This window comes from Balaenoptera ricei, chromosome 14 (assembly GCF_028023285.1).
Source record: "Balaenoptera ricei isolate mBalRic1 chromosome 14, mBalRic1.hap2, whole genome shotgun sequence".
Lineage (NCBI taxonomy): Eukaryota > Metazoa > Chordata > Mammalia > Artiodactyla > Balaenopteridae > Balaenoptera > Balaenoptera ricei.
In genome coordinates, this window is record NC_082652.1 from 30,790,416 (window position 1) to 30,856,571 (window position 66,156).

A 66,156-nucleotide genomic window follows, 5' to 3' on the forward strand; every position below is an offset into this window, starting at 1 on the left:
TGGCATTGAGACAACCGTATTAGCAGTAAATGATGTATTTTTTTATCCCCATGTGAGAAATGCAAGAATTTGGGGTGGGACCTCCTTCAGAAGGCTACAGACACCCCTCCCCCCAACCCCAGGAGCAGCTCTCCCTTTCTCCAGTTGTAACTGGGATGTGCAGCAGCTTCGTGCCTTTCGATGGACCTGGGACCCTCGGTTCAGACGAGCATCATGCCTGTTTCTCCCCCCGCCCCCCAAATTCATCTGTTTTGACCCCATCGGAAGTTTGGGCCCAGGTGTCCTGCAGGCGCCGCTGCATTCCCTCTCAGTCTCGGGGCTGTGCGGTGATGGTGCAGGCAGCCACAGCCAGGGGCTTTAAGCCTCAGCCTAGACTCGGGCCCCAAATGGAGCCCCACGTTACCACACCTAGACTACTTAATTAATTACCGTTTCAGCTCTCCCAGAAATGGAATCTTAAATCAGTCAGTCGGGAATCGCCTGCTCCGCACTAGTTGGGTCATCTGACTGATAGACCCCTGACATCTCCTAAAGGCAAATAGAGGCACACCTCATTTTATTGTGCTTTGCAGAGACTGCTTTTTTTTTTTTTTTTTTAAACAAATTGAAGGTTTGTGGCAACCTTGAGTCAAGCAAGTCTATCGGTGGTGCCATTTTCCAAACAGCAATTATTTTTTAATTAAGGTATGTATATTGTTGTACACAAAATGCTATCACACACTTAATGGACTACAGTATAATGGAAACATTTATAAGCACTAGGAAACCAAAAAATTTGTGTTACTTGTTTTATTGCGATATTTGCTTTATTGCGGTGGTCTGGAACCGAACCCACAATGTCTGAGTTCTGTAACTTTGCAATAACTAACCCACTTTTTTGCCTAAGATAACTTCCTTGTTCCTGCTCCCTTTTGCTTTTCTTTGTACAGCTTCTTGGAACTCCTTTTATCTGCCAGATTGGATGCTGCCTGATTCAATTTTTGCTCAAATAAACTGTTAAACTTTTTAATATGCCTCAGTTTATCTTTTAACAGTTCTCGTGTCAGAAGTGGGATCTGAAGGGGAACCCTGATGGCCCCAGGAGCAAGGAGCAACCAGGCGTAGGCACCCGCTGGGCTCTTGGGGCTTGCTGCCTTCTCAGGGCGCCTCTGGAGGTCATGAGGCCCTTCTCAAATCCTAGTTCTACAGCCTTTGCGTCATGAGCTTTCAGACTTTATTTGAACATTTCTTTTTCTGGACTGGGTCTGGAAATGGGCTGGAGTCAGACTAGGTGGAATTTAGAAACTGGACTGGGTCTGGGTTCAACTGGATCTGACTTGTAAACCAGACTGTGTCTGCAGTTGAACTGGGTCTGACTTCAGCTGGGCTGGGTCCGTGAGGCCTTGGGTGAATAAAAGTTTAAGACTGAACAAGCAGGTTAACCTTACCAAAGATAATCTTGAATTACAGTGGCTACAGAGGAGAACTTTTAATCTAGATAAGTTTATCCATTTATGAGGTGTCCTAGAGAAAAAGGGGCCTCAGCCAGGCACTCACTGTAAAGGGTGAGGGAAATTTCTCTCTCCTCCTCTGCAGTGTCTGGTGACTGGGAAGACACCCCCTGGGACAACCCAGCTCACCCCAGCACCTGCAGACGGGATCCTGGGAAAACTGGAGAAGCCGGCGAAGGGTGAGAATTCTACCAAAGTCAGCTCTGCCAGGTCTCCACTGCTGTGCCTGGTTGAGAGGAAGGTAAAATGTCATGTTGTCACTCACTTTCCAAATTCAGACTAGCAGGCAAAAAATACTTGTTAGAATTATGTATTGATGGTGACACGTGACTGTGCGTTCAGGTACCCAGTGGTTGCTGATCCTTTCTCTCCCAGGGACAGCTATTGCCTTCTTGTTGTGTCCTGAGAACTTGGCTTAGTTACCGTCAGGTTGGAAGCCCCCAAAATATGGCCAGGCAGAAGTATGGGCTGCACCCCATTTGCGGTCAGGGTCCTACAGACTGTTGCCAGCTCTCAGGGGATTGTCTAAAGCTTTCTTTCTTTAGGGGTGGCTCTGCATCTTGGGTATCTTTTGCACCCTCATTGGGGATGTCACGTGCATTCATGGGGTTGTTCACTACTGCCAATAATATTCACAGTTTGTCCTGGCTGAAACCTGACAAGATATATGAAAGGATTTTTTTTTTTTTTTTGAAAAGTAGCTCTATGGTCAGAAGTTGGCCGAACTGGAAGCTGATATTCAGAGCCTGACAGGAACCTCTTTTAGGCCTTCTGTCCAAAGCTGGAATGAAACTATATACCCAGAGGGAAAGAAAAACATTCGGAAGCTTTTGGAATGTTTTAGTAAGTCCTTCTGCAAAGACACACAGCTCTAAATCTAGAACATAGGGATCTTTTGATTTCCATCTTAGTTGACCTTCTCCCTGATATGAAGAACAAATATAGTTGGCTAGGTGGGCAGTCCCTTGGTACCATTCAGGTTCCCACCCAGTTCCTTGTAGAATTAAAAACTGTACTTGTCTTACGAACCGAGTCTTTACAAGAACAGTAATGCGGCTCTAGAAACAATCCAAAGCTCATCTATGCTTTTTACCAATCCTCAAACCTCCCCTGTTCATCTCACAAGGCTTGTAGGTGTCATAAAAGATCTGGATTTAGGGAGCAAAAGTCCTTCTTGGTGGAACATTCTTCCTCTGTGCCTTTTGAGGTGTAAGTACTCTCCCCGGCCTTCTCTATGCAATTCTCATCAGGGAAAAAGGAGAGGCTATTGAAAACTGGGGCTATGAAAAATCTTTAAAACTGTCACCAGATATTAGTGAAAAGTTGAAGCCATCTGAGCCAGTAAACTTATTCCATCTGCCAGAAACGCAATTTGGATCCAACTGTTCTTTTATAAACTAGTGAGTTTTGCATTATTATACCTGTCTTGTGGCTAAAATTTTATTTGTTTAATTGAAGTATAGTTGATTTACAGTTTTGTGTTAAATACTGCTGTACAGCAAAGTGATTCAGTTACACGTATATATATATATATTCTTTTTTAAATATTCTTTTCCATTATGGTTTATCACAGGATATTGAATATAGTTCCCTGTGCTGTACAGTAGGACCTGGTTGTTTATCCATCCTACCTCCCACTCCATCCCTCTCCCAACCCCCTCCCCCTTGGCAACCACTAGTCTTTTCTCTATGTCTGTGACTCTGTTTCATAGATAGGTTCATTTGTGTCATATTTTAGATTCCACATGTAAGTGATATCACGAGATATTTGTCTTTCTCTTTGACTTACTTCGCTTAGTATGATAATCTCTAGTTGCATCCATGTTGATACAAATGGCATTGTGTCATTCTTTTTTATGGCTGAGTAATATTCCATTTGTGTGTGTGTGTATACACACACACACACACACACACACACACACACACACACATATATATATATACATATACGTACCACATCTTCTTTATCCATTCATCTGTCAATGGACACTTACATTGTGTCCATGTTTTGGCTATTCTGAACAGTGCTGCTGTGAACATAGGGGTGCATGTATCTTTCTGAATTATAGTTTTGTCCAGATATATGCCAGGAGTGGGATTGCTGGATCATATGGCAAATGGCAATTCTATTTTTAGTTTTCTGAGGAACCTGCATACTGTTTTCCATAGTGGCTGCATCAATTTACATTCCCACCAACAGCGTAGGAGGGTTCCCTTTTCTCCACACCCTCTCCAGCATTTGTTATTTGTAGACTTTTTTTTAATGATGGCTATTTTACTGGTGTAAGGTGGTATATACCTCATCGTAGTTTTGATTTGCATTTCTCTGATAATTAGCAAAGTTGAATATCTTTTCATGTGCCTGTTGGCCATCTTTATTTCTTTGGAGAAATGTCTATTTAGGTCTTCTGCCCATTTTTGGATAGGGTTGTTTTTTGTTGTTGCTGAATTATATGAGCTGTTTGTATATTTAGGAAATGAAGCCTTTGTTGGTTGCATCATTTGCAAATATTTTCTCCCATTCTGTAGGTTGTCTTTTCATTTTGTTTATGGTTTCCTTTACTGTGCAAAAGCTTGTAAGTTTGATTAGGTCCCATTTGTTAATTTTTGTTTTTATTTCTATTCCCTTGGGAGACTGACCTAAAAAAACATTGGCACAATTTAACTTGGAGAATGTTTGCCTATGTTCTCTTCCAGGAGTTTTATGGTGTCATGTCTTTTGTTTAAGTCTTTAATCAAGGCTAAAATTTAAAAATAAACACTGCATCTGCCTGTGTCTGTCTTTATGTTTATTTCTGTGTGTATATGTGTCAGTTTTTTCTACCTCCAAATGGTATTACCAAAGTTAATTTGTAAAGAGTTCTATTTAATTGGCTTAAAGACCAAAAAGTGTTATATAAATCACGTATAGTCTCAGAAATATGGAAACTAACCCAAATGTTTTTCAGATTCACCTGATCTAGGATAATCTTCAGTAAATAAAAGCTAGTTTAAGTTTGTTGGTTTAATTAAAACAGGCATGTCTTTAGAGGTATTGGCATAAACTATAATATTAATACTTTTACTCTACCTAGGTTTATGAAAAATCAAATAAGCTTATGTTATCTCTGTTACAGAATTTGTCAGCAAGAAAGATAACTTAAGATGATTAGCTGTTTAATGTCTCGTGAAATTTTCATGACTAAACATTAATGTTAAGAACAAGTGAATTAAATAGATGTAATATAAAAATTTATAAACTTTTCAATAATAATTATATTTTATGGTATATCCACTTAAAAATAGTTTCCAAAATCTTTTTTGTAACTTGAAACCTTAAAGTTAACTTATCTCAGTATAAATGATGGATATTCATTGACTATCTAGGTCATTTCCAAATAACATAAAATACTGAAACATTAATTACTGAGCAAATGTTGATCTACTGTTGGCTTCCTTTTTATAGAGGAACTAAAGATATTTGGGTCTATTAGCAAACAAGTTTTGTGCCACGTTGGGAAATTTAATAAGGATATGTGCTTCTAGAAATTAGAAAATGTATTTATAAACTTGCCAATCAACAGAATGATAATGTAACAGTCCACAACTACTTACAGAAAGGACCCTACCAAGGACTCTTGACCACTGACACCGCTGCCAAATTACAAGGTGTTGAACCTCAGGGGTATTTCACAGCTGAAAAAGGCTCCGCCGGACATCTGGCCCTGTGCAAACGCTGGAGACCTCCAATCAAACCGACCAGGAAGAGGAGCAGCTGACATCAAGGTAGGATGCTTCCTCCCAAGACGTCAGATCAAGAGGATTGAGAACCTTTCTTTCCACATTTCTTTCCATTCCTCCTTCCCTCCCTGACCATCCTTTTCCTAACTCCTACCCCATGAAGGCCTTTCTGATTCTTCTGTTCACCTTTTGCCTTGCTTTGGCCTGGAAAGAGAATGCCATTGTCTCAGGCCATCGCCAAGCTGGGTAATCAGACCTCCAAGTAACTGCTGGACTTGCCAAGAGGCTGATGATCGGGTAGTTCTGTCCATCACAAACTTCGCCCTGATTCCCAAAGTGACAGTTTCTCTGGAACAAACTCAGCCTTCTATCTATCATATCAGGACCCTGGGTCCACTTCCCCATCTCTGGTTAGCAACCCCAAACCCAGGGAATATTGCATCCAGGCTAAAGAAGGGACACGAGACAAGGGTAACCAGAACAAAACCACCTGTGCAGCCTGCAGATCCTGAAATTTTACTGGCCTCCCTGGCTGTCACCTTTCCACTCCTGAGCCAGACTCAAGCCAAAATTACCAGAAGGCATTCATGATTCAAAATTCACTTCCCTCAGCAAATCTCCACTTTCCTGGCTAGGAGAAAGTGCAAGTGAGGCTATGATCAGGGACCTCTCCTTAACTCTGAAGGATACTGCAGAGTCTGCTGCTAAAGCAAGAGCTGCCCAGCAAAAAAATCCCCAGACTCTCTGGCCAAAGTTGTTCTTGATATTAGGATAGCTCGTGGTTACCTTTTAGCTGAGCAATGAGGTATCTGTGCTGTGGCCAACACCACCTGCTGCACCTGGATTGACACTTCTGGGGAAGTGGACATTCAGCTCTGTACGATCACTGAACAAGCCACATGGCTTAAGAAAATGATTCCTTCAATAGGCTGTTTCTTTGACTTACTTGACTTTGATTGCTTTGGGTCTTGGTGACCCCAGACATGGGATGATCCTGCTTGGAATAATCGTAGTAGCCACGCTGGTGCACTGGATTCTCTCAAAAGCGTTCAATGCATGTTTGCAGCTGCTAACCAGCGAGCAAATCATCTCCCTAAGACTGGAACGTCAGAAAAGGAACAAAAAGAACAACCAGCTTAAAGAATGTGAACCCACACAGACTCAGCAAAAGCTGTGAGAGCTCCAGAGCAGTAGCTGGGCGTAGGGCCAATGCCTGAAATCTTGATCACAATTCTCAGGCTGAGAGTCTGATTAAAAGGGGAGAATTGTTAAAAGACAAAATAGTGGGCCCAAAATGGAGTCCCCTAAACCAACAGCTCCCAACCTTTGTGGCACCAGGGACCAGTTTCATGGAGGACAATTTTTCCATGGGGGGGGGGGCAGCGGTTTTAGGATGTTTCAAAAGCATTACATTTCTATTATTACATTGTAAAATATAATGAAATAATTAATTATACAACTCACCATAATGCAGAATCAGTGGGAGCCCTGCCTGAGCTTGTTTTCACTTGCCACTCACTGATAGGGTTTTGATATGAGTCTGCAAGCAATTGATTTATTATGGTCAAATCTTTCTGCTAATGATAATCTATATTTGCAGCCGCTCCCCAGACCTAGCAGCACTGCCTCAGCTCCACCTCAGATCATCAGGCATTAGACTCTCATAAGGAGCCGTACCCTAGATCCCTCGCATGTGCAGTTCACAGAAGGGTTCGTGCTCCTGTGAGAATCTAATGCTGCTACTGACCTGACAGGAGGTGGAGCTCAGGCGGTAGTGCGAGCGATGGGGAGTGGCTGTAAATACAGATGAAGCTTCGCTTGCCCGCCGCTCATCTCCTGCTGTGTGTCCCAGTTCCTAGGCCTGTGGCCCAGGGTTGGGGACCCCTGCCCTAAACGAAGCCCCCATGTCACCAAACTGAGACTTAATCATAGTTTTTGCTTCCCCAGAACTGGAATCTGAAACTGTCAACCGGGAGTCGCGTGATCAGCACGAGGACAGTGATCTGCCTGACCCCTGCCGTCCCCTACAGCAAAGTGACCTGGCCATGACCAACCTTTCTGCCAAATCAGGCCAGCTGACCTGTGTGTCGGCTGGAAGGGCAGAGCTCACCTCCCACTGGAACCAGGGCATTGCTCACAGAAGCAGCTGCAGATCCAGGCCAGCTCAGCACGAGCCAGTGTGGAGGAGGAGGAGGATGGCGGCAAAGCCTGCTGACCAGCAAGTGGGCGTTGACTCTGCCAAGGTGAGGGATGCAATGTGAGTTGACACACAAGGTTCTGTACGCTCCTGGACCCTGAATGAATATCAAACCAACTCCTTGCCAGCTACAGGGCACTCAGTTATTTCAAAGAAAGAACAGGTACGAAAAACGGAAGTTTTTTTTTCCTCAAATGGCTGTTGAATTTATTTGCTTGATCAATAATAGTCCTGGCAAAAATTAGTTAACCAACACTGAGACAACTGTGATGAAATACTAATTTTAAAAATTCATGACACCGTGATAGAAATTAGAGTTTAAACACAAAAGAATCCCTTCAATATTGCCAGCAAATATAAAATGAATGTAACATGACTGACAGGACGGCAAGAAGGCTTTTATACACTTATATTTGACACCTGACCGTATTTTCAGTCACCGTAATATCTTCTCTCCAGATTTAAAAAAATAGTATGCTGATTTCTATAACAAAGCTTTTTTTGTACAAAAATCAAATAATGGCCAACAAGTCACAACAGTGCAATAGGTAGAGAATAAAAAAACCGCATTAAACAGGTGCTGAAAATAAATACTAACCAGGAGGAGAGGACAGAGCCCTCGGCGGGGTTGGGGGGGGTGTTTCCATCACCTTAAGTGTGTGGGGTTTGTCTTCACAGCCGTGAGAGCTGACAGCCTCGTGGAGCCACTTATTCGGACACAGCGGGACTGGACCGAGTGCCTACGAGCCGGCCTCCCAGACACCTCGGGTCACCAGAGACGTGGTGGGGTGAGGACTACGGCTGACTCCAGAGGAAAGCCATTTCCTATCGCTCAGCCTGGTCAACTGGGCACCCAGCAGCGGTTCACCAAGCCCCTGTGGACACTGACATCTGAAATCTTGTGTAAGAGCATAGCTACCCATCCATATGGCTTATTCAGGCAAAGAGATGCTTACATTCTAGCCCAAGCAAGCAACCCACGACGTTCTGTTCTAATGGCAGGTTGGAGAAACAAATCCTCTGTGTGGATGCCCCGGGTCCAGGCAGCCGCTCCCATGACCCAGCGACAAGCATCTGCTGACCCCAGGCAGCAGAAGCCGGAGGAGCTGGGCGGTTGTGGTGACCCTGGCCGGCAGGCAGGCTCCGGGGCAGCTTTGTCTGCGGCTGCACAGGCCGCTGTGGTGACTTGGGCCCGGGGTGTGGGGCAGGGAAGGTCACCCCCGTGAGAGAGAGCCACTCAGGCCAATCGGGAAACGTGAGGCGGCTCCCAGGACAGAATCTGCACCGCGGAGGCATGAAGGCACAGGCGAGAATGGCGGGCAGCAGAGACCCTGGAAGGGGACACGGCGCGGGCAGGAGTGGGGCTGCCTTGTTTGGTTCCCCCTTGAACGAGAGAGAAATCCTGATTCTGCCGTAATAAAAAAGCAAAGAAAGACGATTTTTGGTTTAAAAAGAAGCCACTCAAGGGTTAAAATAGTTATTTTAAGTTAACAAAGGAAATTAATCTTCAAAGAAGCTGACACTAGCTGGAAACTCATCTGTGCCCGACAAGCCCGCACCGCGTGCCGCTCTGTCCTCGTGTCACCTGCGCTGAGCACCACCTGCGTGGAGGAGGCGTCTTTACAGTGGGGACAGCAGAGGCGGCGCTGACGGGGCTCCAGGCCGCTGCTCGCGGGCGGGTGGCACTCAGATGGGTGTTTCCTTCCTGTCCCTGCTGGGCGACGGCCGGGGCTGCTCCTTGCCACCCGGGGGCGGCTCTCTGGCGACAGGCTCGGGCTCGGCCTGGGGCTCGGGCCGGGCGCGCTGCAGCTGGAGCAGGCGGAGCTGCACCCGCAGCTCAATGATGGCCTCACGCTCCTCGTGAATCGCCTGGTTCAGGTGGTTGTTCTTGATCTTGAGGGACAGAGACAACAGTGCTCACGTCAGCAAGAAGGCTGCAGGACGACAACTCCCGCTGACCACAGAAACCTGGTGCCACACCGGAGCTACCTGCCCTCGGTCAGCGAAGTCCAGGTGACGCCCCGCCCCGCAGACCCCCCTCCTCCGGCAGGGGCGGCTGCTCAGCCCCGCTCGCTTGGCACCCTTCCCGGGGCCCGTCCCTTCCCTTCCTGCCCACTCCGAGCGGCCCTGTGCCGACCTGCGGGGCGGCCAGATGGGGCAGGGGCCCTTGTTCAGACCAGGGGGCTGTTCCCTTCGTTGCAGGAGCCTGACCTACAGCCCGAGCGCTGAAGTTCTGGAGGACCGTTTTCCTACTCAGCATGTTCGTATGCTCTGTAAAACGCTGAGCAGGCGAGGTGCTGCCAGCTGGCCCGTCTCCCACGGCCCCCTGGCCTCGGCTTGCGGCTCTGGGGAGAGGACTCCCGAGCTGGGATCCGGTGTGGAATTGCCTGGTCTGTCCCGGCACCTGCCTGAGGGAGGGGAAGCCGCCCACGGCCCTCGGGCTCCTCTGTGAGGAGGGGAGGGCGAGAAGGGAGACTCTGGTCAGCGTGCTGCCGGCTCCCCGCGCCGTGTATGCCCTGCGCGCTCCTGGGGGGACACCCCCCAAAATCCCCCTCCTCGGCCTGCCCGTCGGTCACCAAGGGCAAGCAGAACACGTCTGCCGGGAGCCCCACGCTTGCCACGACCTCAGTGCAGCCTCAGGTCCCCCGCGCCCACCTCCAGCTCCTCGTTCTGCCGCTGCAGGTCCTGCAGGATGAGCTGCAGCTCGTCCTCGTCCTCGCTCTCGCTCTCGCTCTCCGATGAGTACTCCTCGGTCTCGCTGCGGCCGTGCTGCTGGCGGCTGCGCAGGGGCGGGGACAGGGCGGGAAGCGCGTTACCGGCCAGCAGAGACAGGCCCGTCGTCTGCCTCTAGACTGACCAGCTTTCCGTGGCTGCACTCGATACCGCACCATCCTTAAGACTTAATAAAGAAGAAACTGAAGGGTCACTCTGACGCCTCCACACGGAAGGCTGAGCGCTGGCCACCTGTGCTCGCGCGGCAGTCGGCATCCCTGGAAACCAGCCCGCGGCTCTCCCTCACCTCTGGATCTCGGCGATCTCCGCTCGGAGGCGTTCCATCTCTTCTTTCTCCGAGGCGATCTGTCGGCGCAGGAACTGCTCCATGGCCAGGAGCTCCTCCTGTTCAGTCAGGATCTCATTCTCCTAAATAATGACCACTGGTGAACACCTTGAAGAGTCTGAGTCTAGGAAATGTCACTCTTTTGGGGTCTCCTGTAACCCTGAATTGTTTTGCCCCATACACTAACACACAAGTTATGGGAAAGCTTGTTGTACTGCACACCGCAAAAATACCCCATTTCCCTAATGTCAAGAAAAGGCTTCTTTGAGAAAAGGTAGACTAAGTTGTTTGGGAGGAATGACTAGATTTGTCTCAGGACATAAAATGCCACTTAGGAATCCTTCTTTTGCAAAGGCTCTGCATGCCGCCAGCACACTGGGCACAAAGCAAAGTTCAAGTGACTCCGTGTGTTTTTGCTTCCCAGTCCTTTCTGAATGCCTTCCCACCGAGAGAATCTATCTTAGGGCCACAGTGGGCTTTGACAGTGTCACTAGGAAAGAAGGACCCAGGAGATGAGCAGCTGGTATCAGCATCACCTGAAAGTAGATCTAGTGATGGAAAGACGTTCACAGAAGAAATCTTTTCTCCTCACCACAAGCCACCATCCTCCACAACCCATGTCCCCAGAAATAATATTTAAACAGTAAATATTCTCCCTTAAAAGAATACGCATTTCTAAAACTGATTAGCTCACCTAAGGGGATAAATCCCTATCTGCCCAAGATCTAGCTAGCCCTTTCAACCTAGTGAAAAGAACCAAAGCAGACAAAACTTAGGAGGTAACAGAGATGGAAAGCTACAGAAATGAGCTGAAGGCAGCGAAGGTCTACAGCACTTTTTTCCAAACTAACATGTAGCAAGAGGATAAGAACCTATGATCAAACATGAAAGATGCTACGAGTTAAGTTCTAAAGTTAACTACCCAAAGCCTCCCATGTGCATAAAGAATCTCTCTCGGAGATGTGATATACATAATCCCCAGGTGTTTCCAAATGCAGAGATTCTCATCTTTTACCTCAGTGCACTTAGGAAAGCTACTGTTCCAAGAAATACCAGATTGAAAACTCTGAAATAAAGACATATTTGGGACTTGATTCTCTCTTCAGGGGAGAAGAGTTATACGTCCCTGGTAGGCAAAACAATGTATTTTCAGAAGTGACAAAAAAGGATTGAAACTTGTAGGGCTTTGGGTATCCCACATACGTGAGTTTCTGGGAGCACAGACTATGCTGTCAGAGCCTAAAACTTCATTCCTTTCTGGTTAAACTCTGGGAATTTCCAGAACAGAGTAAGGTTGAGTGAGAAATGTGGAAAGAAAAGAGCTCATCTTTAGCTCTCTGCCTGGAATACAGTAGATACTCAAGAGCTGTTTGCCAACTCGATTAATGAATAAACAATTCATCTCCAACAACTGACTTTCACCTGCAAAGAATAAAATAAAATATCTAACAGGTGTTATTAGCAACGACTATCAGCTAAAATCTGTTACATTTCAAGGATCTCAAACTTTGTGACATCAGGAAGAACAAATTTTAAAATACTAAAGTCCAATCTCATTAATATGGAACAACTACACTAATTTGTAAATTAGGGGAAATACCTATAACTCAAGACCTGTGTGTGAGTGAAATGAGATGAAATAAAACATCTAGAACAGTTTCCAGTAAGAAGCAATCACTCAGTACAAAAGGTAGTTTCTTCCTCCAGCTGAACATTTACCCAAACACCACATAAAGGTAGGGCCAAATATGACAAGTAAGCCCCTCTAAAACCTCTAAGTCTTCTTATTAAGTTTGGTTAAAAGATTCACACCTCTGTAGTTGAGCTTCTCAAATTATAATATAAAATGACCATCAGCAGTCTGGCAACACACTCCTGAACAACCAGTGGGTCAAAGAAGAAATCAAATATTGAGACAAATGCAAATGGAAGCACAACACACCAAAACTTAAGGGACGCAGAAAGAGCAGTTTGAAGAGGGAAGTTTATAGTGCCAAATGCCTACACTAAGAAAAAAGATTTCAAATAGTGTATCTTTATACCTCAAGGAACTAGAGAAAGAACCAACTAAACCTAAAATTAGCAAAAAGAAGAAAATACTAAAATCAGAGCAAAAATAAATGAAATGGAGACGAGAAAAGCAATACCAAAGGTCAATGAAATGAAGAATTGGTTTTTTAAAAGATAAACAAAATTGACAAACCTTTACCTAAATTAAGAGAGGGGACTTAAATAAAATTATAAATGAAAGAGGAAACATTACAACTGATACCACAGAAATACAAAGAATTATAAGATACTACTATGATGCCAACAAACTAGATAACCTAGAAAAAATGGGTAAGTTTTTTGTTGTTGTTGTTGTTGTTGTTTTGATTCCCTCTATTTGCCATTTCTTCCTGGGTAAGTTCTTAGAGGCATTAAAACCCACTAAGACTGAATCATGAAGAAATAGAAAATCTGAACAGACCAATAACGAGTAAAAAGATTGACCCAGTAGTCAAAAACCTCCCAGCCAAGAAAAGAGCAGAACCAGATAGCTTCATAGGTGAATTCTACCAAACACTTAAAGAAGAATTAACACCAATCCTTCTCAAGCTCTTCTGGAAAATTGAAGAGGCAGGAACACTCCCAAATACATTTTACGAGGTCAGCATCACCCTCCTGCCAGAGCCAGATACAGACACCACAAGAAAAGAAAGAGGCCACTATCCCTGATGCACATACATGCAAAAGTCCTCAAAACACATGCTAACAAACCAAATTCAACAATACATTAAAAAGATCATACACCACAATCAGGTGGGATTTATCTCTGGGATACAAGGATGGTTCAACATAACACAAACCAATTATGTGACACACCACATTAAAAAAATGAGGGATAAAAATCATATCGCAAAGATTCAAAAAAGCATTTGACAAAATTCAACATCTTTTCATAATAAAAACTCTCAACAAAGTGAGTATAGAAGGAACATACACAGTGACATGATATGCTCATATGACAGGCCCACAGATAACATCATACCCCAGTGAAAGGCTGAAAGCATTTCTTCTAAGATCAGAAAAAAGACAAGATGCCCATTCTGTTCAATATAGTACTGAAGTCCTAGCCAGATTAATTAAACAAGAAATAAAAGGTATCCAAACTGTAAAGAATTAAAATTTACTGTTTGCAGATGACATGCTCTTATACACAGAAAACCATAAAGATTCCACCAAATAAGTGTCAGAACTAATAAGCAAATTTAATAAAGTTGCAGAATACAAAATCAACATACAAAAATCAGTTGCATTTCTATATGCTAACAACCATATGAAAAAAAAATTAAGAAAACAATTCCATTTACAATAGCACAAAAAAAAGGCAATAAATTTAACCAAAGAGGTGAAATATCTGTACACTAAAAACTATAAAACATAGATGAAAGAAATTGAAAAAGACACAAAAGATAAATGGAAAGATATCCCATGTTCATGGATTGGAGGAAATAATGTTAAAATTTCCATACTACCAGAGTAATCTACAGATTCATTGGAATCTCTATCAAAATTCCAATGGAGTTTCTCACAGAAATAGAAAAAACAATCCTATAATTCATACAGAACCACAAAAGACTACAAAAAATAGCCAAAGCAATCTCTCTCTCTCTCCCTTTTTTTTTAGCCAAAGCAATCTTAAACGAGATGAACAAAGTTGGAGGCATCATCCTACAATCAAAACAGTGTGGTACTGGCATAAAAAAACAGACATATACACCAATGGAGCAGAACCGAGTCCAGAAATAAATCCACACATTTGTGGTCAATTGATCTTTGACAAGGATGCTACTACACAATGGAGAAAGGACAGGCTTTTTAATAAATGGTGTTGAGAAACTGGTTTTCCGCATGCAAAAGAGTGAAAATGAACCCTTACCTTATCTCACTCCATACACAGTAATCAGCTCAAAATGGAGTAAAGACTTAAATATAAGACCTGAAACCATAAAACTATTAGAAGAAAACATAGGGAGAAAGTTTCTTGGCATTGAGTCTGAGCAATAATTTTTTAGATATGACCCCAAAAGCACAAATATACAGTAGACAAATGAGACTGCATCAAACTAAAAAGCTTCCACATAGCAAAGGAAACAAAGGAGTGAAGAGACAACCTATGGAATGAGAGAAAATATTTGCAAACCTTACATCTGTAACGTACGTATAAAGAACTCAAACTACTCAACAGTAAGAAAACAAACAACCCAATTAAAAAATGGGCAAAGGACCTAAATAAACATTTCTCAAAAGAAGACATACAAATGGCCAGATATATGAAAAGATGCCCAATGTCACTGATCATCAGGGAAAAGCAAATCAAAACCACAATGAGATAACACCTTCCACCTGTCAGAATGGCTTTTATCAAAAAACAAGATAACAAGTGCTGGCGAGGATGTGGAGCAAGGAAACCCTTGTGCTCTTTTAGTGGGAAGGTAAATTGATGCAGCCACTATGAAAAGCAGTATGGAGGTTCCTCCAAAAATACAAAATAGAACTATCACATGATCTAGCAATCCCACTTCTGGATATATATCCAAAGTAAATGAAAACAGGATATTGAAGAAATATCTGCACCCCCATGTTCACTGCAGCATTATTCACAATAGTCAAAATATGAAAACAACCCAATGGTCAATGGATCAATGAATAAAGATGTGATAGATAGATATATATTTATAATACATACATATATATACACACACACACACATATATATATATATATAAAAACATATATAAAAAACATACAGGGACTTCCCTGGTGGTCCAGTGGTTAAGAATCCGTCTCACAATGCTGGGGACACCGGTTCGACCCCTGGTTGGGGAACTAAGATCCCACATGCCGCAGGGCAACTAAGCCCACATGCCATAACTAGAGAGAAGCCCACGCACGCACTGCAACGAAGCGAAGAGCCCACGCGCCACAATGAAAAATCCCGCGTGCCACAACTAAGACCCAACACAGCCAAAAAAACAAAAACATATTTAAAAAATAAAACATGTAAACACATACATATAAATACACAATGAATATTATTCTGACATAAGGCGGCAATCCTGCCATTTAATACAGCATAGATGAACCTGGAGGACATTAGGCTAAGTGAAATAAGCCAGACAGAAAAAGAAAAATACTGTACGATCTCACTCATTTGTGGAATCTAAGAAAAAGTCGAGTTCATAAAAGCAGAGAGTCGAACAGTGGTTACCAGGGGCTGGAGGGTGGGGAAAATAGGGGGGAGGTATTGGTCAAAAAATACAAAGTTGCGCTTAATGTTGAATGACTAAGTCTAGAGATCTAATAATGATGATGATAGTTAATGATACTGTACTGAATATTGGAAATATACTACAAGAGTAGACTTCAGGTGCTCTCATCACAAAAGAAAGGTAACTGTGTGAGAGGATAATGTTAATTAGCTTGATTGCAGTAATCATTTCACTATGTAGAGGTGTATCAAATCATCATGTTGTACACCTTAAATATATACAATTTTTATTTTAAAAAAAGAATCTTGCAAAATAGAGAAGAAGAGTTTAGCTTACCTGGGCAAGAAGAATATTTATGACTTCTTCATTTTCATTCATTTCTTCTTTGGAAACATCCTCTTTTGAAAGACTGGCTATCTCTTGTGCAATCTTGGTTTCACACTCCTGTCAAGTGAGAGAAATGAAAAGCACTGGTCAGCCTACTGTTAACACATTCAACAAATTCACACCATCACCAGTCCAGAAGTTTCCTTCTCACTTCCTAGAACTGAAAAAATAAGAGTGACAGAGTCAGCTGAACCATCTGGACATATGGGTATCTGCTAACTGGGCTTTGAAAATAATGTGTGGATCTCAGTCTGTGGCTGCACTGGAAGAAAAATGTTCAATTTTAATGTGCTCACCATTTCTGGAACCCTCCCACATAAATTACCTTCTGTAATACTTTTTTTTTTGGAGGGGGTTGATTTTAAGCATACAGTTCAACTGGTTTTGACGACTGTATACAGTCAAGGAACCACCGTCACAATCATGACACTGAACATCTCCATCACCACGAAGTGCCCTTGGGCTCTTCCACCATCTGCTGCCCCTGGCAACCGCTAACCTGCTTTCCACTGCTCTGGTTTTGCCTTTTCTTATGTTTCATATAAACTGAATTAATCAGTAGTAGTCTTTTTTATCTGGCACATTGCTAATTTTGATTCATCTATTTTGTCGTTTGTATCAGTAGTTTACTGAGTAATATGCCATGATGTGAATGTACCCCAATTTGTTCATCTATTCACCAGCTGATGGACATTTCGGTCCTTTCTAGTTTTGAGCAATTTTAACTAGACCTGTTATGAACACTATGTATTTGCTTTGTGTGGGTATATGCCTTCTTCTGTTAGATAAATACCTAGGAGTGGGATTGCTGGGTCAGATGGTAACCTCATGCTTAACTTTAAAAGAAAATGCCAACTGTTTTCCAAAATGATTGAACCAAGAGCAATACAGGAGAGTTCCAGCTGCTCCACATTCTTGTCAACACTATTTTTAATTTTAGTCATTCTGGTTGGTGTGTAGTAGTATCTCGTGATTTTAAGTTGTATTTCCTTAATGACTAATGATGTTGAGCATCTTCACATGTGCTTATTTACCATCCATATATAATCTTCAGTAAAGTGCCTGTTCAAATCTTTGCCTTTTTAAAATTGAATTGTTATTGTAACAAATGTACCACTTTGGCAGGAGATGCTGATAATGAGGGAGGCTAAGCATGAGGGGGGAAGGGGTATATGGGAATTCTCTGTACCTTTCCCTCAATTCTGCTATGACCCTAAAACTGTTCTAAAAAAATAAAGTTTAAAAAAAATTGGTCTGTCTTAAGAGTTTTTTATACATACTAGTTCAAGTCCTTTATCAAGTGTGTGTTTTTTGCAACTATTCTGTCAAAGTCTCTGGCTTGCATATTCATCTTCTTAATATCTTTTGAAGAGCATGTTTTGATGAAATGTAATTTACCAAATTTTTCTTTCATAGTTCAAGGATTTTGTGTCCTATTTAAGAAATCACTCAAACAGCTCATACAACTCAGTAACAAAAAAAACAAAAAACCCAATCAAAAATGGGCAGAAGACCTAAACAGACATTTCTCCAAGGAGGAAATACAGATGACCAACAGGCACATGAAAAGATGAAATCATTATCACTAATTATTAGAGAAATGCAAATTAAAACTACAATAAGGTACCACCTCACACTGGTCAGAATGGCCATCATTAAAAAGTCTACAAATAATAAATGTTGGAGAAGGTGTGGAGAGAAGGGAACCCTCCTACACTGAAGGTGTGGAGAGAAGGGAACCCTCCTACGCCAATGTAAATTGGTGCAGGTTCCTCAAAACACTGAAAAATAGAGTTGCCGTATGATCCAGCAATCCCACTCCTGGGCATATATCCAGACAAAACTATAATTCGAAAAGATACATACACCCCTATGTTCACAGCAGCACTATTCACAATAGCCAAGACATGGAAACTACCTAAATGTCCATTGACAGATGGATAAAGAAGATGTGGTATATATATAAAGGAATACTACTCAGCCATAAAAAAAAAAAGCCATTTGCAGCTACATGGATAGACCTAGAGATTATCATACTAAGTGAAGTAAGTCAGAAAGAGAAAGACAAATACCATATATATCAGTTATATGTGGAATCTAAAACATGACTCAAATAAACATCTACGAAACTGAAACAGACTCACAGACATACAGAACAGACTTGTGGTTGCCAAGGGGGAGGGGGGTAGGAGAGGGATGATGGATTAGGAGTTTGGGATTAGCTGATGCAAACTAGTATATATATAGGATGGATAAACAGCAGGGTCCTACTGTATAGCACAGGGAACTATATTCAATATCCTGTGACAAACCATATGGAAAAGAATATGAAAAAGTATATATATACGTATAACTGAGGCACTTTGCTGTATAGCAGAAATTAACACAACACTGTAAATCAACTATACTGCAATAAAATTTTAAAAATCACTGCCTAAGCCAAAGTCAATAAGATCTTCTCTGTTTACTTCTGGAAGTTTTTTTAGGTCTTAGTGTATGATTCATTTGGAGCTAATTTTTGTATATGTTGTGTGGAAAGAGGGAAAAAGTCAGGTTCTTTTTTTTTTCTTGCATATAGATATCCAATTGTTCCAGCACCATTTGTTGAAAAGAAAATCCTTCCCTAGTCAACTGTCTTAGCATCTTTGTTGAAAATTAACTGCCCACACATGTGTTGGTCTATTTCTGGACTTTCTTTTCTGTATGTCTATCCTTATCCAATATTGACTGTCTTGATTACTATAGCTTTACAGTAAGTCTTAGTATCAGGTAGTGTGAGCCCTCCAATGTTGACCTTTTTCAAAACTGTTTAGGCTATTCTAGGTCATTTGTATTTCCACACACATTTTAGAAGAGCTTGTTAATTTCTACCAAAATCACCTGTTTAGATTTTGATTGGAATTGAATCCACAGATCAATTTGGAAAAACCTAACATCTTAACAATACTGAGATATAAATATATTTTTAATTTATTTATGTCTTTTTTTTTTTTATGGTTCACTATCCAATAGTTCATTGCGAATATACAGAAATACAACAGACTTGTACATCTGATCCTGTATGCTACAATGTTGCTCAAGTCACTTATTCAATTTTGTATAGATTCCTTAGGATTTTATATAGAGACAATCACATCATCTATGTATAAAGACTGATTTCTCTCCAATCCGTATGCCTTTTTTTCTTGTTTTAGTGCATGGCTAGAACGACCTCCAGTACAATGTTGAATAGAAGTGGTAAAAGCAGAAATCCTTGCTTGTATACCCAACCTTAGAGGAAAGCATTCAGACTTTCACCATTAAGCACAATGTAAATTAGAGATTTTGTCTGTAAATGCCCTTTATCAGGCTGAAAGGCAGTGACTGCAAGTTTCTGTCAGGAGTTAAGTGTCAAATTCTGCCACATGCTTTCTCTGCATCTACTGACACGATCTTGTGGTTTCTTATTTTCAGTCTGTTAATATAATGAGTTATATTACTTCTATCTTTAAAGGTCATTTATTCCTCAAGGTTGAAATCAACTTGATAGAACTTTTGGAGCACTTTGTGAATTAATAAGCAGACATGAAAAGATAGCATCAAGAAACTGGCAAAGTAGAGGTAATCCATCCCTTTCTATATTGGCTCTGGTTTGCTATGTCACAATTCCTTTATCCAAGAGAGATGCAGGAACAAGAGAAAGGAAGCCGAGCCCACGTGAGCCTGTCCTGGGTCAGAGACCCTTCATTAACGGCTGCTGGGCAACGCCACAGGGTGGACAGCGACCACAGGAGGACTGGCTGGTCTGTCACTAAAACCTGATTCCAGGCCGAATCGTGAAGAGAATAATTAATTAATTAAAAACAGGCACTGGAAGCAAAAGATAGATAATCTGGCAAGTGGGGAAAAAAGGAGGAAGAAAAATACACAGAGGGCGTCTGCTAGTCCTAGAGTGCAGGTGTAGAAACTCCATCACAGCTTCCTTCCTGACAAAGCTATCTCCACATAAGTGCGAACTGCTGCCCTCGAAGCAACATGCATTGTCTTGTCTTAGCAAAACCACAACTGCGACCCACCATGGACCATGCTGTCCCACTCTGACAAACGCTAACTCATGTTCCTTGGAAGTGCTCTTTGGACCCTGGCATTGAATCTGCACGTGGGTTGTAAGAGGGTCCAGAGACCTGGGACCTCAGCCTTGGCATGGCCAGGAAACTCAGAGTCCCAGTGCAAAGCAACACACACTAAACTAGAGGGAGACCAACAGTCTGGCTCACGAACCCCAAGCTCATCAGGAGGCACACGCCACCCTGCCTGTTACCAGGTAAAGAAAGCCCCTCCTGATCGAAAGCCCCTCCTGATCTTCGGTACCTCCGTGTGTTTTTAAAGAGCTGACTCAAAGCCCTCAAACTCCCCTGCAGTCTTTGAAACATATCACCATCTGACTGCTTCTCACGCCTGGAAATCTGTTTACAGGTACAACCAAGCGGGAAATGACAAAACATCTTTTAGCCAAATAGTCTAATTAAAAAACTCAACTTTCTAAATTAAATGAAGCATTTTCCTGATACCAAGCTGAAGGATCAATAATCCAGAACTGGGAACACGTGAACAAATCTCCCTTCAGGGAACTTTCCCTCAAAAGGTATTTACACTGGGTTGGCCAAAAAGGTCATTGGGCTTTTTTTTTTTTAAACAAAAACCCGAAGGAACTTTTCAGCCAACCCAATATAAATTGGGTTGTACTTTAAAAAAATAACTTAAAATGGTATATAAAAGATTCCAGCGCACTCTTTTTACATTTCATTATAAACATGATGTGCCAAAATAATAAATTTACTCACTTGTCTTTTAGCTTCTCTCAGTTTTCTTTTGAGGGCTGTCAAAATCCTTTGTACTTCCCATAATCTTTCCTCTTTAGATAAATCCTTTATCCCACCCTGCAGATCTCGATGTAAACAGTTCAAAAGAAACTCCTAGAAAGTAACACACCACACACTGTATATGATTCCATGTCTTGTCATCTTAAAATAAAACCACATGCAATTTCTAAAAATGCAGAATCAACTACTTTTCAATTATCATTAAAAAAATGACATAATGCATGAATTGTTTTTTCAAGGCTATGACTGAAAAATCATCTTTATTTTTTCTGCCTGAGCATTGGGTTCTAATCCATCAATTTACATTGGTTCCCAGTAGTCAATTCACATCCCTTCCCCCAACACATCAACTACTAAGAAATGGGAGCTCAGAGCAGACAAAAGGGAAGAAAGGCAAGCAGGGATTTGATAACTTGTATGCAAACAAAAGATGTAATAATTATCAAATGTAAGTAAACGTCTTAGCCTTGAATTTCTTATTGAGCTTGCCAAACACACACAACCAAATGGCACTGTTTCAGTAGCACAGTGGGAAAACACAGGATTTGGGGTCAAATCCTGGCTCTTCAGCTTAGTAACCAGGTGACACAGCGTAACTTATTTAACTTCCCCAAATTTCATTATTCTTATCTGTAAAATAAGGCCAATAAAGCAGCCTTGTCCAGATAAGCTAACATTTTTGGACTGCTTACAACATACCTGGCACCATGGTGAACATCTTTAACGCATTATTTCATTTAAGGTAATCTTCACATCAAACCTAGGAGAGGACTCATTTTTAAATGCAATCCCCAAGGCTTAAGGAGGTTAAGCAACGTGCCTAATTAGGAGCAGAGCAAGAATTTAAAGCCAGGTCTTTTGATTTCCAAACCTGTGCTCTGTCCACTATGATGTTCTGCCTTAACTGGCATGAAATCGTGCCAGATGGGAAGTTCTGGCTTCAGTGTGCCATGAAGAGTATGCCTGACACAGCTCCAGACACACAGGAAGTGTTCAAGGAACAGGAGGCCATCGTCCTCAGCACTGCAGTCTCCCACCGGGTCAGAACGAGGGCTGGCTCTGGGGGCCGGGCGGTGGGCTGCACGCACCTGTCTTCTGATCTCCTCCTTGATGCTCTCTTGGGTCTCGGGCAGTGTGGGCATCGTGGCCATGTTAGACCATCGCAGAGGTTTCGTCACTTGCTTCAGTGTCACATTTCCGAAGAGCTCTTGCACATGTGTGAAAAACACATATAGGACACGATTGCTAATCTAAAAAAAAAAAAAAAGAAAAGAAAATATTTGCAAGAAAAATATTAAAATTATCATTTCATTTCATTTGTGTCTGTTGCCTAAGTGCATCCTCAGTAGTGACTAGACATGTTTTGCTAATTAGTGGACAATTTAAAGAAGAGAATGAGAAAGTATGAGTTAAGTCATGGACTCAGCACTATGAGAAATTGCGGGGAAAAAGCCAAGAAATGGATGCAGAGGCCGATAATCATCAATCTGTTCTGTTTTAGCACCATAACATTAACTGATTTTTTAAATCTTATGTTCTTTATTTTCAAGTTACTGTGATACATTTTAACACATGCAACTGGATCTACTAAGGAACAAAGGAGCCTGCAGCTGCAGAGCTGGGCTGAGTGTGGTACCCCTGCTCCAGAGACGAATGCTTCTGGGCAGACTCCAGGGCCCATGTTTAAATAGATGCTCCAATGCTAAGAGACCAGGACGTTAGGCTGGCTAAAAAGCTAATAAAAGAAATTATTTCCTACGTAAAACTTACTCTGACAACACACCTGAATCTTCTGTGACACCAACATCCCTACTACAGTTATATTAAGTAACAATGTAATATTTACCAAATTCTGAAAACTTGACTAATATGAAATTTGAGAAACATTTTGCTTCCAAAATATAATCAACAAGCAATGAAGGAATCTTCAGTGAAAGAAAATACACTCTTATATGTAACAGTGTGTTATAACAGTGACCAATAATAACCTGGTATATTGGCCAAAAAGAAGGCTTAAAATAAAAACTATAACCCCATCTCATGTTTTGCCCTTTGTTTTTGGCCTGAGTGAAATATCAGTAACTCCAATTAAAGGATAACACATGCTCTATGCCAGCACCAAGTGAGCAGCAGAAAACGAAGGCCAGGAATTTATGCTGTAAAGAGACACCAACTAACACACCACCCACCTCTCTGAAATGCCTCCTCAGATTAAGACTCTGTAAAATACTCTATACACACCTCTTCATGAATGAAGTCCTCAGGTCAAATCCCTGACCAAATGAACAACGTTAGGCCCCCTTGAGCCTGAGTCTGTATGTGTGTGTGATATGACTAAGCAGTAATGCTATTTGATGAAGGAACTGAAATCCTTAAAACACTGCAGATGAACTGTAACTGCAGGTACCTCGGGCTCCTCTTCCACTAAGGACAGATCACTGTCATCAGGAACTGCTTACAAACCACACCAAAGACTGGACAATATTCCAATTTCACAGCCGCAGCCAAAAGGCCAACATGCTCATTACCTTACATGCCAACACTGTCCACACTGTGAAAGAAAAAGGCCAACATTCAGGCTAACCCCTTACCCACCGTCCCTGGTTCACTGCTTGGTATGTGACTCAGCAACAGGAAACCCTCCCTGCATCCCCAGGGCCGGCCGTGTACCTGGACAGTCGGGCTGAGCACTATAGAAATGTTCTGGATGTTCATTTTTGTTTCCAGCTCCTTGGCGATAACGTGATCCATGTGCACGATCAGCCAGGAGATCAGCAGACGGTTACACTCGGGCAGCTCCTCCAGCAGGCGCTGGAACTCCTGCACCTTCTCGCCCTCCGAGCTCCGCCCACAAGCCTCTTCAAAGCGGGGCAGCAGCTCCTTGGTCAGCAGGTTCTCGGGCAGGTCCCGCAGGTATTGCTTCAGCAAACTGGCTACAGTGTTAGGCTCATACTCTTCCAAGTTTGGAGACTCCTCTCTGTCATAGGCTGCTTTCAGCTCATCCACCTTGGATTTAATTCCTTAGAACATTCGAATTCAGGAGAGAAAGAAAGTATCAAGAAAAAAAAAAATCAAACACACAGCTTTCTTCCCCAGTGTGCCCACCCCTGGGGGAGATCAGAGAAGAGCCATCCTGACCATATGAAGTGTTAATCTGCACATGGTTCATACAATTCCTCCATTAAAGCAGATAAAAGACTACACTTAGAGGATGAATTTAACCAAAAGCTAAATGAAAATGGACAAACTCAGTACTCAGAACAAAAGTCATAGTAACCACAGAAACATCAAGCAAATATGCCAATCGATTCAGGGGAAAAAAATTGTTTTTTATTTAAAGATAGGTAGGTAAAAATTCAGGCAAAAATTAAACTACAATCCAAGCATATGCCTTGTTCTACATGAGTGGCCAACTGCTTTTCCTAACTAGCCACAAGACTGACAACATAAAATACAACTCAGTACATACAAGCACGTTTCAAAAAGTTGTGGGGTGACTACTCTTTTATAAGTAAAAATTGTATCATAAATGCAAAAGGTGAGTTCACTATCTAAACAAACTCTTTGAAAATTATTCATTACATAATACCCATCTAATTTCTAAGTTTAAGTTCTTTACATGTTTTCTTAATCTGAAACAGGGTTAGAACAAAAGAAAAGTGAAATTTGGGTTACTAAAATCAAATTGTTTTGCTTTTCTTACTGGACAGAAACACACACAAATGTTTTTCAGACACTAAGTATTTTAGATTTTTAGTCCAATGTGCATTTAAGTGACATAATTCAGTGACACTGATTGCTCATGAGAACACAAAGTAGCTTTCTGTTGTTTTCAATACTTAAAACTTTAGGCCAGGATGTGGTACTATACACAACAGAATACTATTCAGCTATAAAAAAGAATGAAATCTTGCCATTTGCAACAGCATGGATGGACCTAGAGGGTGTTACACTATGTGAAATAAGTCAGAGAAAGACAAAATACTTCATATGTGGAATCTAAACAAATAAAACAAACTAGTGAATATAACAAAAAAGAAACAGACTCACAGATATAGAGAACAAACTAGTGGTTACCAGAGGGGAAAGGGAAGGGGTGAGGGGCAAGTGAGGGGTAGGGGATTAAGAGATACAAACTACCATGTATAAAATAAATAAGCTACAAGGATATATTGTACAGCACAGGGAATATAGCCAATATTTTACAACTATAAATGGAGTATAACCTTTAAAAATATTGAATCACTATGCTGTATCCCTGAAACTTATATAATTTTGTACATCAACTATACTTCAATTTAAAAAAAACTTCAGGCCAATTATTGGAAACAAGCCACAAACTAAGGCTGACAGATTGTAATGGTAAACACAAACACTCAAGTGTCACCTAGTCTGAGCAGCATTTTACAATCAATAGTGGTTACATCTGGGCTCTGACATTCCTTATGTGAAAACCTTTTAATGCCATCACAATAAATCAGTAACTTAATCTAGCACTGACAAAATGAAATCAACAACCCCAAATAGGAAAATAATAATATGAATCTTATTTTTGTATAATCTTTATTTTGAGGTGGAAAAGTTAGAAAATAATTTCTATTTTCTTACTTTTATGAGTAAAACATGGTGTGTGATAACTTTAATTGAAATTCTTGACAAAGACCTCCTCTCTCATATACATTTTATAGATTTGTAATTTTCCCCCAATAGTGCCTGCCCAGAAAATTGCACAAGTGAAAAGTGCACAAATTTCCAGGTACAGAAAGAGCATATGCAAAATCAAAGATTAGCTTTAAAACTGGAACGTATATATGGAGAAGTGAGAATCAGAGTTCTCCACCAGAAAACAATACTGTTAGCATTCAAAAAGAAAAGTCACAGCCACAAACTCTGTAGTCCAGAGTGCTGAATGCAGCATTCTGCCAGAGCTTCAAAAATAAATACAAAATTGATCAAAGCAGAAGCTCGGCCTCCAAGGAGCCAACAACCAGGGGAGCAGCTCAGTTTGAACACTCTGACACATGAATTCAGAGGAGTCCCACACCTCCGACTCCAAGAGAATGCAAACATCAAAAATAGGTCAAAGACAAAAGAATCCTTTGAACAAAGCTGTAGGAACTCTTCAGAGAAACTTTCACCTAAAACAAAGTTTCTTCACACCTATGGAAATCACGTGAGAGAAGCAGCTATGTTAGTATTGTGTAGATCTTTAAAAATCCATCATAAATTTTTCTTAAAAGGCAAGTTTCAAATTCATTTAAATGTGTTTATTTTTATGTAAATAAAGACTTATAAATTCAAATTCAGTGCCTAATTCATTTATCTTATTTTCTATAAAATAGTAGCATTTTAGCCAAAACACTCTTAAATGATAACATGCGGGATTATGTAAAGGTCTCCCCAATTATCAAACATGCCTGCCCTTTCTTAACAAAGGTTAAATATCAAATCCACCTTCTAGAAATGAGCATGAACCAATTAAATGGAAAAACTAAATCTAGTCTCTTTATTCTAAATGTGTATGATTTAACTCATCATGAAATACGCATGAGCAACAGTGAATGTTACAGCCTCAAGGTCCAGGACCAAGACACTGAACCATGGGAACGTGATGACAACAGCACGGATGCCACACAGGTCAGGACTTGCATCCTACACCGACACAAAGCCACACTGCTCTGTAAGAAATAGAGTCTTCTACTTTAGACCATGCATTTTGCTTGATTTTAGACACCCAATATGAATTACTTTCCTGCCAGTATGAAATGTAAGTTTTCATACACACGAAACATAGAGAAATGGAACCTCAACTTCACTAATGCATGTAAGAGCCGCGCCTGAACACAGAGGTATCCACATCTGGGACCTAAACATTTAGTAAGAACATTGTGCGTCCCTCAGCTGAACTCAGGAAATACTTAAACGACTGTCAGTAACTGTGTCTTGTGGCCAAGAAGCGTCCTGAACCCAGATGTCCTTTCTCCCCGCTGACCACCCCCCAACGCCCAGCCTCACGGAGGCACCCAGGTGAGGGGCACCACCCACACACCACAGAGACACACACACACACACACACACACACACACACACAAACACACACAAACACACAGAGCGTGCGGGTCTTTGTTCAACTGGAAGGATCAAGGAAATGAATGAGGTTTAGGACCCGTGTCACAATTTTCCTCACAAGTGAGTATATTTGTTCCCTTCCTTTGAAAAATGGAAGTGAAGCTAATCTTTAAAAACCAGTACATGTGGCGCAAGCCCCATACCTGACACTCTGTAGATGCCTTCACACTTCATGCCATGCTTCTCCACATAATCCACACACTCCCGGAAGACGGCCGGCAGCCGAACGCCGTCGTACATCATGGTCCTCTCCACTGCATCAGCCAGAGGAATCCCAAAGATGGGTTTGAGATTCGGGACATCTATCTGAGGCACCTCTGGCTCCTGAATTGGCTTCTTCTTTTTCTTCTTTTCCTTCCACTGTTTAACCACGTCAGCTGCTGTCAAGTCTTTTGACTTTTTCTCTTTATGTTTTTCCTCTTTGTGTTTTTCTTCTTTATGTTTTTCCTCTTTGGGTTTCTCTTTTATTTTAAAATCCTTCTCTTTCTTTTTAGAAAAGCTGGGCTTCTTGAAAACGTGGATCCCCTTGGACCTCTTCATTTTGGAAGGACTTTCGGCTTCATCTCCAGAGCTATCTTCCTGAAAGGCGGCATAGCCTTCAGCTGCCAAAGAAATGCAGGGTGCATGAGTCAGATGTCTGCTGAATGTCAAACTGTCCATTTTCAATGTCTGAAAACAGGACAAAGAAGTGCCACCTGGCCCTGGCTACCTAGCTTTTCACCCCATGGCCAAGCCCTCCTGGTACTCTCAGCAATTCATTCAATGGCTTCCCAGCTAAAATGAGGCGTTGCCATGACGTCTCCTGACCACAAGAGGGCAACAAGCAGAGAGCCAGTTACCCTTGCAACTGGTTTTATTTTATACACGCGTGCAATTGGAATTTTTGCAAACCAAATAATAATCATTTATTATCTTAATTTATGTATTATCTACACAGAGAGCTAATGGAGAGAATCCCTATATAATGCACAGCATTCTTTCATCAGCTGAATAAGGCCCTCTAACTTACACTCTACTTAGCTTAGGTTTCTTCATATTTAGTTCCTATAATGTGAAGCAATCTCCAACCATGACACGAAATGCACTACTGTTCAGACACTCCCGTCATCGCCATCACAATTTGCTCTCCTGTCTCCAGCTGTTAAGTTCTTTCTGCAGATGGCAGATGGGACTGAAGCCTCATTTGGGGAGAAACAGAACCAGGAAACTCCCTAATCTCGGGATGGTAGCCACTTCCCCGCGTCAGGAGCCCTGGTTTCACACTGATAACTGCTTAGTATCAATATTAGAGTTATCCTAGTTTGGTTTCACTGTTCTTTTTTTTTTTTTAACATCTGAAACTCTCCTTTTCTTTAGCCAACTACCTCACAAGCTATTTTATAAGAAAAATTAAAGGTATTGCATACATTTCCCTCTAATTAAAGCACCGATACCACAAACCCCACACCAACCAGAATGGCCGAAGTCTTAAGGGCATAATACCATGACAGAAAGCAACTGGAGTTCTCAGACACCACTGGTGGGACTGTCAACTGGTACAAGCACTCTGGAAATTGTTTTGCAGGATCTACAGATACTGAAATGAGCATGGCCTGTGAGCAATTCCACTCCCAGGCACACACACAACAGAAATGCATAAACTTGGACAATGACATTCACAGAAGCACGATTCATAACACACACTGAAGACAACCCAAATGACCAATAACAGTAGAATGGAAAAATAAATTCTAGCATATTAGTGCAAAATCCAGCAATAAAAGTGAACAAATTACTGCCATATGCAATAACACAGATGAATCTAACAAACATAACACTGGGCAAAAGAAACTACCCACAAAAGGAAATCTACTTCCATGTACAGAAGTCCGAAATCAGGTAGTGTCCAGATGTGCCGGGCATTCCCTCTGAAGGGGCAACAACAGGCAATTTCTAGGATGCTGTAATGCTCTATTTCCAGAGCCTTGTGCGATCAGTAATTAGCACAGGTGTATCCGTTTGTGATAATTCATCAAGTTGTACACAATTTGTGCATTCTATCCAAACGTTATGCTTCAAATACAAATTAACTTAAAAATACCGTGAAACTAAAAGCACACTTACTTAAAATAACTCACCTGATTTGCTTTTAACATGCTAAAAAGCTATGTCTAAACGATTCATCCTCCTTACAGAACAGGAATCATAAATGGAATGCATCGTGGCATTTGCTTAAGAAAACGAATACATACTTTTTTCACCATGTACCCCAACTGGCCTACACAACCTCGCCAAGAGTGTAAGGACAAAATTTCAATATTTACTTTTCATACTTATTTAAAATTTAAGAAATCTCCACCAGAAAACTTCACCATTTCTGGAAATTCAGTATTTTTATTTGTGAGAATAACACCCTAAAATACAAAAACATCTGAGATGCAGAAAAATAAAGAAAATATAAAACAAGAGTCTTTGACTAGATATATTTCTACAAGATAGCAGGTACACATAATTAGAGTAGAAACTTATCTAAACTTTAGCTACAGCACAGAGAAAATGGCACTTACTCCTTTTTTCCTTTTTCTTAAATTTTCCTTTTTTCTTCCCATGGTCCTTCTCATCATCAGACACTATATCGGGAGGCTCGTGGAGGCTGTCATGGGGAGGCGAGGGCTCGCCCGTGCGGTACAATCCAGGAAACTTAGTGGGGCTGATCTCTTCAGAGCTGGGGGTGCGGGTGAGCCCACTGCCATGCTCCACCCTGCGGTGCTCACCGGGGCTGCTGGTGGGGGGCAGGAAGCACTCGGTCATGCTGCCTCCCTGACAACAGTGAGGAGGCCGTCTGTTACCTGCCCATCACCCCTGCAGAGGGAGAAAGCACATCACAGTCACCCAACAACCACCAAGACACAAGGGCGCCAGACACACACACAACACGGCAACTAATCTTGCATTTACAAATCAAAAATATTTTTCTTCACAACCCCCCTTTAAACATAGTTGTTCATTTTGTCAGCTCAATTACATTCGTGCACCACACATTTCTGTTCTCAAAGAGTTGGTTGAAAGCACTGGATCTTCAAGTGTGAGAAAAATGAACCAAATGAAAGTGGGTTCTCAAAGTAGGACACAGTGTTTCCTCTAAAAAGGAACCCACCATTGTAATGGGCTTCATTTTGGATTGCTATCCAACATAAAATCCTAATTTTTTTTAAGTTATGGCCAAACAACCATGAATAATTAATTAAGAAGAGTGTTAATATAACTACACATGAATAGTTCAGTATCAAAATTTACAAAACAAAGTGATACATACAGATCATTAGCCGTAGTTCTATACTGCATTGGACAATTCATATGTTGATAACAGCTATTTTATCTTGGGCTGGAATTATGTTGAAAGATACAATGGAACCCTCATTTGCTCAGTCCTAAAATACACACACAATAGTTTCGCTAGAATGGACACTACAAAGGACAAATGTGGATAAACAACAAGGTCCTACTGTACAGCACAGGGAACTGTATTCAATATCCTGTGAGAAACCATAATGGAAAAGCGTATGAAAAAAATGTATATATATGTATAACTGAGTCACTTTGCTCTACAGCAGAAATTAACACAACATTGTAAATCAACTATACTTCAATAAAAAATAAATTTAAAAAAAGAAGTAATAAAAAAACCCAAAGGACAAATGTAAGAAAAGTTCAAGATTTGTTTGCATTTTTTTCTTCATTACACAGTGTGTTTAAAAGTTACTTGGATTAGTTCTTATTCCTCTTTAATGTCTTCATGACATTAATTTGAAAAACTACTAGAATCACTTGTTTCTCTTTGCACTCACTTTTAAGGTGATTTTGCAATTTTAAAAATCCGCAAACACAAGTGATAAGACTGCTATTTCTGACCATAAACAAAGTCAAAAGACAAACAAATGTGAAAAAAAAATGTGTAAATTATGAGAGCTAATTTCTCTAAAAAGCAAAGAGTTCTCACAAATCAATGAAAATCTCAACAAATCAAGACACCTACACAAAGAATGAGAAGCAGTTCATAGAAAAATGACTAATATCCACATGAAAATAATGTTCAAGTACAATTACAATTTTAAAAACAAAACAATAAGTTACCATTTTTCTAACATCAGACTGGCAAAGAACAAAAAAGGTGATTAATACCAAGTGTTGGTAAGGATGTGATCAAACATTCGGGAGAATATCCACTGATGGCTGAGATGTAAACTAGCACAATCTTTTTTGAAAAGCAATTTGGCAACATCTATCAAAATTTTATTTTTTAATATATTTATTTATTTATTTTTGGCTGTGTTGGGTCTTCGTTGCTGCGCACAGGCTTTCTCTAGTTGCGGCGAGTGGGGGATACTCTTCGTTGTGGTGCGTGGGCTTCTCATTGCGGTGGCTTCTCTTGTTGCAGAGCACGGGCTCTAGGTGCATGGGCTCAGTCTTTGTGGCTCGTGGGCTCTAGAGCGTTGTGGCGCACGGGCTTAGTTGCTCCGCGGCATGCAGGATCTTCCTGGACCAGGGCTCAAACCCATGTCCCCTGAATTGGCAGGCGGATTCTTAACCACTACGCCACCAGGGAAGTCCCTATCAAAATTTTAAATGCGCTCTCTTTGATCCAAGAATTCCTCCTTTTAGGAACTTATCCTTCAGATATAGTTTTACAAGAATTCAAAGATGTGTACATGAAAATATGCATTTTAGCACTGTGACAGCAAAAACAACATAATCTAAACAGCTATCAATGGAAAATCAGTTAAATTATGACTGATCCAAATAATGGAATATAAACTCACACACATGCAATTTCTGAAATAGTTAACAACTGTTAACTCTTGGAAGTTGTAAAAGGAGAGGGAACGAAAGATTTCTTTATTTTTTACTTTATCCTTTCTACATCTTTTGAGCCTTACCATGCCCATCTATTACTTGTTTGTTTTTTTTAAACGAACAGGCCACGTTTTTTTAGTCTCATAAAAGTTGTGTTTTTGACAATATTTAATAGTGTGGGGAAAGCAATTTTATTTACAGCACAATATCAATTTTTAAATAAACATATGCAAAAAACTGTAAGAACAAGGGAACTTTTTTTTTTTTTTTTAAACAACCCCTAATGGCTTTTATTTATTTATTTATTTATTTATGGCTGTGTTGGGTCTTCGTTTCTGTGCGAGGGCTTTCTCTAGTTGCGGCAAGCGGGGTCCACTCTTCATCGCGGTGCGCGGGCCTCTCATTATCGCAGCCTCTCTTGTTGCGGAGCACAGGCTCCAGACGCGCAGGCTCAGTAATTGTGGCACACAGACTTAGTTGCTCCGCGGCATGTGGGATCTTCCCAGACCAGGGCTCGAACCCGTGTCCCCTGCATTGGCAGGCAGATTCTCAACCACTGCGCCACCAGGAAAGCCCAGAACAAGGGAACTTTAAAAATAATTATCTGTGAATTGTAAGATTATAAGTGACCTTTTTACTTTTCTGCATTTCATAAGTTTTCTACCCAGTATACATTACTGCTTGTCTAATCAGGAAAAACATTAAACAGGAGAAATTCCATCTAAGGAGCTGTAAGCATCACTGTAATTTTTTAGGTTTTCTTCATGAGCCCTGACTTTGGCTATTATTCTTTAAAAGTACATTCTATTCTTCCCTTAACTGAAGGGATGGTTTTGACCATCCCAGGTTTGAGAGTTTAAAGAGAGCCAAGATCCCACCAGCCTATGAGTTACACATCACAGGTGAGGAAAGTGAGGTCCAAAGACCCGGGAAGCCAAAGCACAGGGGCGGGGAAGCAGCACAGCTCGGCACAGACGGACCGCTGACGGGCGTCCTGTCCCCACGGACCCGTGTCGTACGCCTCCCTGCGTGCTGTCTTCCTCACACCCTGGAACCCAGCCCTCCTTCCAGGATCTCTGCAGGGCCAATTCATACTTGTCTTTTAACATTAAGCCTGCAGATGGGCACAAGGAATCTTTTTGGAGTGATGAAAACGGTCTAGATTTGACTGTGGTGATGGTTACAAACCGTAAACTGACATTTTAAGTGGGTGAATCTTATGGTATGTAAATTATACCTAAAAAAGACTGTTTAAAAAAAAGGATCAAGTACCAGCCACACTTTCTCCAGGAATCCCCCCTCATGCCCACCCCGCCCAGTCTAAGCCGTGCCCCCTTCCTGTGCCCGCAGGATCCGCGGAGCACACCTCCAGCGCTGCACAGGCCTTGCTGGGCTTTAATGACCTGTGCGCACAGGGCTGGCTTGCCCAATAATTCGCGAGTTCTAGCATGTAACACAGCACAGGCTGCACAGGAAGTAGTCAGATGTTTGTTTACTTAACAATCTAATTAGTCTCTTCTATGTTCTCAATAGGCTGTGTCCCGCTAATGACACAAAGATGAGAAGAACCAGCCCTTAGCCTCAACTTTTAATTATGGAAACAAAGAAAGGAAACCCACATTTTATTTGAGCTCCTGTGGCTTCAGGAACTTTCATATACATTAACTAACCTTATATGTCCTGTGAGAAAAGTGTTTTTCCATGTTTACAAACTGTGGAACTAAAGCTCAGAGAAGTGAAGTAACTTACCCTATGCCACACAGCAAGAGATAAAACTGGGATCTGCTTGACTCCAAACACACATTCTTTCCAGTCACCTGCCCTCTGTGTACACACACACACAAGAGGGCACACTTATGCCAGGAGGAACAGGGCGTTACAGACACAAGCAGAAATGTGGGGCTTGTTATGAGAACGGCAAGAAGACGGGTCTGATGGGAGCAGTTTCACGAAGAAGCAACAGAAAAGACACTGAAAGACAAGGTGGCTCTGAACTGAGAGCCAACTGGAGCCAAGCTGAGGGGCTCAGGCACCGCACGTGGGTCATCACCAAGTCCAAAGCCAGGAAGTGACGACACTGGGGCTAAGAGGAATGAGGGCAGGACCACGAACAACAGAATGCCAGGCGGGTTTGGACCATCCCCCGCTCCGTGCTGCTGCAGCAGCTGGTGACTTACAGTTCAGTTTCCACACTGGACTGACAAAAAAGAGAGTTTTGTTCATGACGCACTGAACAGATTATCTTGCAAAAACTACTCAAGAGAAATAGCTGTTGACCTGACTCAGCCACAGTTGGGAGGAACGGAAGGGGAGCGGCTATCAGCACACAGGAAGGAGTGAGGCCCGAATAGAGGGCGATTTCAGAGGAAAGAACACGCTGGCGCTGGGACAGTTCTGAGCACTGGAGAGCCACAGCAAGCCTGAACTTCGCTGAATAAGAGGGCAGAAGAGGGAGGCCTCGAACGGTCCACAGTAAATTTCAGCATAAATAGCCAAAAGAAAGAAAATAAAACAAATTAAAAAATTAGAAATTCCTACTCCTGAGGCAAAAGGAGAAATGATGTAAACTTGTAAACACTTAAGAAAGAATACGTATCCCTATTCCTCCTGGTGAACACAGCTAAGAGAAAACAGACTGACAGGTAGAGCAAGAAGGCAGACAGGCTAGGGACCTCGGGATCCGAGGACCAACACTGTTCCCTGAGTTTTCTTTTTGCCTCTGCATCGCAGACTTACAGCAAAAGAAGCCAGACAGACGGGCGGGCTCAGATAAAAACAACAGAAGCCTGCCCTTTCCAGCCGAACAACCAGAAAGGACAGCTCTGCCAGACAGAAAACTTTCAGATAATAGTGGTCTACTCCAGCCAAACACCACAGAAAAGTAATCAGGACAGCACAGTACTGGAGCAAGGACAGACAGACAGGTTAGAAGAACAAAACAGAAAATTCACAGGGACTCACATGTACACAGTCAACTGGTTGTCAAAAAAGGTTCCAAAGGAATTCAGGGGGAAAGGAAAGTCTTCAGCAAGTGGCATGGATAACCATGGGGGGAAGAGAGGTGGTCAGCTCCTCCATCACATCACCCACAAAGTGTAATTCATGATAAATCACAGACACGAGACTTAACTGCTAAAAACTGTAAAACTTCTAAAATAAAACATATTTTTGAGACCTTGGGAGAAGAATATCCCAGACAGGACCAGAAAGCATTAACTATAAAATTAAAAATTGACAAAGTGGACTTTTTATCAGAAGCAAACACTTCTGCTCATCAAAAGACACTATGAAGAAAATGAATAGTCAAGGCAAAGACATGGAGAACAATTTACTGTGTGTGTGTGTGTGTCTGTCTGTGTGTATGCGCCTCACAAAAGACTTACACCCAGAATATATAAAGAACTCCTACAATTCAACAATAAACAGACAATCCAAAACAAAAATGGGCAAAAGAGTTGAGCAAACAATTTACAAAGGAAAATATATGACTGGTCAATAAGCCCACAAAAAAGCTCCACATCACTAAACATCAAAGAAATGGAAATTAAAACCACAATGAGCTATCAACACACACCATCTAGAAGGGCTAAGATTCAAACAGAACTACAATTCCTAACATTGGTGAGGATGTGGGGCACTGGAAAGTTAAATATATTGCTGGTGGGAATGTACCATTTAACCACCTTGGAAAACCATCAATATCTGGCAGCATCTTTTACAGTTGAACCCTTACCATATGACCCAGCAATTCCACTCCTAAGTATTTACCCAAGAGAAATGGAAACATATGTTCACGCACAGACATGATCCGAGTAACTTTATTCATACCAGATAAAAACTAGAAACACCTGCATTTCCAGTAACACTGGATAAACAAACTGTAATATGTTCACACAATGGGATATTAGCGTTTTTTAAAACGAACAAACTACTCATACATACAACAGAACATATGAACTTCAAAAGACAGCACACCAGACACGCTAGATTACATAATGTGCGACTATTTATAGGAAGTTCTGGAACGGACAAACTCACCTCTGTCAAAACAATCGAGGCGTGTGGTTGTGGGAATGTGGGGGAGAGGCAGGGACTGAGTACGAAGGAGCACGAGAGAACTTTCTGGGTTGATGGCTACGTTCTGTCTCTTGACAGGCATGTGGGCTACATGCACGTATACATCTGTTAAAACTTTTTCTATTGAAATACCACTGTTACGTTAGCTTCAGGTGTACCAGTGCTTAGACATTTACATCCGTTTGGAAATGAGGACGCTGGTAAGTCTCGTAACCACCTGTCCCCAAAGTCATTTCAATACTATTGACCATATTCCTTATGCTGCATGTTACATCCCTGGAGCTTTTTTTTTTTTTTTTTTTTTTTTTTTTTTTTTTAATAACAGGGGGTTTGTACCTCTTAATCCCTTTCACCTATTTCAACCCTCCACCCCCACCCCCCTCCCTTCTGGCAACCACCCATTTGTTCTCTGTATCTATGAGTCTATTTTCATTTTGTTTTGTTTGTCTTATTTTTTCGATTCCACATACAAGTGAGATCATACAGTATCTGTCTTTCTCTGACTTATTTCACTTAGCATAATGCCCTCTAGATCCACCCAAGCCGTCACAAAAAAACATTAAACTGTGCATATCACTGAAAATAAATTAATAAAATCAATAAAATCCCTCAGATGGGGGGAAAAAAAAAGCCATGGAAGCTATATAGAGATGATCATGAGCCATTAAAAAATATGAACTCTCCTTCTCAAACGTTGCTACTCCCACCTTTACCTTCAGCATCCCACCTCCCCCCACACCCAAAATCAATACAACAGGAATGTCTACTTCCAGTCTTTCCCAACTGAAAGCCTGTGGCTGGTACCTGTGTGAAATCTCTCTCCAGAGAAAACTGAAGATATAAAAAGTTACTTCTGCAATATCTAATAAAAACTATTAAAAGTATACAGCAAAAACCATACATCTAGAATTTTACTTTAGAACCCCCAAAAATTATAACGTTGAAATGAAATTTTTCACATAAAAAGAACAGTTATGACAGTTATAACTGAGGTAAAGCCAAAAAAAAAGTTTCATAAAACTAGACTCAAACTTAATAATTGCTTAAAAACATCCACTCCTCCAAAGAACTAGGATATGCACTGTTCTTAAAATAGTCTTTTCTGTTTTTGTACCACTATTAATCAGCACACATAATAATAATCATTCACCCATGCAAAGGGACAAAAACAATATAAGTAGGAAAGACAGATTGCTAAAGTCTCCTGAAATGAGCTTTTGAGAATAACTCCAATGATTTATTAAACTTGATAATATCAACACAGAAAAAGGGCTCGTCCAGAAACCCATAGCTTGCTTAACTAGTTCACAAGTTAAGCAAATCCAGTATTTATAAACTTTCTTTATTAAATACCAGGCTGTAAGTCACTGGAAGCAGCTTTTCCTCATTTTTACGGTTTTTAAAAATAATCTGTAAATTAAGTCTCTAACCCAAATCTCTACAAGGGAATCCAAACACTGGTTCATTAGTACCTCACATACTGAACACTAACCAGCATTAACCTACCTATTAAGTTGGGAATGTCCAACTTTGTAAGCAGTATTTGCACACGCAGTACATTCTTACTCCTCAAATTTTCTCAGAATTAAAGGACAAGAGTGTCCAGATCACAAGGGACCACCCCACACCATACATGAAGAGACGCATGCCAAAGCACATCATGAGGTTTCGGGGTACAGAGGACAGAAGGATGATCCTGAAAGACTCCTGCCGGGCAGGGAAGAGGGCAAGCAACTTACATACAAAGGATCACGATCAACTTGTCAACAGGAACACTGGAAACTTAAAGACAATAAAGGAATATCTTCAAACCTCTGACAAGACAGCTAGTTCCAAGGACCATTCAAGTGCACAGGTAGAATAAAGACATTCCAGACACACAGTGGCAAGGACTGTACTCCCCCCGTACACTTGTTCAAGAATCCTGATGCCCTGAAATGCGACCCTGATGGGCAGCAAGGAACCCCACGAAAAGCAGGCCTGTGACCAGCTAGTGACACAGTCCCTGTGACCCAGGGGAAGAAGGGCTCCAAGAACAAAGGGAGTCACAGACATCTGACTGCGGAAAAGAAGAGTAAGACCCGGTAAAGAACCGCTGGAGCTTTTGGACTATATCTGTCATGAGAACAGAGTAAAAGCAAATAAAAATAAGAGATAACCATTAACTCTAAGAAAAAGGGAAAGGTAGATGAGAAAACGAAATTGTAGTCTACTGCCTGGCTCAGGGTTACACAGTATTTGTGTGATCATCACCATGAAAACGATGGGTGCTGACAGAATCAAACACCATGCAGGGCAGGATGATGCTGGAGAGCTGGGGGCACGGGGCCTGGCGAACGTCTGAGACACCCAAATCCTCATCTACCCTAACACCTAGGTTAACACAAGACGTCCAAAACTGCTATCTTCAAAAACAGCAACTTAAGGATATTATTTAGATAAAGGAAATAAACACCAAAAAAAAATAGCTGAAAGGGAAAAACTAAGACCGAGAGAGGTGCAGGAGCGAGGCAGGGAACAGTGCAAGTCTTTAAACTGGGCTGGGGTCCCCAAGACCACCCGCAGGGTCGGCAATTCGCTAGATGGACTCACATCAGTCAGCACACAGTCATGCTCACGGCTGCTATTTATTACAGAGAAAAGATACACAGCAAAAAAACAAAGGAAAAGGCACAAGGAACCAGCCACACGCTCCCGGGGGTCCCCAGGCAGTGGAGTCACAGGGACACGTGAGAAGCACCATGTGCTGGGCAGCTCCTCACTCACAGCCCGAGGTCCCCGTGGAGCCCGGTCACATCGGTGTTCTCCGCCAGGCGGGTACCGAAATCCCACACCGTCAGAAAGACGGCAGGTGTTCCGCGTAAACCACACTGTTTTACAAACCGCTGAGGCTCAGTAAGCTGCTCTTCTCATTTAGAGAAAGTTTTATATGCTGTAGGGAACAGGTATATAAAGAGAAATCCCCATCAAGGGATTTTTCTTAAAACATGAATATTACTATCCAAGAAAAAAAATGTTAAGTTTATAAACTGAGATGAGACAAATAATCCTTCAGATGAGGCAGATAAGGTTTAGAGGGGTTTCCTATCCTCCACAGTGAAATCCTCGCCATGCAAATATGTGCGAGGTTTATGGCGTGTGCCCCATGATGCAGCCCAGTATACACAGTTACAGGACTGACAGTAATTTCTCATGCACACTCCCACAGACCAACTGTCAGCCCATCAGGTTGTTACATAATTAGTCCTTTGAAATCTTCCAGCATTTGCTTAGGTCTATACTTCAATAGAGATTTTACTCTTGGGTTACTGTTTCTTTTCTGTACTCTCCTTATAGATCATCAAACTTAATCTTTTAGTTTCTCCCCTACCCCCAGGGGCTTATCCAAACAAATAAACTTTCAATTAGCATCTCACATGCCACTCACAAAAATTCACTGAATGACATAGTGATTTAATGTTTTCCACTCAACATTCTCAGTGTCACTGATTAAAACAATATGCCTGAGATAAGATATGTGTGTAAAATCAGTTTAAAAGATGTGAAATTCCAAAGTTCATAATAATGAATAAGAACGTATGAATGTCTTTTTAAGGCTGACAATAACTTTTGCATGACTGATAAGAAAACAGAAAAATTCACAAGTTATTTTAGGACACTGATATAATGCAAAATGTAAAACTCAATGTCCAGATGAAACAGAAATCTAAAGGGCACAGATTATGTCCATTATTTAAGTGAATGTTCAAACTCAGGATCAGAATGCCAGGTGCTGGAAAATGAGCAGCCAAAACATACAGGATCTAGCAGCCAGAAATAATCCCACCTTCTGCCTGGGATGAAAGGCTGGAGAGGACACAATTCAGTTCTACATACAGCTGTCCAAATCAAAGAGTACGTATGTGTATTAAGTATGGGGAGAAGAGTCCACACTGCCTTTACACAGAATCAAAGGTGCTATCATCAGCAGTCACCCTAATTCAGAGGACAAAAAAAAAAGTTTTCTTATAAAAAAACCAGAATAAATATTATTTGGTATTTATCAGTAAAACAGCACATTTTTAAAGTAATGATATATCCTTTGGCTGGGTGGGGGAAGGGTGGTGTCTTTCCTGCCACATTTCATAATCACAAAATCTATTCTCAAGAAAACAGTAAATTAGAACTTAACTTGGGGGCGGGGGAGACCAACAAACGTTATTTATTTTTAAAATGCACACCATTGGTTACAACAGAAACTGGGTAAAAGTATCTAGACCATGGTTCCCAGACAGTGCGCGGAGGCACCCGGAGCACTGTAAGCAAACTCATCCCGGCCACACGGAGCTTACATTTGAGGGAAGCAGAGTGGTATTCAACATCTGCCGGACGCTGTGCAAACTACCAGCTAAAAGTTGTTCAGTTTCAACGTTCGACTGTGCACATTCCTTTCAACAGCATACCTCTGTGAAGCTGGGTTTTCTGGGGTAGCTATGATTTAAAGAAAAAAAAAAATGAGGGACTTCCCTGGTGGCGCAGTGGTTAAGAATCCACGGGTTCGAGCCCTGGTCTGGGAAGATCCCACATGCCGCGAAGCAACTAAGCCCGTGCACCACAACTACTGAGCCTGCGCTCCAGAGCCCGCGAGCCACAACTACTGAGCCCGTGTGCCACAATTACTGAAGCCCACGTGCCTAGAGCCTGTGCTCTGCAACGAGAAGCCACCGCAATGAGAAGCCCAATCAGTACCACAATGAAGAGTAGCCCCTGCTCGCCACAACTAGAGAAAGCCCACGTGCAGCAACGAAGACCCAATGCGGCCATAAATAAATAAATAAATAAATAAATAAATAAATAAATAAATTTTAAAAAATCAACATGGAACAAGAAATAAGGGTGGTGCTGTCCAATCGGAATGCAAAGTATTATAAGCTGTGCGGTGTCCAATAGGAACACAAAGACCACTAACTTTAGTTATTTGAGAGTGAAATAATTTATTTTCTCTTTCAGCTTACGTGTACTATTCTTTCAAATGGTTACTAAATTGCCGAGTCATAAATACGAATTTAGTTGTGTGGGTCTAACAACATAATTCAGCATACTATTAAGCACTTCCATTAGGCTGACACCAGGTCTAAGAGCAAGATATGTATAAGATGAGGCTGAAATATCGTGTCACAAAAGAAAGACGTTATGAAAGATGCTTGGAATCAAGACAAAAGGACTCAGAAGTCAACTAGAAGAAGCTCCCACTGGCCAAAGATGGAAAGATGGGACTATATGAGCGCCAATAAAATTAATACCTGCCATGAACTAAAGTATCAAGTATATTTAAATCCATGAGTTCATAATGATACTCAAAAATAAAATTCACTGGTCACTTTGGAGGATGCTAGAGAACCATGTAATTATTTGGAATAACTGGTAAATGGGGTGGGGGGAAAGCAGTTATCCTGAATCTGCTATACAAAGTGTTGTTCAGCAAAGTTTCTTTTTATCAAAATCTTCCATCTAATAAATAAAGAAATAAAAGACTGTCACCACTTAATAAACAATTTAAAAATAGATACTGGCAACGATCAATGACTGCTAATAACACAGATAAAAAAGAGAGAAAATCACACCAGCCTCGCAAAAATAAACTAATGAAAACTTAATCTGATTAAGCCTCAAAATCTGGGGATATGCAATTTAGTTTCTTTAGTTAATACCAAAGAAAAAGAGAGGGGAAGGAGGAAGAGTGGGGGGATGAACTTAAAAATTAAGAGACTTAAGACCAAAAATGAGAAGACAAGCCACAGACTGGGAGAAAATATTTGTAAAAGATATACCTGATATAGGACTATTATCCAAAATGCACAAAGAACTCTTAAAACTCAACAATAAGAAAACAAGCCAACTGAAGACACCTCATCAAAAAAAGATATACAAATGACAAATAAGCATATGAAAAGATGCTTTGTATCATATATCATTGGGGAATTACAAATTAAAACAACAAGGAACATGAGTAAAATAAATCTAGATTTTTAAAAAATTATTTAAAAAAAATTTGTTTGTAACTATGTGTGCTGACAGATGTTAACTAGACTTACTGTGGTGATCATTTCACAATATATACAAATATCAAATAATTATGTTGCACACCTGAAACTAATATAATGTTACATGTCAATTATACCTCAAATTTTTTAAAAAATGACCTTCAGAAAGAAACAAGAGGGCTTCCCTGGTGGCGTAGTGGTTGAGAGTCTGCCTGCCAATGCAGGGGACACGGGTTCGAGCCCTGGTCTGGGAAGATCCCACATGCCGCGGAGCAACTAGGCCCGTGAGCCACAATTGCTGAGCCTGCGCGTCTGGAGCCTGTGCTCCGCAACAAGAGAGGCTGCCATAGTGAGAGGCCCGCGCGCTGTGATGAAGAGTGGCCCCCACTTGCCGCAACTGGAGAAGGCCCTCGCGCAGAAACGAAGACCCAACACAGCCATAAATAAATTAAATAAATAAATAAATAAATAATTTTTAAAAAAAGAAAAAAAAAAGAAAGAAACAAGATACCACTATACATCTATTAGAATGGCCAAAATTCAAAACACTGACAACACCAAGCGCTGGCGAGGATGTGGCGTAACAGGAACTCTTATCAGTGCTGGTGGGAATGCAGAACGGTGCGGTCACTTTGGAAGACAGTTTGGCAGTTTCTTACAAAACTAAATATACTCCTTCCATACAATTCAGCAATCATGTCCTTGGTGATTTTGGTATTTGCCCAAGGAGTTGAGAACTTATGTCCTTACAAAAACCTGCACATGGATGTTGATAGCAGCTAACTTATAGAAGTACGTTTATTCATGATTGCCAAAACTTGGAAGCAACCGAGATGTCCTTTGGTAGGTAAATGGATAAATAAATAAAACTGTGCTAGAATCCAAACAATGGAATATTATTCCACACTAAAAAGAAATGAGCTCTCGAGCCATGAAAAGACATGGAGGAAACTTAAATGCCTATCACTAAGTGAAAGAAGCCAGTCTGAAAAGGCTCCATAATGGATGATTCCAATTGCATGACATTCTGGAAAAAGCAAAACTATGGAGAGAACAAAAACATCAATGGTTGCCAAGGGCTGGGGGGAGGAGTGGGAGAGAAGGATGAACAGGCAGAGCACAGAAGATTTTTAGGGCAGTGAAAATACTGTATGATACCACAGTGATGGATACATGTTGTTATAAATTTATCCAAACCCATAGCGTGTACACCAAGAGTGAACTGTAATGTAAACTATGGCCTTTGGGTGGCAATGCGTGTCAATCTCAGGTCCTCACTTGTAACAAAAGTACCATCTGGTGGGGGATGCTGATAATGGGAGAGGCTGTGCATGTGTGGGGCTGGGGGCGTATGGGAAATCTCTGTACCTTCCTCTCAATTTTGCTGTGAACCCAAAACTGCTCTAAAAAAATAAAGTCTGAATTTAAAAAAAAAAAAGTAACCTGAGGAAGCAAATTCTGATGTCATAATATGCTCATTTTCTTAAAATGCTAAACTTAGTTGAAAAATGTAGCATGGTATCTGCTACTTTTTAATTGCTTGTTACCATTCTAGGGGGATAACAAAATGGACTTCAGTGAGCTTTTTCTTCATTTTTATATTCACACTTTCTTCTCCCATAATTTTCCGCAGAAAGTCAAAGTTCTTTTTTTTTAGCCGTGCCACGTGGCTTGCGAGATCTCAGTTCCCCCACCAGGGACTAAACCCGGCCATGGCAGTGAGAGCCTGGAATCCTAACCACTAGGCCACCAGGGAACTCCCTAGAAAGTCAAAGTTCTTGATTCGCTCTTTCTACTTTGGAAGGAACAACTGAAAATTGCTAACATCTTAAAATTACAGCTTCAATTTATGAGTTTTCCTTAAAAAGCTTTCTTCCCAGTTGGGGGGAGGGGAGCTTTCTTCCCTCATCTCCCCCTCCCTCCTTTTTCTCAATAGTAGTTACTTATCCAAACATATTTATCTAAAGGCACCTATCACTGGCAGGTTGGCGAAAGAGCTTATTCATAAAAAGATTAAGGAGAAAGTCCCAATCACACAAAAACACTGTTTTTATAACTGACAAACACACCTCATTTTTAAACAATGGCAATGGCATGCAGTTTTATTCTCAACCTGTCACAATATCTGGCTTTCAATTTGTAGTGCCTTTGAATTAATTTAACCTTCAATTGAGAATGAAGGGTCATGCTTCATTACATCAAGGTATCAGCTCTGAAGCAATTCCAAATGAGTTCTACTAGCATTTTTGTTTTTAGTTACCTTTTAGGCAAAAGCTTCATATTTAAATACCTGTACAACGTTTCAAGGTGATCAGTTTGAAGGGCTTCACTCAAACTGATCAAATGTAAAGAAACAGGCCTAGTGCCTGGTACACAGTAAGCACTTGACAAATAAATGCCTTATTCCACAATTTACAACACTGTTTAGAACAGAATGTATACATGTTTACACATTCTTTGCCTGTATGTGTATAAAACATCTCTGGAAGAATATACAAGAAAATATTAAGGTGTGGTCTCTTCAGTGGTATCTTTAATGGCTGAGGAAAACACAATCATATTATTTCCATCTCACCCAGGCCCCCATTCCTCAGTAAAGAAACTGGGAGATACCCTGATGGAGAGAGAATACGGTAAACAGGAAGTAATACAGCACAGTCGTTGGCTTGACTAAGTACCATCACCCTTCATAGGCTGGGCTTCCTTATCTGTAAATACTGACATCTACCTGGCACGGCACTGCCAAGACTAAACAAAATGGTATTCCTGGTACTCAGTAAGTAGCTATAATAATTATTAATCAATATTCAACTTTGCTATTAACTATACAAAAGCAACAGTATAAAAATATCTGGACAAAACTTGAGATTTTATAAACTACATCCTCCCCCCCCATAAAAGTGTGAAAAAGGAAGAGTTTTACTGCTCTTTCCTTCCTTGACTCCCATTTTAAAAGACCTTCACAAAATCATAAGCACATTTTTAAAAACACCATAAACAAATGTAAGAAGCCAAGAAGAAACTTGGGAAAAAAATACTGGCACTAGACATGACAAATACTTTTCAAAATTAATTTTTAAGAAAGAAAAACGGCTGAGGATTTGAACATGAAGCTAACAAATACTTTTAAAATGAAAAAACAGGGAATTTAAAAGATGCTCTTTTTCACCCACCAATTTTCTAAAGATGAACAAGTTTGATACCCAACCATGGGAGGGTGTGAAGAAAGAGACACGTTCACACGCTACTGGTAAAAGTGTAAACTGTTACATTTAGAAGGACAATTTAGCAACACCTACCAAAAATTAATATTCTGACCTAGCAATTCACTGTTAAAACCTTAGCCCCCAAACACACAAAAGTAAGCAAAGCACTGTTTATGATAGCCAAAAAACCTTTATTACGTTGCATCTCTACAAGCACCTCAAATTCCTTAGGAAAAAAGCAAAGAACAGAGAAAGAGAAAATACTAACCCAACTATATGCTGTCTACAAAAAATTCACTTGAACTATAGTGACAGAGGCAGCCTAAAAATAAACGGAGTACTAAATAAACAGATGGAGTGATGTAAAATGACAGCTTAAGGAACTCCAAAAGTTCACCCCTCCATAAAAGCACTTAAACTCGGTCAGAATCAACTTTTTCACAACACTGGAAACTAAGCAAAATCTTGCAGCAATCCAGGGAGTACTTATTCAAGAAAAACAGCTGAATCTTGCTTAAGAACATAGAACTTTGTGGTGTTTAACTTTCTCTAGTCCTATCCTGGGCTTCCCAGATCAGTGGCACCCTTGAAAATAACAGCCCACATTCCCAGCACTGGTTCAGCAGAACAAACCTCATTTGCAAACAAACTGAAATTATTATTCCAGGCTCCCTGGAAGACCTACCTGCTGAAAAGGCTTGCTTTATCTCACCTAAATGCTGCTAACTCAGAACCCCCCAGGGGTAAGGCCACTAGGGGGCTGGCAGAGGTTTTAGCTGCTACCACCTGAAGCAACAGGTAACAGCTGGGGCAAACGCTGCGACCAAAACCTTGAGAGGTGTTTTGGGGAACAAGGACCTTGAAGAGCTGCAACAAATTCCTGGAAATCTAGGAGAAACGTGTGCGCGCAGGGCTATGTACATGCTCAGGAGTTTTGCCAGACGAAGAATTCTGGTTAGCAGTTTTTTTCTTTCAGTACTTTGACTATGTCATCCCACTGCCTTCTGGCTTCTACCGTTTCTCATGAGAGGTCAGCTGATAATGATATTGAGAATCCCCTGTATGTGATGAGCCACTTCTCTCTTGCTACTTTGAAGATTCTCTCCTTGTCTTTGTCCTTAAACTAGCTGATTAAGATGTTTCTCAGGTGGATCTCATTGAGTTTATCCTACCCGAGAAAGCCCTCCACTCTCACCTCTGGATGACCTTGACCTCTGCACAAACAGGAAATGAAAGCTAAGACAGAGTTGTAAAGTGGTTGAGTACTGAAGGTACACCCCCAAGAGATGCACAGCACCCCTCTGAAAATATTGGGAGATGTTTTTGGTACTAAATGTTTAAGGAAATCTCTGTCCAATCATTAGTTGAAGCCTCTGTTCTGTTAGCTTACTGGTCAGCTAATGACTGGACATTAGCAGCCAAAAGAATAAAACAGGAATAAATGTAACCAAGGAGGTGAAAGACGCATACACTGCTAACTACAAAACATTGCTGACAGAAATTAAAGTAGACCTAAATAAACCCCTTTTTAATGGATTGAAAGGTTCAGTATCATTAAGACAACAATGTATTGCTGTAATTCAAAGTGATCTATAAATTCAAGGCAAAATTTCAACAGCCTTTTTTGCAGAAATGGAAATCTGATCCTCAGTTTAATATGGAATTGCAACAGGCCCTGAATAGCCACAAAAAAATAAAGAAGAACAAAATTGGAAGACTCACACTTCCTGATTTCAAAAGGTACTACAAAACTAGCATAACCAAAGCAATGTGGTACTGGCATTAGGATAAACATATAGACCTATACAGTCGATTTGAAGAGTCTAGAAATAAACCCAAACATCTACGGTCAATTGATTTTCAACAAGGGTGTCAAGACTATTCAATGGGGAAAGAATGGTCACTTCAACAGATGGGAACGGGATAATTAATTTCCACACACAAAAAATGGACCCAATCTCAGACCATATACAAAAATTCACTCAAAATGAATCAACATCTAAATATAAGAACTAAAACCATAAAACTCCTAGAAGAAAGCACAGTGTAAATCTTCAAGCCCTTGGATTTGGCAATGGATTCTTAGATATGATACCAAAATCATGAGTAACAAAAGAAAAAATAAATTGTACTTCATCAAAATTGAAAACCTTTGCCTTGGGCATTATCAAGAAAGTAAAAAGACTACCCAGAGAATGGAAGAAAATATTTGCATATCATATATACTGATAAGGGTCCAGCATCCAGAACATGTAAAGGAACATTTACAACTCAACAACAAGAAGAAGAACAACCCAATGTTAAAATAGGCAAAGGACTTGAATAACTATTTCTCCAAAGAAGATATACAAATGGTCAATAAGCACATGAAAAGATATTCAACATCATCAGCCACCAGGGAAACTCAGATCAAACCCACAATGAGATACCAATTCACACCTACCAGTATAGCTAAAATTTTTAAAAAAAGAAAATAACAAGTGTTGGTGAGGATATGGAGAAATCAGAGTCCTTACACTGGACAGTGAAATGGCGCAGCTGCTTTGGGAAACAGTTTGGCAGTTCCTCATACTGTTCAACATAAAAGTCACCACACGATCCGCCAATTCTACTCCTAGGTATATACCCAGGAACAATGAAAACATATTTCTACACGAAAACTTGCACATTCACACTAGGACTATTCATAATAGCCACAAAGTAATGACAACTTAAATGTTCATCAATGGATGAATAGATAAACAAAATGTGGTATGACCAGACAGTGGAATATTACTCAGCAATAAAAAGGAATGGAGTACTGACACCTGCTACAATATAGACGGACCTTGAAAACATGATGCCGAGTAAAGACAGTCAGTCACAAATGATTACATATATGATTCTATGTACATGAAATGTCCAGAATAGGCAAAACCACAGAAACAGAAAGTAGATTAGTGGTTGCTAGTGAGTGGAAGCAGGGGGAATGGTGAATGGCTGACAATGAAGAAGAGGGGTAATGAAAGGTTCTAAAACTGATCGTAGAGGTGGTTGCACAACTCTGAATATACGAAAAACAACTTAATTGTTGTGCACTTTAAAAGGATCAATTTTATGTTATATGAATATCTCAATAAAGCTGTCATAAGAAAAGCAGGCTCAAGTCTTTGCCGACTTAAAAACTCCCTTCTTAACCCTTTATTACCCTCTGCTAACACTTCTTTCTATTCTTCCCTTCACAGCTAAGATTTATTCTTGAAATAACCTACATGTGCTTTCTCCACTCTCTGACCTCCCATTAACTCAACTCAAACTTAGCTCCCTCTCTAAATGGTAACATTAAGTAGGATGCTAAGAAACTGCTCTCACTTAGTTATCAAATTCAACAGACTCCTAAAAATCCATGTTTCACTCAAGTTCTCAAAGCATTTGAAATATAGCTTCCTTTATTCTTATTTTTTCTGGAGAGGCAGTTGTGAAGTATAGCTTCCTTTTGAAATGATCCCATTTGGGCTTCTACAACATCGCATCATGATTTCTCAGCGTTTCTCGACACATAGGAATTTCCCTTTCCAGTTCTTCTTCTCTCTGGCTTCAAATGCTATTGCTCTGCATGGCCTATTTCCAGGACCATTCTCCATCAGTAACTCTTCCTATGCCGTGTTACCTAAATCAAAGGCTTCAGGAACCACCTATAAGTTAGCCTGATGACTCTCCTATCAAGACCTTTCTCTCGTGCTCCAAACCCACACGCAAGCACTTCCACCTGGATGTTTTACAGATAACTCCTACTCAGTGTATCCAAAAGCTAAAATACTGTTCCTCCCCAGATTTGCTCCTCTTCCTGAATTCCCTGTCTCAGCATACTTTACCATTTGTTGTCTAGTCAATCACCTAAGTTAAAATCCAAGTCATCTTATCCTATTATTTCTCTCTCACTCCCTAAATCCAAGTGTCACTGAACCCTATTAATTCTGCCTCCTAAATATTTGTGCTATTAACTTATTCCTCTGCATCTCCACTGATCCTACCTTAGTTTAGGCCCTGTCACCTCAATTATTACAAAAACTCCTCACCAGTCTTCCTGCATCCTCCTTGTCCTCCCTCCATCCCTTCTGAAATCTATACTCTACAATACCAGAATGATCTTTCTAAAATGAAAACCTTATCATGACGCTTTCCTGGTTAAAATCCATAAGCTCTATTATTATCTATAGGAAAAGCCCTCAAGAATCCTCAGAATGGCACGAAGTACCTGAGGACTGATCTGTGCACCCTCATCATCTGCTACTTACCCTGTAAGCGCAATGCTACAGCTGCAGAGAACAACTTCCGTTCTTATAATGCTCTCTCTCTCCTCCTGTCCAACTTTCCCTTGGCCTTCCTTTCCTTTCCCAAGATTTCTGCCTCAGTCATGCCTAAACCTTCTTCGGCTTCAAGGACATAAAGTATAAAGCACCTAATACAATGCTTGACACACAGCAAGGAGTTACAATGGGTTGAGAGGCTTAGACCTCTTCTTCATCCTGTCTCAGTGACTCTTGTCCGCTTCGAGGTTAGGCTGACTTTACGTCACCTGTCTACAAGACTACTCCTAATTTGGTCTCTGCCTACGTCCCCAGGTTCACGTCTTGCCACCACCCTCGGCCCTCGTCAGCCGTACCTGCAGATCCTACAACTCACTCTGTTCAGACTCCCGCGCTTCTCTCACACTGCTCCTCCTGCCTAAACGCCCATCCTTTCTAAGCCTGTATACTCACTGTTCTCGTCCTCTCCCATACGCTTTTCCTGACCACTGCCGCTTCCTCAATCTCTCCTCCTCTTCCCTCAAGACATGGACCACTGCCTCCTTTGTACACCCACTGCACTCCCCGTCCTTCCTCCGCTCAAAGCAACCTTAAAAACATATTGTACTTGTGGAAGTTCAAGTGAGTGAGAAACTCTTACCACCCTGAAGGCAGGGGCATTGCCTCATCCATCTGTAAGTCTCCACAGTACCTGCTGCACAGAAATTACACTAAATGACCTGCATTTTTCTTTATTCCCTCCACATATACTAACCTAAGTTCCTATCAGAGATTTTCGTTCAAAAAAGAAAGAACGTACTTTTGGGTTACATTCTGGGCCCAATCTCTCCTTGCCAAGCAAACACTTGTACAAATTAAAGTTAATATGCACTTTCTGATACCACTTCTATTTTTCTAAAGTAGGGGAGAAATGATCCCTGGAAGATCTAAAAGGAGAAATACTATTTTAAAGAGACAGTAAATTATGTGGCATAGCTTCAAGATACTGTTTAAAGAATTGCTTCCCAACGGTCACCGTTAAACTAGCCCACCTCGCTTACATCTATGGGTCACTCTGAAAAGTGGAAACCCTTCTACTAACTTCCTTCCTACCTCTACTACTTGCCAATACAGTTTACAGCAATTACTCATTCTCAGGAAGATACTCAGAAAGGAATTATCAAGTCACCAAGATAATTCGGAAGGCAGAAAGTGAAGTTACCTTTCTCATTCCCAGGCCCACTTATTCATTTAGAAGCGCTGCCTCCGTGGCCAGCAAACCACAGGTGGGCCTGTTCCTTATCATCGCTGCTTGAATATTCTGTGAACTACCGCCCAGCAGGATGGACTGCCACCCAAAGTGCTGCAGCGCGGGGACAAGCCCGCTCCACTCAACAGAACGTTTAGTGAAAGCTCTCCTAATGAGGCTCGTCGGTGTGTTAACTCAGCGTCCAAACGACGGTATTTGCACCTGCACGTTCAAAACCCCTCGAATTAACATTTTAATTATTTTCAAGCATTCGATCAGGCCTTAGAGGAAAGATGCTCTGCTTGCTCAAGACGGAGGCTCTGCAGTCATGAATCCCCAAACCTGAAGCAGCATAAGGACTTCAGGTAAGGCTGAGGTGTGGGATATCTAGCGAAACCTGTTTCACTCTCACAACGATAAACAAACACACACACGCACCCAGCTGACCTCCCTAAGAGCCTTTGGGCGCCAGCCCGCTTGACAAGGAGTTGTGAAAAGAATTCCCAACTCGGCTCTGCCGGTGCCCTCGCAGCACCCAGGAGCCCCGCCGCTTCCACGAGCCCTCCCTCCTCACCGGGCGCGCACCGGAGACCCGTCAGCATCCCGACCGCGATTATGTAAAAGACCGAGTCCCTCTCCCCCGTCCGAGGCCCGGGCCCCGGGGAGGGCCCGGCTCCCCACCCTCCCCGCCCAGACCCAAGAGCCCCGGCCAGCGAGCGGGAGAAACGGACAGGGCGGGCCGGAACCGCGGACAAGCCGCCAGAACCAGCCGCCCCCGGCAGCCACGCCCCCGCCCCGCCGTCCCGCCGCCCCGCAGCCGCCTGACAGACGCCACGAGAAGGCGCGCGGACGGCTTCGGACAGCGGGGCCCCGCCGCGACCCCCGCCCCCCGCCACTGACCTGCGCCGCCGCCGCGCGACCGCCCGCCGCCGCGGCCGCCTCCTGCGCTGCGCCCCCGGCCGGCCTCGGGCGCCCCATTCCCACCCCGCCCCAGCCTCCGCCTGTTTACAATGATTGGGACAGAACCGGGCGAGCCGGCCCAGCGCGCACGCGCACTCCCTCCTCCCGCTGCACCCGGCTTCCCGGGTCCTCCTCTCGGCTTTGACGGCCGGGGCTGTCCAGGGCCGGCGCCCTGTGCCCCCGCGCGGGGCACGCTGGGATGGATAGTCCTCGGAAACCCAGCGCCCAGTCCTCAGGCGGCCCTCCGCCGGGAGCCGCACTACAACACCCAGGATGCACGGCGCCTGCCCGGCCGAGGGGCCAACTGGGGAGACCCGGGAGCGCGCGAGAGAACGCGCCGCGCCAGAGCTCCGCCGGCGCCTGCGCAGTTCCTGGTGGTCGGGGGCCGGGAGGGTGCGTGCTTACCTCGCGCGAGCTCCGCGAGGACTGTTGGGGGCAGAGCCGGCCGAGGTCCGGAGAAGAGCAGACGTTGTTCTGCCCACGCTCCGGGCAGCCTGTTCCCCAGCTACTGAGGCGCAGACCTTCTACACCGCGGGCTTCAGCCCTAGCCAGTTAAACCGGCCCGGAGGCCGGCCCAGCCTCCGCTGGGTGGGGCTCTCCCCGGCCCGGGCTGGGAGGGGAGTCTAGCTTGGGGTGGGGACTTTTGCTGGGGGTTTGGATGCAGGAAGCGCCGTGGGCCTCCGAGGAGAAACTTGTCTAGAACTCTGTATCGGGACTGGCCTCAGCATTCCTAAAATGAGTGTCGACGAGGACCTCCCTCGGTCCTTGCGGCGCAGCGGGGCCCCCACCTTGTACCGAGGAGGTCCTGAATCAGAGCCGCCCTCTGCACGGTTAGCTTGCAGACAGAACTGGATCTAGAGGAAGATGGAAATGACCGCATTTCCTCCGGAAACCCTTCACAAAGGCTTCAAGATTTGTCCTGCTAATGCATGGCTGGAAATCAGGGATCTTTTTACGTGTTCTTGTCTTATAAAGTTTGGCAGTTTTATTAGGGGGATGATAAGATTGGGGATAGATGGGCCTTCCCAGTCACTTCCATTCCTGCGTGCGATACTCTCTTTACAACTTCATTACATGTTTAGACTGACCTCTACTCCATCGTGCCCTGTTCCTCCCAAAGCAGCCTGCCTCCAGTCTGACAATAGGTCTCTCCCTTGTACCCTGCATTTCCTACTCAGTCAAGTTCAGCCCCCTCCGCCTGACATTCAAGAAAAGCTCACAATTAGATACCAAGATGGTCTGTGTGTGGTGGCCATTGTTTTCTGACTTTTTGAAAAGCTTTCTTATTGCCCCTCTGGCAACAGAACCGTGTCCTCTGACCACTGGGATGGGCATGTTACCTTGCCAGGTACAATACTCTGCCTCTGGTAACAATGATTGGGCCAAGGGATAGGCACTGACCCATGTCGGGCACTATTGAGCCCTTGCTGGAAATTGCTACATGGACACAGAAAAGGGAGAGAAGATAGCGTTTTACTGTGGTAACTGCTGATGGCCGTGTTATTCACAACGTAAAGAGGGCTTTCTGCAGCAGCAATGAATGAGGCCAAAACGGGAGTGTGGGGTTAGGGAAAGGAGGGGGAGAGAATCCGGGAGTTGGCAGCATTAAGACTGGCTTCAGCCTCAGAGGCCATGGTTTGTATAGCTCTTTTAAAGTGCTTTGAGGATGTGAACCTAGCTGGGTGAGCCAATGCAATTATTTATTATTATTTAGGGCTAATTTGTGTTGCCTAACACAAATTTGTTGGTTGCCTCCTGAGATTCATTCCTCCCATTTAAGCCATGCAGCATAATCGTTCCCTCTGGTGGCTGAGCCTTTCCGGGATGGTCCTGTAACCCAATCAGAACCAATGAGACCCACCGAGACTTGGGTTGGGGCTTCTAGTAAACTGCAGCATCCTTGCTCTTCTGGTATGGCGTAAATTTATGAGGTCTGGAAAGGTGGCACCTGTTTTGCTCCTACAAGAAGAAAGCCTGAAGGGATAGGGTTTCGGAGAAAGACACCAAAAGAGACTGAAGACGAAGTCAGTACTGTCAAGTGTGCACTAGGAAGAAGAACCTTGGCGTTTGTTGCATCATTAGAGCTGCAGTCAAACCTCACCTGTCTGACCTGTCCTGTAGACGATCCTATAGACTGTTTAGAATTGTGAGCCATAAATTTCCTGTATTGTTTAAACAAGTTTGTATTGGGGGGTTTTCTGTGACTCAAAAGTCTAAAAGTCATAACTAATTCAGTTGGATTTCTTTTACTAAATGTTGAAAGGGCCTGACTAATACAGGTTCCTACTTAAAGAGAAACTGTGGAAAAGACTTTCAGCTATGGTTATATGACACAGTCAACAATTCCTCTGCACACAAAGCAAGTATAAATAAAATTGGACAAAACTGTCAAACACAACCGATTGTTTCAGGGCATTGGAAGTCAAACACAATTTGAGAAACATCTATTCTTGAAAACTGCTAAAAATTCTAGTAGGAACTGTAGATGTCTGTGAACTTCTTGCCTGAGGCTGCTTCTTTCCTGCCCTGTTGCCCCAGAACTATAGTTTTTTTTGTTGTTGTTGTTGTTTTAACTTTATTTATTTTTTTATTTATGGCTGTGTTGGGTCTTCATTTCTGTGCAAGGGCTTTCTCTAGTTGCAGCAAGTGGGGGCCACTCTTCATCGCGGTGCACGGGCCTCTTACTATCGCGGCCTCTCTTGTTGCGGAGCACAGGCTCCAGACACGCAGGCTCAGCAATTGTGGCTCACGGGCCTAGTCGCTCCGCGGCATGTGGGATCTTCCCAGACCAGGGCTCGAACCCGTGTCCCCTGCATTGGCAGGCAGACTCTCAACCACTGCTCCACCAGGGAAGCCCAGAACTATAGTTTTACTAGTGTAGTTTTAACTAGTGTAGGTGGGGCTAGCCAAGAAAACTAGCAGCTTTGCTGCTGGAGGGGGTGGACTCGATTTGTGGTGGGAGGTCAAACACCATGGCTTTGACAGCTGAAGGGAATATTATAATAGTGCATCTGCTATGGAAGACAGCATGGTGGTTGCTCAAAATATTAAACATAGAATTACCATTTGCTCCAGCAATTCCCCTTCTGAGTATATACTCAAAAGAACTGAAATCAAAGACTCAAAGAGAGATTTGTACATCCATGTTTACAGCAGCATTATTTGCAATAGCCTAAAGGTAGAAGCAGCCCAAGTATCCACTGATGGATGACTGGGTAAATAAAACGTGCTATATGCATACAATGGAATATTATGTAGCCTTTTAAAAGAAAGAATTTCTAACACATGTAAAACAGAAATCATGAGAATAGAAAGGAGAAAATGACAATTCAGTTGCAGTTGGAGATTTAAAATTCCTCTTAGCAATTGATAGAACAAGACAAAGTCAACAAGGGTATAGAAAACCTGAATTACACTAGCAACCAACTTGAAATATTTCACAACTATAGAAGACCAACAAGATCAGAATACACATTCTTTTCAAGCACAAATGAAACATTGTCCAGAATAGATCATATGGTAGGCCACAAAACAAGTGTCTAAAAATTTTCAAAGGATTGAGAACATACAAAATATGTCTCCTTCTACAATGGAATTAAATTAGACATCAACAACAGAAAGAAATCTGAGAAATCCCCAAATATTTGGAAATTAACACATTTTTAAATACCGATGGGCCAAAGAAGAAATCACAAGGAAAATTAGAAAATATCTAAAACTGAATGAAAAGAAAAATATCAGATTTAAGGGAGGCAGCTAAAGCCGTGCTTAGAAGGAAATTAATATCATTTTAAAAACCTACACTAGAAGGAAGACAATAAGCTTCCAACTTACATTCCCACAAAGCTTGCTCAAGAAGGTAGCAAAAGAGGAGTGAGTGAATCAAACCTAAACTAAGTAGAAGTAAGGAAATAGTGAAGATCTGAATAGAAATCAGTGAGTTAAAAAACAAGAAAATAGAGGGACTTTCCTGGTGGCACAGTGGTTAAGAATCCACCTGCCAGTGTAGGGTACACAGGTTCGAGCCCTGCTCCAGGAAGATCCCACATGCTGCAGAGCAACTAAGCCCATGCGCCACAACTACTGAGCCTGTGCTGTAGAACCCATGAGCCACAACTACTGAGCCCATGTGCCACAACTACTGAAGCCTGCACACCTAGAGCCCGTGCTCCGCAACAAAGAGAAGCCACCGCAATAAGAAGCCCACACACCGCAACAAAGAGTAGCCCCCGCTCACCGCACCTCGAGAAAGCCCGCGGGCAGCAACGAAGACCCAACACAGCCAAAAATAAATAAATAAATAAATAAATAAATAAATAAATAAATAAATATTTTTAAAAAGAAAATAGAGAGGACCCAAATGCTGATTCTTTGAAAAGATCAAATTGATAAACCATTAGCTAGACTGACTTTAAAAAAAAAAGAGATAATGCACACGCAAATTATAGAAATGAGAAATGAAAAGGATTGTAAAGAAATACTATAAATATCATAATTCCAATAATTTTTAAAATAGATGAAAATGGAGGCATTCCTAGAGAGAATTTACCAAAACTAACTCAAGAAATAAGTAGACAATCTGAATAGCTATATTGGGGAAAAAACTTTAATCACTAAATACAAATCTTACCACAAAGAAAAGCCCAGGTCCAAATGTCTTCACAGATGAATTCTATCAATATTTTATGGGGAAAACCCCCAAACCTACTAATAGCCTTTTAGAAAACAGGAGTAAGGAATATTTCCTGGTTCATTTCATGAGGACAATATCACCCTGGTACCAAAACCAAGAACATCAAAAGAAAATAGAAGTACAGACTGAAATCCTTCATGAATTGTACACTTTAAAAGGGTTCACTTTATGATATGTGAATTGTATCTCAACAATGCTGTTATATATTTTTTTTAAGATGTGAGAGTTTGATAAAATGTTCTAAAGATAACCCCACCCTTAAGTGAACAGAGTAGAAGAATCCAGTGCCTGTTGCCTGTATCCTTAGGACTGGCACCAGAGTCTTGATCCCTGAACAGTTCACTGGGTCATAGCACTGTTACATTTCCTATTTTTATATATTTAAAACATATGATATGTAGAACTCATTACAAAAATAAGTGTCAGAACTATGAGTTCACCTTTGCTCTTTGCAGCAATTTGCCCCACAACTCAGTGGCTTTAGAGTTTTCTGCTGCTCCTGTAATTGTAGTCAGCTGGTGGGTTAGGTGGAGGTAGGATCACCTGGGGCAGCTAGGCCGGCTGAGCCTCTGTCACGGGCTCTCATCTTCCAACAGGTGAGCCTGCGTTCTCAGTGCACGAGCACTTTTCAAGCGTTGGCATGCCATTTACTAATGTCACGTTGGCCAAAGTAAGTCACATGCCAAGCCCCAGATTCAAGGGGTGGAGAAATAGACTGCTCCTCTAGATGAGAGGCACTGGAAAGAATTTGTGGCCATTTATTTGCAAACTGTGACAAGACTCCTTGGCTCCTGAGGAATGATTTCATATCCTCCAAGGGTCTGTAAGTTACTGACTGACACCTTTTGCTGAACCAGCTGTCTCTCAGGTGGTTGGCTAGCACTGTGGAAGTAAGTACAAGAGCAAAAATCATAAGCATGGTCACCATTCTATTTCTGATGACTGGTAGAGTGCCTGGCACATAATAGATACTTAATAAATGTTTGTGCAATAAGGCTGTTAGAACTCTTTCAGTAGCAAGTGATGGAAATCCAATTCAAATTTGCTTAAACAAAGAAGGAGAATTTATTCACACACATAACCAGGAAGCCTGGCACAGCTGGCTTTAGGGCTTCAAATGCATCTCCAGGTTCTTCTTTGCATTGGGTTCATTTTCTGATAGACTTTCTCCATGTGGTAACAAACACACCACTAAGTTTATGTTCTTGGATGGTGTACCCTGTAACTGTATATGTCTTCTTCCTCTGCTTGAAATAATAACACCTGCTATTTATGGAATGACTATTCTGTGCCAAGCACTGTACATTTAAATTAAATATATATTTATTCTCAGTTAAATAAATATTTACATGACCTAGTAATTAAGATCTTGGATTCCAGAGCCAGTCTGCCTGGATTTAACCGTATCCTTATACAAATCCCAGATGATACCAAATAATTTATAGTTAGTACTAGAATGCAATTTATACTTACATTTGAATTATGATATGTTTGAATGCTTGTTGCAGTCCTTCAAGTTAACAACGAAGCTATACTAAATGATGTGGCTCAAAATTTGGCTGGGTTAGGAAGTGCTGGAAAATGATTTCTTTTGTGCCTCTCTACTTCTGCCAAATTCTTTCCCTTTCTTGTTGAAATTAAAATAGCATTATCTCTAAATTTTCCCCTTTTCTCCTGAGTTTTTGATATAGTTTTGATACAGCTTGTCAACACCCCTCCTTGAAAGAAAGCATGGTAAGCCTTTTTTGGTAGTTGAGCTGACTCAACTTGTAGACTTTTCTTTTCTAGCACCACTATAAACTAAATATAGAAGAAAAAATAGAATGTATGACCATGTTAACTGATTTCTTGAATATACATGAATACTGCCCTCCCTCCAATCGACTCTAATCCTAAAGATTTTCTAGGAGTTAATAAACTACAAAGCTGATTCAGATAAAAAAATCTACCTTACAATCATCCATCCAGTAAGCAAAGTTATTTCCATTTTTGTTATATGCTATGAAGACAGTGCTTTGTTTAATCATTTCTGCTGAAAAAAATGGTAAAACTTTTGTCATAAATTTAAATTATAACAATGAGTTTATTTAGAATATTAATAATTTGGAATTTGAGTTTATGGTGGGGAAACTGTGGAGAACAGCATAGATGTTCCATAAAAAACTAAAAATAGAGCTACCATATGACCCAGCAATCCCACTCCTGGGCAAATATCCAGACAAAACTATGATTCAAAAAGATACATGCACCCCTAAGTTCATAGCAGCACTGTTTACAATAGCCAAGACACGAAAGCAAGCTAAATGTCCACCAACAGATGAATGGATAAAGAAGATGTGGTACATACATACAATGGAATATTACTCAGCCATCAAAAAGAATGAAATAATTCCATTTGCAGCAACACGGATGGACCTAGAGATTATCATACTAAGCGAAGTAAATCAGACAGAGAAAGACAAATGTGGTATGATATCGCTTGTATGTGGAATCTTAAAAAATGATACAAATGAACTTATTTATGAAATAGAAACAGAATCAGGGACATAGAGAACAGACTGGTGGTTGCCAAGGGGGAGGAGGTTAGGGGAGAGATGGAGTGGGAGGTTGGGATTAGCAGACCTCTATATATAAAAGCTCGTAAGCTTTTATATATAGAATAAACAACAAGGTCCTACTGTATAGCACAGAGAACTATATTCAATATCCTATGACAAAACATAATGGAAAAGAATATTAAAGAAGAATGTATATATGTATAAATCATTTTGCTGTACAGCAGAAATTAACACAACCTTGTAAATCAACTATACTTCAATTAAAAAAATATTGAAAAGAAAAAAAACAGAAACAGACTCACAGACTTAGGAAACAAACTTAGGGTTATCAAAGGGGAAAGGGGGGGAGGGATAAATTAGGAGCTTGGGATTAACATACACACACTACTATATATAAAATAGATAATCAACAAGGACCTACTGTATAGCACAGGGAACTCTACTCAATATTCTGTAATAACCTAAATGGAAAAAGAGTTTGCTGTACACCTTAAACTAATACAACGTTGTAAATCAACTGTACTTCATTATAAATTTTTAAAAATTTTAAGAAAGTGTGGAACTAAAAAGCTGTCTAAAAGCTTTGTACCTGTGGGTGGGGCTTAGGACTTATAAACTTCATTGCCTGTCAGGTGGTCCAGCTGGCCCATTTTGTTGGGTGTGTCAGACTGCTGGTTTCCTCCAAAAGTTAACATCTTTGTTTGCCCAGAGATGTTAACTACCCTATCGTGGTAATCATTTTGCCATATATACATCTATCGAATCATCACATTGTACACCTTAAATTTACATATTTTCCATGCCAATAATATCTCAGTAATGCTGGAAATAAACAAATTCTTATTGAAACAAAGATGTTCCCCCCTTTCCGTGGGCACGTAAGGTGTGCCATCCATGAGGACTGTGCCTCTTGGGCCTCTGACTATAGGGATCCTAACTGACTGATGGTCCCAGATGCTCTGCTCTAAATGCATCACCTCATTCTCTCCAAGGCCCCACTTCCCACATTGTCTGCTCCCACTCAAGGGCTGAAAGCAGCAGGAACATGAAGGCAAGCCCAGTCCTACAAGACGCAGGATTCCTCCCATGGGTGTCTGTGGCTTGAAGACTCCCCATAGCCTCGTCTCACAACTTTCTTAGAACTGCACTGTAGCCTCTGGACACTCCTTCATTGTTTCTTCCTTTCTTCCTGCCCTCCCTCCTTTACAGGGTCTCACTACAGGGGTCATGACAGATAACTCTCCCCATCTCCGCATTTTTTCTCACGGTTGTTTCTCCTAATACATCTCTCGCACATCTTGTCCCATCCTGGCATTTTCCTCTCAGAGGACTCAGACTGCTGGGAATTGTACAGAAATTGGGGTCTGAGAAAACACACGGAAGGATGGGATTGGGGACTGATTAACTCACCACTTGGCAGGTGTTGAGGACAGCATCCTGAATAGTAGGTGGGCATAGGTAGTCCTGGCACAAGGTCTGGCCCCAATGGAAGGATTTGAGCAGTGGTGAGCCGGGGAAATGTCCAGGAGGAAGAGGACACACGGCACATGAGTCAGGAATTTCAGGAACATGAAGGGAAGCATCTCCTCCATGATAGTTGAGTTGGATGGTTGCTGAGAAATTGTATCAATGCTCTGCAGAGAGATAATTAGAGACTGAGCACCACTAATCATCAGTTAATGGCCAAGAGCCATAGGCCTTTATGGTGGCATCTTGTCTCCTGCAGTAGAAGAGTAAACATGGGGGCTTCCCTGGTGGCGCAGTGGTTAAGAATCTGCCTGCCAATGCAGGGGACATGGGTTTGAGCCCTGGTCCAGGAAGATCCCACATGCTGTGGAGCAACTAAGCCCGTGCGCCACAACTACTGAGCCTGTGCTCTAGAACCCGCGAGCCACAACTACTGAGCCTGCGAGCCACAACTATGGAAGCCCGCATGCCTAGAGCCCGTGTTCCTCAAGGAGAAGCCACTGCAATGAGAAGCCCGCGCACCGCAAAGAAGAGTAGCCCCCGCTCGCCGCAACTAGACAAAAGCCCGCGGGCAGCAACGAAGACCCAACACAGCCAAAAATAAATAAATAAAATAAATAAATTTATATATTAAAAAAAAAAGAGTAGATACAGATGAACCCCAGGGACGTTGAATTCGCAGCCAAAGGCAAGCCCGTTACGCTAAGGTCAACCTGGGGCTCTGACACGTGGACTGGAGGCACCTGGCTGTGTGCCCCTGAGGATGTTAGCTCTGTAGACTCCTCTTCACCCTATGACTTTCAAAGGTGTCACCCTGCCCTAGAAAAAGCCGATACTCCTGCCATGCTGGAAATCATTGCATAGGCCCCTCCCCAACAATACAAAAGGGGTACCCATCGGGAGCTGCCCCCCTCACCTGTCCTTGGCACCAGTGTAATAACTAGGGTTCTACCCCAGCATAACCTGGCTGGGACTTGCTAGGCCTGATAATGGAGGAAAGAGGTTCCACCAAATCAGTTGCTTGAATTGACTAGGATGGACTCGTAGGAGCCAAGAGAGTACTCCTGAAATTGGATTTCGAGGGTTCTTGTTCAAGGGGGTGAGAATGGAAGACCAGATAAGCAAGAATTTATTATCTTGGGACACTTTTTCAAGACACGAAATTTAACACCATGGCAAGGACCCCAAGGAACATGTCAGACATGATGCTTGGGTGGCTCTTAGAAGCTTGCAAAAAGCAATGACCAACACCACTCAGTGAAGCAGAAATGTCTGAGTGTCCCTGGCAGATGGTAGAGGAAAGCCTAAAAAGATGGAGAGGAGTGGGTATGTTGGAATGGATATGCTACGTGAGGGCAGAAGACCCACCAGAAATCACGTTCCACAGGAGGGTCCAGGATGCACCCTTCACCGTGGCCATCAGAAATGTGCTTGTCAGAGGGGCACCTGCATCATCTCCACCTCTGCAGGTCAGGGATAATGGGAGGAGAGCACAGAGCTGGACTTGCCAATATCCACGGGGAAGATGGAGCCCAAAGTAATGGAGGGCAGGTGGCAGCACTTAACTTCAAGCAGCCAGGAGGCTGCAGTGACTATCCTGACCAGGAAGGCCAAGGGGGCAGTCAAGGGGCTCAGCCTGCAGGGAGCGGGGGAGATGTTCCCAGAGCCTGGTGTTCCTGAAGGAGGAACACATAGGCAGCCAATAAGCTGCTGCTTGATGTCTACGCCCACAAAAAAAGGTAAAAATGTGCCAGAAGAGGTTGAAGGAAGTCGTTCCTAAAAAGTCATGATCTCTTACTCAGTTTCCACACCAAAGCCAGTCGCCGGGCTGAGTGGCCAGGGACCGGGAAGGAAAAAGACCAGGCTATCTGAGAGAAGAAGGTCTGGAGTGGAGGCATATGGATGAACATACGGAATATATGGAGATAGAATGCGGGGTTGAACTCCTGCTTTCAGTTCCTGGGCCTTCTGCCTATTGCCTCTAGTTCTGAGCTTTGGGGAAATTTTGCAGTTAATTGCCTTGCCTTCCGGCTTTCCCACTGGCAGGTTAGAAGTCATCTTTCAGTGGATCTGCTCAGCCAGTTAACATACCAATCTGTTGTCCAGGTTCCAGACACAATTATTGTTATCTCCTCTCTCATCCTCTTTGCCCTTATGGGCTTATGGGCTTTATTTTCTAAATCCTTTCATCGTCATTTTATTGGGTTTTAGGATGGATTAGAGGCTGTTGCCTTTAATTGGAAGTTGACAAAATCTTGACCACCTAGAATGCTGTTCAAGCTTTCCCTGTATCAGTCAATCATAAGAGGGCTTGATTAAGTTATGTTGCTTTCATGGAAAGGTTGAGCTTGGCTACCTTTTGACTGACGATCAAGAAAGAATTCCCTTTGAACTCTCTTATGCTGTTGGTGGGAATGTAAATTGGTATAGTCACTATAGAAAACGGTATGGAGGTTCCTCAAAAAGCTAAAAATAGAGTTGCCATATGATCCATCAATCCCACTCCTGGGCATATACCCAGACAAAACTATAATTCAATAAGATACATGCACCCCTATGTTCACATCAGCACTATTCACAATAGCCAAGACATGGAAACAACCTAAATGTCATCAACAGATGAATGGATAAAGAAGATGTGGGGTGTATATATATATATATATATATATATATATATATATATGAAATGGAATATTACTCGGCCATCAAAAAGAATGAAATAATGTCATTTGCAGCATCATGGATGGACCTAGAGATTATCATAGTAAGCGAAGTAAGTCAGAAAGACAAAAACAAATATCATATGATATCACTTATATGTGGAATCTAAAATGTGACACAAAGGAACATACCTACGCAACAAAAACAGACTCACAGACATAGAGAACAGACTTGTGGTTGCCAAGGGGGAGGGGGGTTAGGGGAGGGAAAGAATGGGAGTTTGGGATTAGCAGAGGCAAACTATTATATGTAGGATGGATAAACAACAAGGTCCTACTGTATAGCACAGGGAACTATATTCAATATCCTGTGATATGAATTATAGTTTTCTCAGGGTATATGCCCAGTAGTGGGATTGCTGGGTCATATGGTAGTTCTATTTTTAGTTTTTTAAGGAACCTCCATACTGTTTCAAAAAGAGTCATGTACCACAATGTTCACTGCAGCTCTATTTACAATAGCCAAGACATGGAAGCAACCTAAGTGTCCATCGACGGATGAATGGATAAAGAAGATGGGGCACATATATACAATGGAATATTACTCAGCCATAAAAAGACACAAAATCGAGTTATTTGCAGTGAGGTGGATGGACCTAGAGTCTGTCATACAGAGTGAAGTAAGTCAGAAAGAGAAAAACAAATACCATATGCTGACACATATATATGGAATCTAAAAAAAAAAATGGTTCTGAAGAACCTAGGGGCAGGATAGGAATAAAGACACAGACGTAGAGAATGGACTTGAGGACACGGGGAGGGGGAAGGGTAAGCTGGGATGAAGTGAGAGAGTGGCATGGACATATATACACTACCAAATGTAAAATAGATAGCTAGTGGGAAGCAGCTGCATAGCACAGGGAGATCAGGTTGGTGCTTTGTGACCACCTAGAGGGGTGGGATAGGGAGGGTGGGAGGGAGACACAAGAGGGAGGCGATATGGGGATATATGTATATGTATAGCTGATTCACTTTGTTATAAAGCAGAAACTAACACACCATGGTAAAGCAATTATACTCTAATAAAGGTGTTAAAAAATATATCCTGTGATAAACCATAATCGCTAAGAATATGAAAAAGAATATATATATATATATATATATATATATATATATATACTGAATCGCTTTGCTGTGCAGAAGGAACTAACACAACACTGTAAATCAACTATACTTCAATAAAATTTAAAAATATATATATATGTAAAAAAGAAGGAATTCCCTTCAAGTTTTCTACAGTCACCTAAGCAGCCTCCCCTCAACTCCAAGACCATCCACCACAATAGCGTATGTATGACCTCCATGTGACTGACTGGGGAAGGGTGGGGAAGGGTGACCCTTCCCCACTGACACTGAATTAGTGACTCACTGTACTGTCATCCATGACTAACTCATCCACAAGGATCGGAGAAACACTGTCCAAAACTTTGCAAAAATCTGGTACACAAGGAGCAGCTATAATTAGATGAGTTAAGGGGGCACAGTTTTTTTTTTGAATTTGACAGAACTGAGTTTGAATGTTGCCTCTACTTCCTACCCTGTGTCAGGGTCGGCAAGCTTTTCCTTAAAGGGCCAGAGCATAAGTGTGTTAGGTTTCCGGGGGGCTGTATGGTCTCTGTTAGAGCTACTCAACCCTGCTGTCATGATGCAAAAGCAGCCGTAGACAATATCTCAACAAAGGAGTGTGGCTGTGTTTCCCCAAAAAAACCTTTATTTAGAAAAACAAGTGATGGACTGGATTTGGCCCCCGGGCCATGCTTTGCTGACCTCTGCTCTGTGAGCTAGTTTCTTATCACAATTATGTCACTTGCAAAAACGCTCCTAATGCGAACTACTTTTTTAAGGTTGTTCTGGCACTTATGTAAAATAGTATGCACCCATGCAGTGAAATGGGCCCCAAAGTCAGATAGAATCTGGGCGGAGCTGGGATTTGTCACTAACTACTTCTAAGTGACCTTGGGCAAGTTGCTAAATCTCTCCATGATCTTTGGTCTGGCTGCACTGGACAGAGCCTGGGATAGCTGAAACTGCACAAGGCTGTTTAATGGAGCGTTAGACTTTCTGGTTCAGTGATCTGTCTGTGGCCTGGCTCTGGTTGCAGCCACACAGGCCATCTGTGACTCAACCAAACATGTTCACTTTAGCTCCTAGTCCTTCTGAAGCTCTTAATGGTTTTGTTTGGTCATTTTTTAGGTTGAGGCCCCTCCCTCCCACTCCTTTTCCTCCCCCGCCCCTTCCTTTGGTGGCTAGCACAGAGCTCTCCAAACAGGAGGAGAGAGCTCGGGCCTTGTTCACGAATGCAGCGTCTCAATCCCTTTGGATTCAGGGATGCTGGTGGAGGCATGCCTTTAAGGACTGAAAATCTAGTTTTCAAGTAAAGAAATTCCATTTTTTTAACTGAGGTTGAAACAAAAAGAAAAGAGCCTTAACCAAAACAAGGCTTTGAAGTTTGCCATCAGAAGGATTTTCTTATAATGGCTGTTGAAAATCTTTTAAAACTAGATAGGCTTTTAAAAGTAAGGTGGGTTCCCATCTCCCTGAGAAGTTAATGTGTGGGTCTCATTACAACAAAGGAGTATCAATTGAAAAAACCTTTATAGAGTCTGATTGAAATGGCTGGGAGTCTTTCTGCTAAGTAAAGAATGAGAAATGTCCCTCTAGTGAATATTTAAGAGTTCCTTTGTTAAATATTTTACTTTGCAAGATAGGAGCTGCAGGTTTCTAGAAGCTGAAGCAGTAGCTAAAAAACCCTTACCCTGTTGGTGGAACTGTAAATTGGGGTAGCCTTCCGAGAGAGAAATGGGGAACATCTAACAAAATGTAAAGTATACATAAACTGTGATCCGAAAACTTATTCCATAGGACAAGTGTGGCATGCACAAGAATATTTATAACATTGTTGTTTTTAATAATGAAATGCTGGAACCTAAAGGTCCATCAACAATGGATTGATTAAATCAATTACAATACATTCGTTGCAATAGAATACTACGCATTTTTTTTA

The 66,156-nt window shown here is 41.9% G+C and overlaps 1 protein-coding gene across 3 annotated transcripts; it reads right to left on the reverse strand.

The window, feature by feature from the left end:
* Positions 1-8,845: 8,845 nt before the first annotated feature.
* RALBP1 (ralA binding protein 1) lies at positions 8,846-52,220 on the reverse strand. 3 transcript variants are annotated; one of them, XM_059895670.1, is made up of 11 exons: positions 52,120-52,220; positions 29,645-29,939; positions 27,242-27,700; positions 23,640-23,989; positions 22,058-22,219; positions 20,931-21,062; positions 16,057-16,164; positions 10,427-10,548; positions 10,063-10,186; positions 9,545-9,853; positions 8,846-9,300 (listed from the first exon to the last, which is right to left on the reverse strand). In XM_059895670.1, the coding sequence occupies exons 2-11, from the start codon at positions 29,886-29,888 to the stop codon at positions 9,094-9,096; spliced, it is 2,217 nt and encodes a 738-aa protein (XP_059751653.1). In that variant the 5' UTR covers positions 29,889-29,939; positions 52,120-52,220; the 3' UTR covers positions 8,846-9,093. The 3 variants fall into 3 exon arrangements, with proteins under 3 accessions (XP_059751653.1, XP_059751654.1, XP_059751655.1); XM_059895671.1 differs by lacking the exon at positions 52,120-52,220 and adding an exon at positions 40,340-40,359; XM_059895672.1 differs by lacking the exons at positions 9,545-9,853; positions 52,120-52,220 and adding an exon at positions 51,655-51,733.
* Positions 52,221-66,156: the final 13,936 nt, after the last annotated feature.

What these genes read in the sequence shown, in the direction of transcription:
- RALBP1 (XM_059895670.1), bottom strand. Translation starts at nt 29,888, where the DNA reads ATGACCGAGTGCTTCCTGCCCCCCACCAGCAGCCCCGGTGAGCACCGC. An exon ending in TAAGAAAAAGGAAAAAAGGA is followed by an intron (nt 27,701 to 29,644) that starts GTAAGTGCCATT and finishes TTTCTTTGGCAG; the next exon opens with CTGAAGGCTATGCCGCCTTT. An exon ending in TAAATATTCTTCTTGCCCAG is followed by an intron (nt 10,549 to 16,056) that starts GTAAGCTAAACT and finishes GTCATTATTTAG; the next exon opens with GAGAATGAGATCCTGACTGA.